General features: G+C 33.4%; 3 protein-coding genes, 1 long non-coding RNA gene and 1 pseudogene across 5 annotated transcripts in view; 3 read left to right on the top strand and 2 right to left on the bottom strand.

Annotated features, from left to right (window-relative positions):
• LOC140880149 (uncharacterized) overlaps positions 1 to 2,993 on the bottom strand; it is a 7,366-nt gene extending 4,373 nt beyond the window's left edge. The window contains exons 1-5 of one of the 2 annotated variants that reach the window (XM_073284320.1): positions 2,540 to 2,993; positions 1,461 to 1,504; positions 907 to 1,024; positions 686 to 806; positions 1 to 365 (exon numbers count right to left, since the gene is read on the bottom strand). The exon at positions 1 to 365 is cut by the window's left edge and continues 180 nt beyond it. In XM_073284320.1, coding sequence (XP_073140421.1) covers positions 1 to 365; positions 686 to 806; positions 907 to 1,024; positions 1,461 to 1,504; positions 2,540 to 2,717 — 826 coding nt within the window. In that variant the 5' untranslated portion in view covers positions 2,718 to 2,993. Of the gene's footprint in view, positions 366 to 685; positions 813 to 906; positions 1,025 to 1,460; positions 1,505 to 2,539 lie in introns of both variants that reach the window. The other variant, XM_073284319.1, reaches the window with a different exon arrangement.
• A 13,173-nt stretch (positions 2,994 to 16,166) lies between these two features.
• On the top strand, positions 16,167 to 17,544 carry LOC140884951 (membrane protein PM19L-like). Its single transcript, XM_073291860.1, has 4 exons — positions 16,167 to 16,346; positions 16,449 to 16,668; positions 17,124 to 17,169; positions 17,275 to 17,544. The coding sequence occupies exons 1-4, from the start codon at positions 16,217 to 16,219 to the stop codon at positions 17,374 to 17,376; spliced, it is 498 nt and encodes a 165-aa protein (XP_073147961.1). The 5' UTR covers positions 16,167 to 16,216; the 3' UTR covers positions 17,377 to 17,544.
• A 3,811-nt stretch (positions 17,545 to 21,355) lies between these two features.
• LOC140877997 (ABC transporter B family member 9-like) lies at positions 21,356 to 26,776 on the top strand. The gene is made up of 12 exons (XM_073281601.1): positions 21,356 to 21,601; positions 22,127 to 22,181; positions 22,435 to 22,610; positions 22,734 to 22,955; positions 23,049 to 23,287; positions 23,377 to 23,902; positions 23,979 to 24,252; positions 24,340 to 24,997; positions 25,118 to 25,346; positions 25,422 to 25,688; positions 25,782 to 26,045; positions 26,123 to 26,776. The coding sequence occupies exons 1-12, from the start codon at positions 21,356 to 21,358 to the stop codon at positions 26,774 to 26,776; spliced, it is 3,810 nt and encodes a 1,269-aa protein (XP_073137702.1).
• A 3,666-nt stretch (positions 26,777 to 30,442) lies between these two features.
• On the top strand, positions 30,443 to 41,285 carry LOC140877996 (ABC transporter B family member 9-like; annotated as a pseudogene).
• Positions 41,286 to 60,610: 19,325 nt separating this feature from the next.
• On the bottom strand, positions 60,611 to 63,989 carry LOC140885190 (uncharacterized). Its single transcript, XR_012150832.1, has 3 exons — positions 63,406 to 63,989; positions 61,629 to 61,787; positions 60,611 to 61,393 (listed from the first exon to the last, which is right to left on the bottom strand). It is a non-coding gene; the product is annotated as an uncharacterized lncRNA (long non-coding RNA).
• Positions 63,990 to 72,089: the final 8,100 nt, after the last annotated feature.

The raw sequence follows: 72,089 nt of genomic DNA, 5'->3' as shown, positions 1-72,089 counted from the left end.
CGGGCTCAAACTGCTGACTAATACTGTCGACAGAAGCATCATACGGCTCTGAATGCGGCCCAGAATCGACATGATACTCCGGTAAAGAAAGTATTTTCTTAGGGTCAGGCTTCTCAATGGATGGCCAGTCATTGTTGGTGGGAACCTGACTTAGATTCTGATGTACTGTAGCTGTCATAGGACCCTGGACATTTTGGTCATTCATATTGTAATGAGATGCATTTGGAGCACTAGGTGCTTTATTATGTGGTCTACCCATCTTCACAATGTCAGCCATGGACAACTGATTAGGAACACCGACCCATGCAGTTTGAAATCCAGAAGATAACTGGGTGTCCGATGGCTCACTATCAATGGCAACACCACTGCAACATATGACACAATAAACGAAAATGAGCAAGCAATGAATGTGAAAGACCATCAAAAACAAAGAACCAATGCTACGTGTGTAAAAGGACTGTAATTTCAGTTTTTGACACATTTTTGACAAAATGTGGATTACCAACTCTAAAAGGCAAGAAAAAAAGGGGCAATTGGCAACGTCTACAAAGAAGGCCAACCAGAAGAAAAGTTTCAGAATACCAGACAGTCATTTGCCAATTCAAAATGATAATTTTACAACCCTTACGAAAACCTCGTACAAAACTTAAGCAGATGTGCTTCAACATGTTCAAATGGGAACAACCTGAGGCCAGGAGGACCACTGATTTTATTACTTCCGGCAACAACTGGAGCTGAAGATAAATAACTCATATGCATAGTTGATCCATTTTCTTTCTTATCTGCCACCTTTCCATGAGTAGGTACTGACTCTGACAAGGAAGATGTATGATTATATAGGTTTTCACCATCCTCAATTATCCTTATGATTGATCGACTTAAAAATTGTACAGAAGTTAAAAGTACCATGAGAACCGTATGGTGTTGAACTATCACGGCCAAGGTATCGATCAACAGCACTCTTTCCACTTCGATTTGAACTGTTATTAGCACCACGAGGCCTAGATTCAGTAGTATCTTTGCCCTAAAAAAGTACAAAAGAAAAACAAGATTAAAAACATTAATATGTATATGAATTATTAATCCAAAACTTCACCATCAATACTGGCCCAAAATCAAATAAAAACTTGTCAAATAAAAAATGAAAATAAAACAAAACAAAATAAACATTGCAATGCCCATGATAAAGCCAAGTAATTATGGCTTTAAGGGCGGTGTATAAGGAGAGAAAACAAATCATTTTGTTTCGAGAATGCTTTTTGTTTCGAGAATGCTGTGCCCCAAAGTGAACTCTTATGTATCCACATTCCACACTCACTTTTAAGACATGGCTGAGAATTCTAGAAGCAAACAAACTAACCCTGTAGGGTGATGAACCTCCCTTTTTTCATTTTATATTTTAAGAAAGAGGAGAATCAACACAGAACCAGCAGTGAAAAGCATTGATGAAATTGACGCACCTCTTTCTTCTTTTCTCGTTTGCTCTTCACCTCATGAAAAGGATCTAAACAATTACAACCACCCATCAGAATTAAGGTCAAATAAATAAAAGCAACAAAATTTTAGAGCTGAATGATCCACAGGAAGTTACATTGTTTAGTTTCTTAATTTAAACAAGCCAAAAGTAAGAAATAGTGAAATACATATAAATATTTCTGTTTAAGAAAAAATCAAGTTATGCTGTAAAACCGGCCCCAAAAGCAATAAAAAAAATAGAAAGATAAAAACTTTTCCATTGTCATAGGCTCATAGCAATAGAAGGAAACTATTCATCTTAACCAGAACAAGTCATAACAGAAACAGGGGATAAGCACATCTTCCTTCACAAAATGTAACATTACTCCATATTCCATACAACCATTATCTACATATGAAGACATATAAGCATGCACCCAAAGAATGTACGAGTAAATCCAAGCCTTGCACAGAAATTAATTAGCCAAGACTACTTATTTTGCATGACATAGCAAAGTTTCAAAGTTCCCGATGTAAACAATTCAGAATAAAGTAACATGTTTTCATGTCATCTTATGTATAAAGGTTAAAGATGAGGGAATTCAACTTCCAACAGAAAGTTGGTTGAGCTAAATAAAAGCGAAGGAAAGAATCACATGCACACAAATGCTTGCACATTATCATGCCAATAAACACTGTAAGAATCAGAAAGATTATTCAATTTTATGACTGAAATAGGGTTAGTTAACAAAAACTAAAAGGGAACTAATTCGTATATCTCTTAAACTAAAACACTTTTTTCTTCAAACATCTTGAGGAAGAGGATTAACCAAATAAATTAAAGCATAGGTCTCACATAACGTCTACATATTTCAAGTCTCTAATTTCTAATTTACCTAATTTTCCTAAGCCACGATACCCCAAACAACAGAAACTCTTTCCACCAAAGGCCAGCATAAGCTTCCCAAAACCCAGCAGAAATCCCTCAAACACACACCGAAATACGAAACAACCCAAACAACCAGAATTAACGTCACGCCGAAAAACCTCAAAAGATTAGGGATTTCCCCCAAAAAAAAAAAACCTTGCGATAGTAGGCGATTGACAGCCTCGTTAGGGTCCATATTGCAGTCTTTTAGGGCAGCATAGATCTCAGTATCCGTACAGCTCACAATTTCCTTCAAGCTCTGCACCATCTTCCGAGACCCAGCAGGTATGGATTGTACCCCAGCACCGGCGCTGCTTCCCCTGCTTGTACTCATCGTTTTTTCCGAACAGATCTAACGCAACACCTATCAAGGCTCCGCCTTTCCGGTTCCTGAATCACCCTGCTTCACTTTATTTGCACAAATTGGCAAATACAATGAGGTGTTTCCCACGTAGAACACAAAGAAACACGCTTTCGGAGACTCCCGGTGAACGCAAGTAGCCAACTAGTAGAGAAATATAATTGATGCAGCGGTAAAAATCGTAAGCAAAGAAGAGATTTATCCGAAGATGTCTGCGGTTTTCAAAACCCTCCCCTCCTCTTCTTCTCATTCAGAATTTAAATATCTATATGTCGTGTCAATAATATTTTTTTATTCCAATCCGTGGTTTTTTTATTTTTTTATTTGGTGATAAACTCAAATTTTGTATTATTTTCTTTGAAGTGGGACTCTTGTGATCTTATTCGTATTTAAAAAATAATATATTTTTATAGGTGATCAAAATGAAATATTCATTTCATAAAATTGATCCGTAAAATCGTTTCAAATTAGTTTTTTGTGATTTCTTCTTCTTTTTATTGTTGTTTTTTGTTACGTCTTAAACGCATACAAATCTCGTGGTATGAGATTAATGTTTTTAATGCATTAACAAGTCTCATAATATTATGTTTTGATGATTACAAAACTCGGTTAATTGTTACTAACCATTTTGAAGCTATTTTGAAGCTATACATGTATTTATAAAGTCTTGTATTGCTCATTGAATGGATGAAACATTGTTAAGAGATATGAAGAAAAAGACAAGAAGAAGCCAAAGTATGGAGCAGCAACTTCCGAAAATTACTGGAAATTTTCTATGACACCAAATCGGATCTCCACCGGTCATAATCTAGATAAAGAAGTGTTACAAGTACTGTCCAAATTTGAGAGCAATCCAACGGCTATAATGAGAGATATGAATTTTTCCATATATGCTGCACAGTACCCACTTCTGCAAGGAACGAAACCATGAAGATTCGACTTCAGAAAATAACTGGGAATGTTTGAGAAATCCAAATCAAATATCCACTGATCAGATTCAGTATTATGATGTTATAAAGCTTCTGTCCAAATTTCAGGTCAATCCAACAGATGGATTAAGATATATGAATTTTTCAAATTTGTTGCACAGAACAGGTTCGAAAACATGATGAAGCGATTTCCGAAAATTACTGGAAATTTTTGACTGTTCAAATCAAATCTCCACCGTTCAGAATTAAGCTCTGGATGTTTTAAAGCTTCAGTTCAAATTTCAGATCAATCCAACGGTTAGATTGGAAGATATGATTTTTTCACATAATCCGCTCAGTGCTGGGAAAAAGAAGGCAGCGGCGCCGAACACTTTTTGTCTCTCCTTGACTTCTTAACACACGCTCCAAGCACTCAAATCATATTCAAATCTTTGCCAACTATAAATAGAGGCCATCCAAGTTTATTTGGAGACATCCCAACTCATCTCTTCTCTCCTTTGCAAGCAATTTCTCACTATCAAAGTGTTTGTGTGATATATTTGAGAGTGTTTGTAAAAATAGTTTGTGAGTTGGTTGTGCTATTGTTGTAAACACTTGAGTGTGAAGCCAAGTGTGTTGTGCTATTGTTGTAAGCACTTGAGTGTGAAGCCAAGTGTTGTGTTGAGGCTATCCTTGGAGCCCTTAAGGCCAAGTGTTCGAGTTGTATCGGCGCGGTGATCGTGTTGAGTTGTACGGCTATCCTTGGAGCCATCAAGGCCAAGAGTTGAAGTGCTAGTGGATCCTTGGTTAATCAATCTTAACCAAGAAGGGGAGACGTAGACGATTTATCGTCGAACTTCCATAAACATATCCTATCTCATTTATCGCTTTATTTCTTTTACGCATTTATTTACCGCATTTATTTTTGATTGCTTTAAGTTTTCCGCTTGCATACTTGCATAATCGCTTTAAATTGCTAAAGTTGCCAATAGAACCTAAATCCCCCCCCCCCCCTTAGGTTCTAACATTTTTGTTATTGCTACATAAAATAGGATGGATAAATGGATATTTATATAATAATAATAATAATAATAATAATAAAAAAAAAAAAAAAACAAAAAACAACAACAACAAATGTTCAAGCATTCAAGTTTTCACTTAGAACCGTCAATTTAGGTTAGGCCTGCCGGATCGGCTCTTCATGTCCTGTCCCGTCACACAATTTAAGTGAGTTGAAAATTTTTTCAGTCCAACTAAAGGCGGGCCAACCAGCAGTGGGCCTGGATAAATTTTTATATATATATATATATATATATATATATATATATATATATATATATATATATAAAAATTATATATATATATATATAGTTTTTTTATGGTGCCCAACACTATATTCTCACTTCATACCCACCATGTACAAGTCAACTCATCTATTATATCGGTCAACTCATCTATTGTACATGGTGGGCATGAAGTGGACATATAGTGTTGGGCACCATAAAAAAACTCTATATATATATATATATATATATATATAGAGAGAGAGAGAGAGAGAGAGTTTCTTTCAAGTGCCCACTTATCATGCACACTACCATGCCCACCAATGATGTGACACTATTCTATTGGACCACATCTTTATCACATCCAATAGAATAGTGCCACATCATTGGTGGGCATGGTAGTGGGCATGATAGGTGGACACTTGAAAGAAACTCTATATATATATATATATATTTACTTTATGGTGATATATGTATTTTTTTAATTAACGTTGTGAATTTTTTTGTATTAATTATTTTATATAAAATTTACACGTGTGAAATCAATAATTAGAAAATTTATTAATATATTTTTATTGATATTTATTTATCAAATGAAATTTATATTAATTATAATTATTTTTATTTTTATTTGTAGTGAGTCAACCCACAGTTCAGCCCACTTAACCCACAACCCGTCTTGGGGTTAAGGATTTTCAGCCCGCGGGGATTGTGAGTCGGCCCACCTTTGGCCCACCAAATGATGGGTTTTTGGTGGACCGGTCCGTCCTGCCATAGGTTGCTCGTCTGAATTCCAAGAGCTAAACTGATAAAGAACTCAAGCACACATTACATAGATTTTGTATCTAATCATTAAACTTTAAAGATCACATTGTGCTGGGAATTCACATTGTAATTCATTGTATTCAAAGCAGTCTGTATAGTGTGCTTCTCATTTAGTGGAGTGTACCAGGAGTTTCAAGAGTCTCAATTTGGCAGGACTATGCCCAAACTAAACTGAGATTTTTCAAAATGATTTCAAAGTTCAAAGCCTTTTAATAAAGATCCTTCCTACTAGGAAAAATGAGTGACATATGAGTTATTATATATTCGAATATCCAGAAAAAATATTGTATTGATTTACTTTCAGTTAATCAAATTTAGATCAGTAAGCCTCTTTGAAACAAATCTCATGGATTTATATTTATGAAACGGGTCGACTTGACTCATATACCGTCAAAAGTAATAATTTAGCATGAAAATAATAATTTTCTATTGGTCATATCGAGTAGAATATTTGTCAAACAAAATTGACTCGTGAAATTGTTTTGTAAGAGTTTTGTGGTTTATAAACATATTTTTCATGGATAAGTCTATGGTGAGACGGTGACATAGATATTTGTTTGTGAGAAACGTTGATTCGATCCATATATAGTAAAATGTAATATTTTTTACACAAATAGTAATATTTTTTCATGAGTAAGGTCAATAAGAAGATTTGTCTCACCAAACTAACCTTATAAAGACAATCTCACAAGAGTCTTTCTATATTTTGTATATCAAAATTGTAATTAAATATTTAAATTAAGTTTGGTGTATAATCAATTTAGGAGCTGTTATAAATAAATCATAATAGAAATAGAGAGATGAGTAGAGAGAATTCATGAGAGAATAGATAATTCATATGAGTCAATACTCATGTGCAAATTTCATTGAACTCAATCACCCCTATTTATAGGAAAAGATTATAAGATACAAATCTGTACAAATATTATCTTTACATATTTATCTTGATTATATATCTTTAATAAGATAATCATCTATAATAATTTTACTATATTCTTAAAGTAGAGACCCTCTAATTAACAAACTTTCAATTAATTGGTGAAGCTTGATTTGAAATTACCATTATCTCCTAACATAATTTTCAATAAAACCAAAATTATCGGGCAAAATAGTCATTTTATACGATTTTCCCTTTTGTAACTATTAAAAGCTCACTTTGTGCCATTTGATATTATTTTATTTACAAAAATGACACTCACTTTATAAGATATATATATATTTTGTGAATATTTGTTTAGAAAAACGTTATATTTTTATTATTGTTTAATTTTACAATTTATTATTTATTTTTTTCGTTAAAAAAATAAAATGTATGAGCACGCAACGCGTGCAGCGAAATACTAGTAATATATTTATAACACTCCCCTTTAGATGATTATTTTCACAAACAATCGATTCTTCAAAATCTCCATTTGGCAAGATGTATGTCTGGGAACTTCATCGGGACTCAAGTGTTGCCTCGTTAAAACCTTGACAGTAAAACCTCGTGGAAAAAATCTGAACGAAGGAAAAAGAGTACAACAACATATATTTTCTTTGGATATCTTTCCGATAATGGATGCGCCTCGTTAAAATCTTATCAGGAAAAACCCAGTGGGACAAAATCCTAATGAAGAAAAAAGAGTACGACGTCTCTTGATACTTGTTAATTGCCTCATTAAAAACCTTGTTATGAAAAACCAAATGGGAAAAATCATAGACAAGGGAAAAAGAGTACAACTTTAATTGCTCCCCCCTCTTGCAAGCATCACTTTCAATTATTAACTCTTAATATTTCAATCTTATGCACTACTTTGCCAAAAATTGATTCGGATGCTGATTTTGTCATATATATGGTACTTCAAGACCAAATATCTTTTCTTCTTCTTCAAGTTGGCAAAAACAATATTTTGAGCATCGAATCCTTCGAGGATGTTTCTATATGTATCACCGTCAAATCAAGTGTATCCATGATAAGTACAAATATTTTCTCATAATTCGCTTAAAATACTTTGAGAAACTTTGCTAATATTTACTCATATTGCCACATATCATTGTTATTGAAAGTTCAACAAATTGTAGTTCAAAATAATCATCATTTTGCGTAATAACAAAACACACGAATGATTATATCATTTCGATCCCAAATAATGTGAAATCTCATATTTTAATATACATGTTATTCTTCATGAATAACATAATTCAAATTGAATTCATTGAAATAATTGGTCGTTCACGCTTCTAGCGTCCTTTTTCATTTACTTGCAAGTAATATAAAATATGATCCTTCAGAACGTCGATTTATTTCATAACGACCAGCCTCCATTGTTCTTTTCACATTGAGATATTCACTCATTTTCTTTAAAGGGGTTTTGTCACTAAAGATGATTTATATTTATTGTTCAACTTGAACATAAATGAAGCTAAACGGTCTTATAAACAAGATCAAATAATGTATTTGAGATTTAAACTTTGAACATCATGTTCACTTTATATTTCATTGGGATCGATCTCAAATATTCTTGTAGCTTCCATTTCCTCCCCTCAATGTTGGAAACATTGTTTCACAAGAATAACGAATGAGAATTTCGCGTCATAAAATCTCATTGTTCAAAATAATTGATCATAAGATCTAATTTATTTCCAACATATTTATAATCTTTTCAAGATATTTATGTAGTGCATTTACCGCACAAACATTAACTTTTAGTACATAATCATTTGGCATAATATTTACAACATATATTTCAGATATCCCCAAATATGACGCATTCATTCTCATGGTTTAATAGTTGATTGGAGGAAAAATAAATCAACTAAACCAACATATTTATAATCATAAAATTGATATGCATATCTTTTTTTTTTGATCAAGCTTGTATGGATTATATATTCTGGAAGTTTTTCTCAATACGTATTTTTGCAAACATCGTGTTGCGCTTCGTGAGCCCACGTTATTTATTCATTCCAGATAATATGGGGATTCTCTACCAATTTGAGCTTTTATGATAGTGATATCAATTTCGATAAGCCAATAATAATTCAAAAAAATTTCTGGATCTTTGATTAAAAAAACATTCATATTTATCAATCCAGAAACTTTTGGCTTATTTATTAACATCTTTGTGCACTATCAATATTTTTTCAACTATTTATGTAATTTGAATGCTCAATTCAATCCATTATGCCAAACTCTGAAAGTATTTGTATCAATGATACTTCAGGAGCTTTCTAGCTCTTTTAGAAATATTGATTTGTAATATACTACTTAAACCAAATCAATATCTACTAGATTCAAAAATACACATACGTCAATATTGTGTATCACTATTTATAATATCAATCACATCATCTTTTTCATCGTCAATCAAACGATCTTCAAGATCTTTCATAAATTTATATCATCGTACGATGAATAATTTTGGATAGACATCAACGGTCTCCAAAAAATTTTATATCTTGTTTGATAGATATCAATAAATTCTTTTTACGTACTTCAAGTACGACATCATTTAAATAGTGATATGAGATAACAATGTACATTTAGTACAATACTTGATTATGACGTATATCTCAATATTTTGTGCCGAATTTATAATTCATATCTCGCTTTATACGAGATGATATATTCTTTCTTAAAAAATTAAACTACAGTGTATCAACTGTGTTCATTGGCACTGTCACATTCACTTAAAAGAATGGACCACATTAATCAGACAACTTTCATAATTGTCTTTTCTTGAACAAAATACTATAATTAAGATATTATAATAAAATAATTGAAATTGAAAAATCGAACGTACCTTTTCAAATTCTTGTATGCACCAAGTAGATCTTTTTACCTTTTCAAATTTTTGTATGCACCAAGTAGATCTTTTACCTTCAACAATGACATTCAATTTATCACAAATGTCATCTCACATTAAATTTATGTTCCTACTTGTAAGATAATAACATGTGATAAAAATATTTTATCATTCATTTAAAAAGTGATAGCTTAATCAAATGATTTTGAAAAAATTCAAAATTTATATACACAATCAAAATTGAAAAATATCAAAATCAATAGTCAAAATTAATGAAATATAAATCAAGCAACTCAACATGTTTTCTATACACACACATGCATACACACCACCCATAATCATAGATATACACACACACCATCAGCGGCACAAATTCTTAAGTATGCAGACATACATTTATCCAATTCAATATGTAAATATCATATATTTGTAACCACACCCACATTTGAATTGAATATGTAAGAGCATAATTTGGTCCTTGCATATGACTGAATTTTGTTTTTTCATAAAACACTTGAAGTTTTTATTGACTTCGTAATTTGCACCAATCATTAAAAATAAATGTATACAAGCCGAAGATATAATATGAATAATGACAAATAATAGATGGTGTTATAACATTAACAACAATTATATATAGTGTCAATATCTTTTTTGATATATATCTCACATATATATTTAATAATCTTTTCTTAAAGATATCGACAATTTTAGATTATAAATCGATATTCTTTGAGAAATTGTAATAAATTTATCAATTCACAAGATCCTCAACAACCAAAAGGACATTAAATTATATTATTTGAGAATATTTCCAAATATTGGATCTTATATAAATATTCTTCACGAATATTATCAAATCTTGCATCTTTTTATCAATATTTCAATATTGATATATTTTGACATGAGATCAATTTCTTCAATGATATTTGTAGATATTTGATATCATATCAGATATCATATATCAATCATGATTTCTTCACTTTCTTAATATACGAAATCATATATCACATTTTTATCATGAATCTATTGATAAGATATCATATATCAATCATGATTTCTTCACTTTCTTAATATACGAAATCATATATCACATTTTTATCATGAATCTATTTAGATTCTCAATATATTATATTATAACTAGTAATCTATTTAGATTCTCAATATATTTGATCTTATATGAGATCTTAATCTTGAATATCTCAATATTCAATATATTATATCATGAATTCATGATGAATATCTTTCGATATATCAAAATTGTAATCACGAATCTCTCAAAATTCTCAATATATTATATAATGATCATGAATTTCTTCAAATTTTGAATGTAAAGTCATGTTGTGCTATATAGCCATCAACATATTCATGATATTTCATGAGCAACAATATATCAATTATTTTCATTGTGCTACTTCTAAAGCACCAATGAATATCTCTTTGTGCTACTTTTAGAGCATCAATGAATATCTCTCATAAATTTGAGTATTGACAACACGTTGTGCTATTCCAATAACATTAATAAAACGAAAATTATTTTATTCTCAGTTGGTTATAGCATCGTGTTGATAACATGTTATAAATCATAATAGAAATAGAGTGATGAGTAGAGAGAATTCATGAGAGTAGAGAGAATTCATATGAGTCAATACTCAGGTGCAAATTTCATTGAACTCAATCACCCCTATTTATAGTAAAAGATTACAAGATACAAATCTGTACAAATATAATATTATCTTTATATATTTATCTTGATCACATATCTTTAATAAGATAATCATCTATAATAATAATATATTTATAACATGAGCATAGTTTGTTTGGTTTTACAATATTTCATATATATAGTAAACTCTTATATGGCGTTTTAAGAATTTCATAAGGTTTACTTTTGTTTAATATACAATTTTTTTCACGTAATTCACACACAAAATTAAGTTTTTGACATATATCGAGTTTAAAGTAATTTTTAATATTAATATTTGAGGTTTTATTTTATTAAAATATATTTTGTTTTATTAAAAAAAATAATACAATGACTAAAAAAAAAGTAAAAATTGAAGAGGTTAGTTTCAAATTTATGATCAAACAAAAATAATTTAGTTAAATAATTTCTTGTGCGAAAAAGTATTTCGATGGAAAAAAATTGATGTCACTAAGATGACTTAACTGTATATGATGTTTATTTTATTATTTTTTTAGTTTGATGTAATTATTGGGTTTCAGCAATATTTTTTAGTGGCCAAACGCGTTAATATTCATCACTCTTTCATATACATACATACATATATATACACACACAAAAACGTATGTAAGACGGTATCATTAGTAAATTTTGTGATACAGATTTTTTGATTACGTCACTCATGATAAAATTAAATAGTACTTTTTATGTCAAGAGTTATATTTTTTTATTGTAAATATTGACAAAGTTGACAAGTCTCACAAGAGTCCTACTCATACATACACACACATACACACACACACATATGTAATTAAAATGAAACTTGTAGTCGTTATCCTTTGATGTATACCGGGTAAACTTCGAGCTAACAGATAACCTGCAAATCACATTAACTAGGTAAATCATACTGGATAAATATTGTGTAACAGATTCATTCGAGAAAGCGGTGGTAAGATAATCAAATTATTACTCTTTTATATATATATATAGATAGTGTGAAATATTATTTCAACTATTCATAAAATATATTTTATTACGAAACTTAAAACGACAATACGAAACTATAAATTTAGTATATAATATATGTTTTATGCCTAAAATCAAATTAAACATTTTTTTCCCAAAAATATTTGTTTATTAAAAAGGAAATTTGATTTTTTTGTGTGTATATATATATATATATATATATAATATATATATATATATATATAGAGTTTTTTTCAAGTGCCCACCTACCATGCCCACCACCATGCCCACCAATGATGTGACACTATTCTATTGGATGTGATAAAGATGTGATAAATTGTAGGTTCAATAGAATAGTGCCACATCATTGGTGGACATGGTGGTGAGCATAGTAGGTGGGTACTTGAAAGAAATTCTCTCTCTCTGTATATATATAGCTTTGATATGTTGAGCACCTATCATGTGCACTTATGTGTGCACCTGCTGATGTGGCATTCATCTATTGGAGGTAGAGAATGTCACATCAGCGGTGCACATAAAAGTGCATATCATGGATGCTCATAATATAAAATCTGTATATATATATATATATATATATTTATGCTTATAGTCAGAAATAAATCATAAAATAACATTGATCTGTACTTAATTACAATAAATTATTTACATCAAAATATAATGACGATAATTTTAATAAAATATTTTGACACAGAGGGAAAAAAAGGAGCTACGAGGAATTTGTTACAAATGGTCATCTAACATAAAACCTCATCCTAAAATTGGGACAAAAAAATTATTTGATCGTGCGTAAAATTGAATATGATTATGTATTTAGATCATATATTTTGATATAACTTAATTTACAAAAACTTTTGTAATTAACATCGTTTCATGAGTTATTTGTAAAACATGGACATGTCTCTTATTCGACTTAGTCCATAAAAAAAATGGTGTTTTCTATCATGTCAAAGAAATATTAATTTTCACTATATATGATTATCTCAGAAGTTTTTTTGACGTATTGTCTCACATATTATTAATAGGAAAAATTGCTTTTTTAGTCCTGTATGTTTGTCACTTTGCGATTTTGGTCCTCTATATTTTTAGATTTCAGTTTAGTCCGCTATCTTCATTTTTTTGGCAATTTTAGTCCTTTTTTTTGATGTTGCGCTGAGGTGGCACCAATTCAGTGCTGACGTGGAGCTGACGTGTATAGTGCCACGTAAGCATTTTCGAATAAAAAGGACTGAAATTGCCAAAAATCGAAACATGCAGGACTAAAACTAAAATATGAAAACATAGAGGACCGAAATCGCAAAGTGACAAACATAAATGACCAAAATTGCAGTTTTTCCTTATTAATAATTAGTGTTAGGGTCACAAACCACATTCCCTAGCCCGCCTATCTAGCTAGGCAATGGGTGGATAAACAAACTGTTTGAAAATTTGACCCCTTAATTTAATTTAAAGCTTGAAATTCCATTCAGATAAGGGTTGTAATAAATGACTAATATATTCTGTTTGAATGTTTAAGAACGTGCATGTATAAAACAATTTTAATATATATGTTTAATTATATAAATCAGCCCAATATCAAATAAATCAATCTAACAAATTTGAAGTCAAAAATAAATTATTATTTTTCTTTAAAAATGCATAAAAACCAAAATTATTTTATTTATGCTCCAATTGGGTAATCCACAATGTACTCCAAATTATTAAAATCAGCCGCCAACCTAATTTACACAAATAATTTGTTTTGAAAGGATTCACACAAATAAGTGAAACATTTGTTGGAAGGATTTGTTAGTTAAGAGAGAATTTGATTTAGAATGAATTTGAAAAGACAAATTTGTTAGTGTTTGGGAGATCTTTTAGGAAACACTTCTGAGTTTTTCCTTCACAAAAGGAAAATTTCCGAATTAAGTGCTTCCTAGAAGGCAGGAGCTCTTCCAAACACTACCTATCTCAGTGCATCTTTAATCTATTGTAATTACATTGTATGTACATGGATTAGAAAGAGAAATACAGCCAACAAGAATCATTCAAACAAACAAATGGATTTGAAATATTTGGTTTCAAATTCGTTCATTCAAACACAATTCAGGGGTGTATTTGGATTGAAGTATTTGATGTTATGAATTTCAAATCCGTGGATTTTAATTAAATCTATTTGATTGCTTGGATAAATGTTCGAGTCAATCTTTTGGCCTATCTGTAAGTTGAATAATTCACGTGTATATATTATTCAACTTACAGATAGGCCAAAAAGATTGAATTTTTTAAGCAATTGTTAACTAGACCAGGCAACCCCTATATAACAATATTGATTGTGACAATAATTTCTGCTAAAACTAACCCTAAATATATGTTTCGTGCAAATTAGTCTAGCTAAAAATATTCCTTAACTCAATGCGCAACCAAGCAGAATGCTTTGCTACACCTTTGGAGCAATCATATTATATCATTCTCTGCATAATAAAAAAGACAAACAAAAAAGTCCTGATGAAAGTTGCCGCTTACTAAGCAAACATCCAAAATAGAGATCCCATAAGGAACTGCATGTTCGATGCTCAGGGGCGAAACCAAGATTCAAAAATACTTGGAGCCGGCTTCTTCTCGTATTAAACAATAATATGGGTGAAAATTTAGTTAAAATCGAATCAAACTTTTTAAAATTGAATTAAACGAATTTTTTTTTCGATAAAACAAATCGATCGAACTTTTCTATGAAAACTAAAAAAAATTCTATTATTTCGATCAGTAACAAATTAAGCGAACCCTTTTAGAATTTTTTTGTCAAAAAATCAAGTTTTACTTTAAAAATATGGTTAAAAATTGAATTATATAAATTTAAATTTTATTTATTAAAAAATATATTTTCAGCTAGTTCCATTGTCCAATAAAATTTTATTAGAAAATTTAATAATATTAATTTTTTTTATAAATGTTAGGTTTGTTCAGTAAACGAAAGTATTATATTAAAATCCGAAACCGAAGCGACCTAATCAATATTAATTTTTAAAATCTAAAACAAAACTTCTGAATAGACTGAACCGATATTTCAGATTAATTGAATTCGATAAGTTTCGATTGAAATTGATATTTTTTGCTCATCAGAGACTGTAATTGATGTATGTCCCTGATATATATATATATATATATATATATATATATACACACACACATATATATATATGCTTTTTTGTTTTAAAAGTAACTTGATACTTTTATTTTCTTCATTTCCCGAGTTATGTACCTAACTAGAAAATTCCAATCATCCCAAAAATTTACAAAAAATTAAATAGTCATTCTTCAAATCTCATAATTATTCAATTTTCAAATTTTCTAATTAGAAAAATCTCAATACAAGTCCAATAATAACTGCAACGTCAATAATTCTCAAACATTTAAAATTTCAACCAATTGATTATTTTTTTCCAAAACTCGCAACAATAGTTTTTAGGATAAAAATCCATAACTAAATATTCGATATAATTTAAGAGTTGTCGAATTTACCTCAAAATCACAAAATTTCAAAACTTACGACAATAAACCAACCAAAAAATGTAATGGAGTGTTCTATTTTTTAAATTTTTTTTGCATGGGACTGATTTTTTTTAAAAAAAATTAAAACTAATAATTTTTATTTTTTAAAAAAATGGATGGCTCACCCCTCATAGACGCCTATACTTGTATAATCAAAATCCAATTAAAATAAACCAACTTACACGATTATTATCATATATAGGCTAAAATCCTATCATCCTTGCAACATAGATCAACAAAAAGAGTAATATAGGATTCCATTTCCTGCCTTGAGCACAAAGCATCTACTTTACAACCCAACTAAAGCCCTTTAGAAGACGGCAGAGCTCGCAAGAAAAGAACCAAAGCCCGGCAACCTTAATTGTCACTTCTATATATATAACACCCTTTTAATTTCCTCATGATCTGCTACAACATATATACCTCATAGATCGATCTCCGAAAAGTTTTTCTACACACAGATTAATCAAGAATGGCAGGATCAGAGCAGCTCAAGCCTGTCGCGGGAGTGCTTTTGTTCCTCAACTTCTGCATGTACACTGTCGTGTTGGGCATCGGCGGATGGGCTATGAACAGAGCAATCGATCACGGTTTCATCATCGGTATGCGAATTCAACAATCTTCAACCAAAACGTACGTTAACATTTCGTTTTCTCTGCGTTACTGATCCATATAAATGCATGTTTATTTTGGTGGTGTGACAGGTCCAGGATTTGATTTACCAGCACATTTCTCGCCGATATATTTTCCGATGGGGAATGCTGCCACCGGGTTCTTTGTGGTGTTTGCTTTGATAGCAGGCGTGGTTGGTGTTGCTTCGGCTATATCAGGCTTGAACCATCTACGACACTGGGACGCCGACAGCTTTCCTGCCGCCGCGTCCGCTGCTAGCATTGCCTGGACTCTAACACTTCTAGCCATGGGGTATTAATATTTATAAAAACTCATCTCTAATTAAAACATGCATGCACACACACACACACATATATTTTAATTTACTATCTATTTTTTGTTAAGAAATAAAACTTGAACCTAACTCAACCCTCCCTCTTGAGCTAGTTTTGGGGTTGAGTTAGATCAAAGTCTCATTTTTTAACATGGTATCAGATCTCGGACTCGCCTGTTATGTGTTAGACCGTCCATAAATGGACCACTCGTCCCATAGTTAGACCACCTGTTAATGCCTTCACACGCGTGAAAGGGGTGTGTTGTTGTGTTAGTTGTGTCCCATATCGGTAGGGTAAACATCCTGGCCAGTTCAATATATGGACGAAGACAAACATCCCTCTTGAGCTAGCTTTTGGGGTTGAGTTAGGGCTAAGTCTCAATTCTTTAACATTTTTGAGTTTCATGTATTTTGTACTTTTTTTTCTTGACAGGTTTGCATGCAAGGAGATTGAATTACATAATCGAAATGCCCGTCTGGTGAGTAGTTTGATCAAAAGATACATTTGATTTTGGGACAGGTGATCACCAATTACTGTAAGAAATATATATGATGAAAATCAATGGTTTCGTTTTCGTTTACAGAGAACAATGGAGGCTTTCTTGATAATCCTGGCAGCTACGCAGCTCTTTTACATAGCTGCCATCCACGGCAGTTCTTCTTTAAGGAGATCACCGCGAGTTTAAGCATCAAATATTGGAGTACTGTAATATTGTGTGATGTGCATGTAAAGTGTGATTAATTTGTGTGTTCTGGTGATTTCTTTTTTCCTTCAATTCGTTTGTTGTGTTCACGCTATAAAAGTTTATTCAAATTATTGTAATTTTTTTTCCAACCAAAACAGAATAAATGATCGTGTGGAATATTAAATTTTTGAGTTGGCTATACAAAAATTAACAGCAAAGTGTACCGGCCTTGTTTATTTTGAGACATTTTTACCTCGACCAAGAGATCAAAATGCACGGTGAATTCACTGGGAAAACAACTTTCTAATTACTTTTCACATTTTTTGTTTAATTTAATTCACCAACTTTTCGAATTTTTGTCTTAATGCACTAAGTTATGCATTTCGGCTACATCTAAATATTTTTACGTTTTTGATATATATATTATATATATATATATATACTATTAGACACACACAAGTGACACGACTTAATTCCGCTCAAAGCTGTATTCGTTCACGCATGCATATGAACACTTTTCAAGGTAGAATTGGCGTTCGAAAATAGTAAAGTGTCAATAGTAGAAAAAAATTTAGTGACACGTATATATTAATTATCTTGTTCGTAGATGAAGAATATCTTGAACGAAGTTTATTTGTATATTACAGGAATTATATATAATTAAATTACTGTCACCAAAACTTAAATATATATGAAAGTAGTAAAATGAAGTCCCTTGGAGAAAGTTTTTACGTTATATATAGGGATTCCCTAGACCACGAGTCCAAGTAATGAAGCATATGTGGATAAATTAGTTGGATACGATATATCGTTATATATTATATATATATATGCCTTGAAATATTGGGAATTTACATTTTTAAGTTATAATAATAATTCAAAATTTACACGAAACGAAATACAGTACTTGTGGAACAAAATCTCTTTAATTAATTACCGGAGGGACAACGACTGTCTTGGAGATGAATGAATCAAACGTACTGATGACATATATCTAGATAAATAGGTTTTTTCACGATTAAAAATAGTAAACCTCTTCCAATAGGAAAACGGTGAACCGAGTTGACACTAAAAAAAACTTCCATTCCCATATAATTTTTAAAAAAAAAACTAAAAAAAAACTAAATTTTCATTAAAAAAAATATAATTCAAGATTTTGCGGACCAACCTATTTTTGAGGGAAAAATTCTTATGCAAAATGGTGTAACATTTTATGTTACACTAATCATTAATTGACATGTTTGATAGTTAATTACATATTTAAAAAACTACCACACCAATATAAACCTAACTGTCAATACCATTAACAATGTTACAGCAATGGTCACACATGTGAATTTTTTCATATTTTTAAATCCCGGTTACTTCCTATGTGTTCATATATATATTTGACATAAAAAAAGTTTTATATCACCTATTTTTAAAAACATCTGATTGTTTATCGATTGTTTATCTTGATACAGAAGCTATTTTTTTTTAAAGAAAAAATGTAACATATCTAACATAAAAAGCCATATTGTTATTAAATGACTTTTTTAAGAATCGGAAAAAAAGTTTACCATGGGTTTTTGACCAAATTTTGATGAATTAAATTAAATTATATTTTATTTTTACATAAATTTTCAAAATCTATACATCTATACTATGTATAAAGAATCTGTTTATTAGACAAAAAAGGATATCATTTTTTTCCCCAAAATTTTCTTTATATAGTATAGCTAGTTTTACACTTTTGTTTTTTTCTTCCTCTTTTGTTTTTTTTCTTTAAATTTCGACATCTCAAATTTCAGTTTAGTTATTTGGTAATTTTTACAACTATGATATCACTTATATTTGAATATAAATTAAATTAATTAAAAAAATGTTATACAAACACAGAATGCGTACAAATTTACATTAGTGTATATATATATATATATATATATCTATTTTTATCTATTTTATTTTATTAAAGTTGAGGGAATAATACGTTGGTATGACTTACTTTCTTTTATTTTGTCTTTTAGTATATATTTAATTACCAACATGCCATTTTATTTTGTCCATCGATAACTATTTATTTACGGAAATGACACTTTCACTATATATATATATATATATATATATATATATATATATATTTCATCCTTTTATAGATATTTATTTACAAAAATGTCATTTTTTTATTTCACTATTTTTTTAAATTTTTACTTAAAAAAATGGACAATAGAAGGCACACATCGCATGCGTTCGGATACTAGTATTTATTAAGTAAGAGTGCCTTTGAAAAACCACATGGTCTCTACCAATTACTTTTCATCTATTTATCTATTTTAAAATTTCAAATTATTTGGAAAAAAGAGAAATAAATAATATATTCCACTTTCTTTTAACTACTTCTTATGATTACTACACAAAAAGTCAAAAATCCTTCATTTTTGCTACCATAAATGTATTAGATTTTTTTTATTGAAATTTATTTTAATAAAACCAATTTTTCTTCACACAATGGTGTGTGCAAATACAATAATAATAAGTAATAAAGCGTGTGAATTTTTAGTACGTAATTTCAGGAACATCATATTTCATCAAATTTAATATAATAATATAAATTAATGAAATTTTCAAATGCACCGACTCCCATTTTAGACGTCAAATCGTAGAATTTATGAGTTAGATGCACAAAATTAATATAAAAATTGAATTATATATATTTTCCATATATAGTTCAAAGTTCAAACCCAATAAACTCCCTTAAATTTGACAAGGATTTCATTTAACCAATCTCATCAAATATTCCATACTGAATCCAAATCACCTTTTTTGCATGAGAAACATATGAGAATCAACAAGTACATGTTAATAGTTTCTAGAAGACATCCTTCATTTTAAGTAATCCGGCAAATCTGTTCAATATACTCCATAAAATTTTGGGTCTGATTCTTGCGCTTCAAGAAGTAGAATAGAAAGAATGTCTATTTCAAGAATTTCTACAAGGGGTTAATTCTTGAATTAATGAATATCTAGACGCAACAAATTTGGAAATTTGTTTAATATATATATATATATATATATATATATATATATATATATATATATAGTTTTGCTATGCTGCCCATCTCCATGCCCACCTATGAGGTGTCAATCATCCAATGGATGAGATGAATCATATACAAATGGTTCATCCAATGGATGAGTGCCACCTCATAGGTGGGTATGGAGGTGGGCACCGGAGGTGCAGCATAACAAAACTCTGTATATATATATATATATATGTATATGAGTTTTAATATGGTGATCACCTATCATGTGCACATAAGTGCACTTGCTGATGTGGCGTTCTCCTATTGGATGTAGAGGATGCCACGTCAGCAATGCACACAAAAGTGCACATCATGAATGCTTATAATATCAAATATATATATATATATATATGTATAATATATATGTGGATAAGTGCATATACTAATCATCTGAAATCATAATATTGCTAAAAACCTCTTTGACTATTAACTCCTTATGTTTTCAAATTTTTAGCACAAATACCCCTGAAAACACGTACGAACAAGGGGTTGTGTTCCTTATGTTTTCAAATTTTGTGCACAAATACCCCTGAAAACACGAACGAACAAGGGGTTGTGTCTTGTGTGCCCAAAATTTGAAAAAAAATAAGGAGACATTTGCTCAAGATTAAAAAACACAAAGAATTAATAGATATTTTTTCTTGTTTGTATATATGGGTCTTTTTAGCCATCTTGCTATTTCACGGGGTAACCTGTGCCATTACCCCATGTACATATATATATATATATATACATATATATATATATAGTTCAAGAATCATGAATGCAAGTTTCTAAAACCTCTTCATTTTGCTCAAACAAAAACTCTTCATTATTTTCCATCCCCACGAGAAAACTGGCGCTGTTTTCTTGAAATCAATTCTAGGACCATTCCACCGAAAACTTGAGGAGAAAACAAATTCAAAGACTGCACGAAAATGGCTGAAGAAGAAGCTGGCCAGACATTGAAGCATTCTTCGGAAAAGAAAGCTGGAGACCAGAAAGTTTCGTTCTTTAAACTTTTTTCTTTTGCAGATAGGTTCGATGTGGCCCTCATCGTTGTCGGGACAATCTCCGCCATGGCCAATGGCATGACACAGCCGCTCATGACTCTTATTTTTGGCCAGTTGATTAATTCCTTCGGCGGGGCCAGTCAATCAGATGTTGTGCATGAAGTCTCGCAGGTGATTTTGCATTTTGTTTTCGAATTTCTTGACTTGAAATTATGAAAATATGCTTTAATTCAGTTCTTTGCACGACTGGAAGATATTTTTCCTCCTATAATCAGTTTTCGCATCAACCCTCCAAAGATTTTTTCAACATTAAGTGCTGTGTTGATGGATTTGAACAAGTTTTTGAAGGCTGCTTGAACATTTAAATTATTTGAATTTGTTGTGCAAATGATTAGAAGATGCAAAGCTAATATATATATGTGTTGCGAACCAATCAAATCGTGATCACAAGTTTTCTCTGTATCATCTTAAGAGAGACTGTTTATGTCATATAATACATACAAATTAAATTCTAACGATAGAATCTTAAGAATCCTGAAATATGAAATCCGGATGTTATTATGAACAAACTCTGGATATTTTGACTGTTTAATGACAGACTCGCCTTGTATACTCTACCTTTTCTTTTTTCCCACTTTGAGTATCCGTTTTATTGTTGATTTTTGTTAAAGTAAACTCATCTGCACTCTATAACAGGTATCCCTCAAATATTTGTACTTGGGAATTGGTGCCGGATGCGCTGCACTTCTTCGTAAGTGGATACTGTTTTCTTTTCTATGGCACATATATCATATAGTTTTTTATTTATCACCGAATGCTCGAATCTTTGCGATGTGCCTTAGAGCAGAGAGTATGATCAAGAGTAATGACTATCTAATTACTCATCTTCTGGCAGTCATTTGCTTTTGTAGCATATAGTATCACTATCAAGTGAAACTTTATTATGGATTACAATCAAATTTGCACAGATGTGCTAAAGGCAGAATGACACGATATCCTCGCAGAAATGCTATGTTGGATGGTGACTGGAGAAAGACAAGCTACTCGAATACGAGGGCTGTACTTGAAAACCATTCTAAGGCAAGATATTGAGTTCTTTGATACTCAAACAACAACAGGAGAGGTCATCGAGAGAATGTCTGGGGACACTATTCTTATCCAAGAAGCTATGGGTGAAAAAGTAAGTTTCTTAAGCAACACTAGGTGAATGAAATGCACTGTCAAGTTTGGTAATTCCAACAAAAAAAAAGTTTGGTATGCCAGGGTTCTCCGCATTAACTTTATCAGTAAGTGATTTTCACAGGTTGGGAAATTTATCCAATTTATGTCGACTTTCTTCGGTGGCTTTATAATTGCTTTTTGCAAAGGATGGCGCCTAGCCGTGGTGGTAGTTTCTTGCATTCCTGCTCTTGTCATAGCTGGAGGAACCTCAGCAATGATCATGTCAAAGATGTCGAGTCGTGGGCAAATAGCATACGCGAAAGCTGGAAATGTAGTGGAACAGACAGTCGGATCAATTAGAACGGTAGAATTCACTGGCCAATTTGCAGAAGACCATATATTACATTTGAAGTACAGTACCTTTATCTAAGAGGAATCTTCTCTACTTTATCCATAGGTTGCATCATACACGGGAGAGAAACAGGCGATAGACAATTACGAGAGCAAACTGCGGATTGCTTATGCATCAACTGTCAAACAAGGGATGGTTTCAGGCTTTGGAATTGGTACCGTGATGTCGATTATTTTCGGAACTTATGGACTTGCCATATGGTATGGTGCCAAATTAATCGTAGAGAAAGGTTATATTGGAGGGAATGTCATCAACGTTATTATGTCGGTAATGACCGGGGGGATGTAAGTGTTTCATTAGTTTCATGCAAAGAAAAAAGATTTCAAGTTTTTTTTTTTTGTGTGTTCTTCAATCTTATAATGGTCTTGATCAGGTCACTTGGTCAGACTTCTCCATGCATAAATGCATTTGCAGCAGGTCGAGCTGCAGCATACAAGATGTTTGAGACTATTGAGCGAACACCAAAAATCAATGCATCTGATGCCAGTGGAACTGTACTAGAAGACATACGGGGTGAAATAGAACTGAAGGACGTGCACTTTAGATATCCAGCAAGGCCGGACGTCCAAATTTTTGCTGGTTTTTCACTTCATGTTCTTAGTGGTAAAACTGCAGCTCTGGTTGGGCAAAGTGGGAGTGGAAAGTCCACAGTGATCAGCTTACTCGAGAGATTTTATGATCCGGATGCTGGAGAAATCCTGATTGATGGGGTGAATTTAAAGAACATGAGACTCCAATGGATAAGAGGAACAATGGGACTTGTAAGTCAGGAGCCTATATTATTTGCTACGACTATAAAGGAAAACATATTATATGGCAAAGGAGACGCTACTGATGAGGAAATTAGGAAGGCTATCGAGCTTGCCAATGCTGCTAAATTCATTGACATACTACCCCAGGTAAAGTAAATTATTTACTCCTAATGATTTGTTGTGTTATATTTTAAGATTTTGTAATACAAAGTTATGGTTGCAGGGGCTTGACACAATGGTGGGTCAACATGGGATTCAGCTTTCCGGCGGTCAGAAGCAAAGAATCGCGATTGCTCGTGCCATTTTGAAAGATCCGAAAATACTGCTTCTTGACGAAGCAACTAGTGCTCTAGATGCAGAGTCGGAATTTATTGTACAAGAAGCACTAGAAAATGTTATGTTGAATCGAACAACAGTGGTTGTTGCACATCGGTTGACGACTATCAGAAATGCAGACCTTATTGCAGTGGTGCATGCTGGGAAATTAGTAGAACAAGGTACATGATTATAAACAACTTAATTCATTAGTACGATTTTATTTATCATGTGTCTAATGTGCTGTTTTTATGAAAAATTAAATCTAGGTACTCATGCTGAATTGATTAATGATCTCGAGGGAGCATATACACAACTTGTTCGCATGCAAGAAGGAGCTAAACATGCCGAATTTTCAAGGGGACACAACTTTCAGAAAGCAGACGCTGCTGCTGACATAGATCAAAGCTTGAGAAAGTCTTCGAGTCAGAGAATGTCAATGAAGAGATCTACAAGCAATGGATCTGCCAGTCATTCATTCGCTATCACCTATGGTGTGCCCGACTTTTCTGACATCCGAGAAGCTGAAATAACTGATGGCATTGATGAAAAGAATGTGGAAGCTTTGAAGAAACGTAAGAGAGTTTCCATTAGACGTCTCGCCTACCTAAATAAGCCAGAGTTGCCGTATCTGCTACTTGGATCCATTGGTGCTGTGGCACATGGTGTAATTCTCCCAATTTTTGCCCTACTGCTCTCGTCAGCCATTAAAATTTTCTTCGAACCTCCACAGCGACTGAGGAGCGACTCAAAATTTTGGGGACTCATGTTTGCTGTCTTAGGCATGTGCACATTGGTTGTGTTACCAGTTCAGAACTACTGTTTTGGAATTGCTGGTGGTAAATTGATTCAAAGAATCCGTTCTTTGTCGTTCAAAAAGATAGTTCACCAAGAAATTAGCTGGTTTGATGATCCCGCCAACTCAAGGTCAGTCGTCTTCTTTTTTCTTTATTCTTTAATGAAACACCAACATTTTTGGCGTACGAGATGCGTTGGGTTCTAAATTTTATTGAAATATTTAACATGAGTTGTTTTTTCTTAATACAGCGGTGCTGTTGGGGCAAGGCTATCTACGGATGCCTCGACTGTAAGAAAACTGGTAGGAGATGCTTTGGGTCTGATAGTCCAAAATATCGCAACTGTGATCGCCGGTCTTGTTATTGCCTTTACAGCGAACTGGCTATTGGCCATCATAATACTTCTTATGCTGCCGTTTGTTGGCTTGCAAGGATTCTTTCAGATGAAGTTTTACAAAGGCTTCAGTGCTGACGCCAAGGTTTCTTTTGAAACCGTTGTTTATTAAAACAGAATAACTATTTGCTGGAAAACATGTGATATATGTATAATGCAGGTGATGTATGAAGAAGCTAGCCAGGTAGCAAATGATGCGGTCAGTGGCATCCGAACAGTGGCATCCTTTGGTGCTGAAGACAAGGTAATGAAAATGTATGAGCAGAAATGTGAGGCTCCTTTGAAGCAAGGAGTCAGGCTCGGTATCGTTAGCGGAGCAAGTTTTGGTGTCGGCTCTTTAGCACTATACTGTGCATACGCCTTTTGTTTCTATATTGGCGCAGTTCTTGTGAAACATGATAGAGCAACATTTGGTGAAGTATTCAAGGTGATTTAAGACTCTTTTGCCCGTTTTACTTGTTTGGACCGATTCTTATCTATTTCACGCTGTTTAATTCAGTCGACATAATTGTTTTTTCAGGTTTTCTTTGCGCTTACAATGTCAGCCATGGGAATTTCTCAAGCAAGTGCAACAGCTCCAGATGTTAACAAAGTTAAAGACTCTGCTGCCTCCGTATTTCAGATACTTGACAGCCAACCTAAGATTGATTCAGGCAGCGACGAAGGCACGACGTTGCCCAGTACTCGCGGTGATATTGAGTTACAACATGTGAGTTTCAAGTATCCAACGCGACCTGACATCCAAATCTTCAAGGATTTATGCCTAACCATCACTTCTGGGCAGGTAAAGCTCTACCATTATATCTTCGTCTCCTATCACTTGAACAGTTGAAAAATAGCCTTTTCCGATCACTTTTTCAGACTGTTGCTCTTGTTGGAGAAAGTGGAAGTGGTAAATCAACAGTTATCAGTCTAATAGAAAGATTTTACGACCCTGATTCCGGGGAAATATTCCTGGACGGAGTCGAAATTCGAAGATTCAAACTCAGTTGGCTGAGGCAACAAATGGGATTGGTGAGCCAAGAACCTGTTCTTTTCAACGACACCATCCGCGCCAACATCGCCTACGGAAAACAAGGTGAAGTAACAGAAGAAGAGATCATTCAAGCAACGAAATCTGCGAATGCACACAACTTCATATCCGGATTACCTCAAGGTTACGAAACTAACGTTGGGGAACGAGGAGTCCAGTTATCAGGGGGACAAAAACAAAGAATCGCCATCGCCAGAGCCATCTTAAAGGACCCGAAAATTCTTCTACTTGATGAGGCAACAAGTGCACTAGACACAGAGTCGGAAAGAATAGTACAAGATGCACTAGACAAAGTGATGGTGAACAGAACCACCATTGTTGTCGCGCACCGTCTGTCGACCATAATCGGTGCGGACACGATTGCTGTGGTGAAGAATGGGGTGGTTGCTGAAAAGGGTAGGCATGATACGTTGTTGAAGATCCAAGATGGAATTTACGCGTCGTTGGTAGCTCTTCACTCAAGTTCACAAGACAATGTGTAATGTAGGAAATATAGGAGTCTGAGAAGGGAGAAAACATAAATTTTATGCCTTTGGATACAAAAGTTATCCGCTTAAAAAAGAATGCTTAAATGCGTACAGCTTTTTAAAGTAACTTTATTAAAAAAAAAAAAAGAAGCAGTTTTAGTGTTTGGATAAATCTTAAAAAAATGAATTTTCAAAAACATAAGCAGAAGCCAAAAAATCAAAATTTCTGCTTTTAAAAAAACACTTATTTGGGCTTAAATAAGTGCTTTTTAAAAACGTCTATTATAACCAAACACATAACTTTTTAAGAGAATCATTTTTTTAAAAAAATAAGTGTTTTTCCTAAACTATCTAATTTCCCAAACGAGCATATTATTTTGCATATAAGCTTCAGGTTAAATTCTTTTTGCTTGTCCATTTTTCTCTCGAAATCAAATCCTTTCCCTCTAGTTTGGTAATTTATATATTGGATCATGTATAAATGAGATTATATGTTGAGTTACAAAGTAAATTTGAAATTATAAAATTATCATAAATGTAATTTTGAAAAAATATTTTCAAATAAAATGTAGGGATAATTTGTAATTTCAAATGTATTTTGTAACCCAATTCGTAGCCCTTATTGTATTTATAGGCCGTGTTTACTTAGTAGGATGAGATTACATTTGGATAAATCATACTAGGACAATTAAAATGACTTTAAAGGATGTGGAATAATAATGGATAAACAGTAACATGTTTACTTTGAGTTATTAATTTTGAGATTGAAATAATGATTGAGGGACGAATTACATTTTTACCCTACACGTATGATAAATAATCTTAAGTTTACTTTTGTATTCATAAAATTTGGATTGGATTATTATTGAATATTTTAAATTATTATTGATTCACATGCGAGACATTTTCATTTAACAAAATTATTGGGTATACAAATATGTATTTTTCATAGTTACATAAAATTGATAAATTGAAGAAAAAAAAAATCTTCCTCTCATGAATGAAGAAATTAAGATGATATATGATACATCAAATACAATTCAAAATATTTACCACATGCATCATAATACGATAACCTATACTATGCAAGAAACAAAACTAACTTTCTAGCCATAAATACAGTAAGGTTGTAATTAATTTTGAAACTTAAAATTGCATAAAAAATTAATTTAACAATTAAAAACTTCTATAAGCATGAATATCCTCTAGATAAAAATAAACATAATATGTTATTGATATCCATAAACAAAATCCAAAGATAGAGTTATAAAGAAGCATGAAAATAACAAATCAAGGGAGGGTAGATTAGGTTTTACGTAGATTTTTTTCCACAAATATAGATCAGGATGAGTTATACCTTGAGAAATGAAGGATAATATATCACGTGAAATGAGGGTTGAATGACGGACTTTCAGATTTGTGGAGAATTAAATTTTTGTAAGTAAACAAGGGATAATGATGGATTAATAAACTTATCCTAAGTTTACCAAGTCAAGTAAACGCAGTCATAGCATTTTTCTTATATATTTGGGCCTACAAGTTTATGACAAGTCAGTCGATCACGAATCGAATATAAATAAAATTTAGCATTGAATTATTTTGGCTCAAATTTGGTTTGCATCAAGATTAACTTGGAGCTTATCTCAGAATATTTAAATATAATTATCTATACTATTACTATATTATATCATAAAGGGAGCACTTTTTAGTAACTACCTTGGTATGACTACCTAAAACGAGGGAGCACCTCTTAGTTGTTTGATTAAAAAAATAATCCAGAAAAAAAATTGATGTTACAAATTATTATCTTTTAAAGTTAAATATCACACGAAAAATCAAATAAATTTTTTTAAAAGCTATTATTTTTTTAAAAATAAATAAAACTGACATATTTTTCCACGTGTAATATCACACACACAACAGACGTGCTCCTTCTACTAGTATTATATTTTTAATAAAATATAAAAGCTCAAGATCTAACGATCCCAAATAATTTGGGCTCGATATTTGAAATAAGAATGAGATATTTTGCAAGTCTATTCAATTCATTTACACCTCTAATTTCTGTTTTACACTATTCTTGTAGTGACATATTCCGGATCACATATTAAGGCAGTGTTTGCGAGAGCTTTCAGGAAACATTTCTCAACTTTTCCTTCACAAAATTTTGAAATTTTGTGAAAGAAAAGCTGAAAAGTGCTTCCTAGAAGCTTTCCAAAGGTCCAAACTCTGGTCAGAAAGGTGTCAAGATGTCATTGAAACATGGGAAACATGCGAGTTCGAAAGGTCCGAACTCAAGATCGGAGCTTCCAACTGTGGTCTATAAATAGAGGCCAGAAACTCTCAATTCAGTGTGTGTTTTAGATGTTTGGATTTGTTTTAGTGTATATTCATTGGGGATTCACCTTATACTCGAGGGTTAGACGATAGCGAGGTGCTATGGGCTTGTAGCGGAGCTGTGCTTGGGTTAGCTCCTTCGACATCAGCGGATTGACGACGAACGCAGGTATAGTTCGAGATCCATAGTAGTATTAAGAAGTATCTATTAGCGTAGTTAAGTCTTTTAGATCAGTATAAGTGAGATGGTATTGTCTTGGTTTGTAGTGATGGGTTGTAGATTCTTGTTCAGCTAGACCAGTTGTTGGGGTACGAAAGTATTATCTGAGATATCCTGGTTGAATATGCATGTTCAATGTGTTGCATGTTTATCTGGCATGTTTATATGCATATATTATGTCACGATTGTTATGTTTAATGCATTATCATGTTGAGCCTATATCTTGTTATGGCCTGTAGTGGGATCGCTCAATCTCTATTTCCTTAGTGGATGGTTGGACCAACTAGTATGGGATCAGGTCACCTATATCCACAGCTTAGTTTTGGTGTGTGAGCCACCTCTTGATGTGACGGCCCAGAGTGCCACATATCACGACGCCTTCATGACTGAGCAAAGTTTGACCATGATAGATTTCCGGTACCTTGTATATTTGCATTCATTCATAGCATGTGTATACTCATCTTTTCGTACCGAGCGTTGTTATTGCTCACGTCCTCGATTGTTTTGTGGACATCCCATTCGACGGGGCAGTTGCAGGTTTTCCAGAAGTTGGACATGTGTGTACTAGATGACCAAGGCTTGGATGCATGGATTACCAGCAATGTAGTATAGGTGGGTTTTTTTTGTTGTACTTTTTCGTTTAGATTGTATAACTATTGCTTTGGGTTCAGTTGTTACCGGTTGTACACTATCGGGTTAGTAATTACTTAAGTTTTTGCAGTTATCTCTGATTGTATTTTTGTTTAAGTTTTAATTGCATGCTCAAGTCTCTCTGATTGTATTTGTGTTTATGTTTTAATTGCATGTTTAATTCTCTACTTAGGTAGTATTTTGGCAAACTTGACTTCGGACCCTCCGAACTCCTTCGTGTCAGTACACTATTGACACGTCACTAGTGTGCATGGTCTAACTGAATTCGGATCTTCCGATCTTGAGTTCGGACATACCGAACTGATCCTTTGCATCTCAACACCACACTTTCCATCCGAACTATTCGGATCTTCCGAACTCCCTATGGTTCAAGTTCGGTGGTTCCGAACTACCCAAGCCCACTTAGTCTTACGGACTATATTCTGAAATCTCGGGGTGTGCTAAAGGCAGAATGACACGATTTCCTTGCAGAAATGTTATGTTGGATGGTGACTGAAGAAAGATAAGCTACTCGAATACGAGGGTTGTACTCGAAAACCATTCTAAGGCAAGATATTGAGTTCTTTTATACTCAAACAACAACAGAAGAGGTCATCGAGAGAATGTCTGGGGACACTATTCTTATCCAAGAAGCTATGGATGAAAAAGTAAGTTTCTCAAGCAACACTAGGTGAATGAAATGCAATTTCAAGTTTGGTAATTCCAACAAAAAAAATTTTGGTATGCCAGATTTCTCCGCATTAACTTTACTAGTAAGTGATTTTCACCGGTTGGGAAATTTATTGTAACGCTCAAAAATTCGTCACGTAAATCCGCATACATAACTAGGAGATTTAATAATTTTAAAATAATGTGAAAATGTGTTAAATTGTTTTTATGAGTTATTATTTATAGGTCCGTTTTTACCTAAAATAAGTCATTTTAATGACTTTTAATAACTTTTAAAAATCCCCCTTTTTTATATTTCAGGATTTAAGTTAAATATCAGATTTAATTATTTTGTATTTAAGAGTTTTAAGTTTATTTTATTTTATTAAATAATTAGTTAATATCTTAAGCTTGTTATATTAAAGATTTAACCTAAACACTATCCCTAATCCCACGTGAAACCCCCTAGGTGTAAAATATTATTTTGTAATGCATGTGTAATGCATGAATTCAAATTTGTCTTGATACATTTAATGCACAAGACAAATCAAAAGTGATGGCCGAGAGACATAATCATTCATGGTCAAGAATGGTGTCCAGAAGCATGCATCCAATTTAATTAATATCACGCGTGTTGAATTTGAAGTAATCATCTTTGAATTGTAATTTGTAAATTGCCTATAAAAGGCAATAATCAGTGTGAAGAAAAATCATCGTGCATAATAAAAATCATTTCCTCCGTTCTTTCTCTGTTTCCTTCTTTCGCTTATTTTTTGCTCAGTGTTCATATTAAATCAAAATCTTTCAATATCATATTAATTGCTCGTTAACATCTCACATACCACCATATATATTACTGGTACCCAACAAAATTGTGGTATCAGAGCCACGTCCGATTTCTCCTTTGCAAAAATATTCTAAAGACAAAAAATGTCTAAAGATTCATTAACTACACCCATTCCCGTATTTGATGGGGAAAGTTATGAATTTTGGAGAGTCCAGATGAAAACTCTATTTATCTCTCAAGATCTTTGGGAGATTGTAGAGAATGGTATACCAGAACCAGCAGATGCCGAAACCTTGGCCACGTGGACTCAAGCAAAGCAAAAGGAGTACCGGGAAAATATCAGGAGAGATGCCAAAGCCTTATTGTTCATCCAACAAGCCGTAAATCGATCCATTTTTCCAGAATCATGGGTGCCGAAAATTGCAAAAAAGCCTGGGATATTTTAAAAATGGAGTTTCAAGGGTCCGAGAAATTTATCTCCATCAAGCTTCAATCTTTATGGCGAGATTTTGATAATTTAGCCATGAAAGATAATGAAGATATCCGCACGTTTATTTCACGCGTAGTTGAAATAATCAATCAAATAAAAAGTTACGGAGATACCATCGAAGACAAGAAAATTGTTGAAAAAGTCCTACGGAGCTTGCCACAAAAATTTGAACATGTTGTGGCTGCAATTGAAGAATCAAAAGATTTATCAAAATTCACGATGGTGGAGTTGATGGGTTCTTTAGAAGCCCATGAAAAAAGGATGAGTAAATTCGTTGGACCATCCATTGAGCAAGCCTTTGAGTCCAAGCTCAAAATTGCGGAGAAGAAAAAATATGAAGGTGGAGAATCAAGCACATCCCAACAATTTCAACAAAGAGGAGGATTAAAAAATTATCGATACCGTGGACGAGGAAGAGGAAAACCACGCTTCAACAACAATCAAAGAGGCAGTGGTAATATCAATTCTAACTCTTCTTGTTTTGTTTGCAAGGAGCCGGGTCATGAATCAAAAAATTGTTGGGATAGATGCAAAACTTGTAAAATTCCAAACCACTCTTATAAAGACTGTTGGCACAGACAAAAAAATAAAGGAAACGAAGCCAACTTCACGGAGGAGAACGATCAAAAAATCATGTTTTATTCATGTATGAACATGACCAATAATTCCTTGAATATGTGGTACTTGGATAGTGGTTGCAGTAATCACATGACAGGACACAAGGATTACTTCATCAAATTTGATGAAAATTTCTCATCGGAAGTCAAGATGGGAGACGGAAAAATGCAACCTGTTCAAGGCAAAGGAACTGTAGCCGTGAGGACAAAGGAAGGTAACACAAAATTTATTGAAAATGTCCTATATGTCCCTGATCTTACTTCAAATTTACTGAGTGTTGGACAATTAATTCAAAATGGTTACTCAGTTAATTTTGAAAAAAATGAATGCAAAATAAGGGACAATGATAAGAAACTGATTGCGGAAATTAAATGTATCCGAACAAAGTATTTTCGTTGACAATGCCACTGGATAATAATATCTCATTAAATGTTGAAAAATCTGAAGAATCACTTTTGTGGCATTTGAGATATGGGCATTTGAACTACCATGGACTGAGATTGTTGAAACAGAAAAACATGGTGATTGGACTCCCTGATATTGAACTTTTGGACCAAACATGTGAAGGATGTATATATGGTAAAATGCACCGATTACCTTTTCCTAAGACTGCTTGGAGAGCAAGACAACCACTTGAACTGATACATGCAGAAATTTGTGGACCAACAAGGACATCATCATTTCAAAACAAAAAATATTTTCTTCTTTTTGTTGATGATTTTAGCAGGATGATGTGGGTGTGCTTCTTGGAGCAAAAATCAGAATCTTTTGCAGTATTTGTCCGATTCAAGAAGATGGTTGAAAGAGAGAGCAATCTTCAGCTCAAGACACTCAGAACTGATCGTGGTGGGGAATTCTTGTCTAAAGAATTCTCAAATTATTGCAGTCAAGAAGGAATCCGGAGGCAGTTGACAGCTCGCTACACACCTCAACAAAATGGTGTAGCTAAAAGAAAAAATCGAACCATTGTCGAAATGGCCAGAAGCATGTTGAAAGCAAAAGGTCTTCCCAACACCTTTTGGGCTGAAGCTGTCAATACTGCTGTGTACATCCTCAACAAATCACCTACCAAGGCCAATCCAAGTAAAACTCCTTACGAAGCTTGGCACAAGCGCAAACCAGAAATCAAACACCTTCGAGTTTTTGGATGTCTGGCTTATTCTCTCATTCTTTCAAAACGACGAGAGAAATTCGACGAAAAAGGTGAAAAGTATATTTTTATTGGCTACAGTGATGAATCAAAAGCCTATCGTTTGTTTAATCCAAAAACAAACAATTTGACAATTTCAAGAGATGTACACTTTGATGAAATGAAAGCATGGGACTGGGAAATAAAAATTCCACTTAATCAAAACAAACAGAAGATTCTGGAGCAAGTTCTACAGTGTATCCAGTACGTGGCCAAAATATATTTGACTCAGATTCTGATTCAGAATCCCTGTGAGAAAGGTACGTTCACTAAGAGAAATTTATGATTTATCAAATGTTGCATTTTTCTCTTGTGAACCACATAATTTTGAAGAGGCCGTGAAAAAAGAAATCTGGCAAAAAGCCATGGATGATGAAATGACCACTATTATGAAAAATCAAACCTGGAGCTTGGTTGATCTCCCAAAAAATAAAGATGTGATCGGATTAAAGTGGATCTACAAAAATAAATTCAATGAAGATGGATCAATCCAAAAACACAAAACACGACTTGTTGCAAAAGGCTACTCACAACAGCCTGGGATTGACTATAATGAAACATTTGCACCTGTGGTGAGAATGGAAACTATTCGCATTGTACTTGCTATTGCTGCACAGAAGGAACTACCAGTCTATCAACTTGATGTCAAATCAGCTTTTCTAAATGAAGAATTGCAAGAAGAAGTCTACGTAGAACAACCAGATGGATACGTAGTAAAAGGCAAAGAAAACATGGTTTATCGCCTCCACAAAGCACTTTATGGCTTGAAACAAGCACCTCGGGCATGGAATAGTAAAATCGACAATTACTTCATCAACAATGGATTCCATCGAAGCCCAAGTGAGCCATCTATTTATGTCAAAAAAGGAGGTACAAATGAATTTATGATCGTGTGCCTTTATGTTGATGATTTGATATATACTGGCACTAACCATGTGATGCTAGAGGAATTCAAAAAGGCCATGATGAAAGAATACGAGATGACAGATCTGGGCCTTATGAAATATTTTTTTGGCATTCAAGTGAACAAAATAAAGGAGAAATATTTATTTCTCAAGAAAAATACACAGAAGATTTGCTGAAAAAATTCAATATGTCTATGTGTAATCCTGTCACAACTCCAATGGCCTTAAATAAAAAATTGCAGCAAAATGATGGAGCAAAAAAGGCCAACGCAACAATTTATCGAAGTTTAGTGGATTCATTAATGTACCTCACTAACACCAGACCAGATATTGTTCATTCTGTGAACATGATATCCAGATTCATGAGTGACCCAAGTCAAATTCATTTTTCCGCTACCAAAAGAATACTGCGATATTTGCAAGGAACAAAAAATCAAGGTATAAAATATACTAGAGAAGATGACAATAGCCTAATTGGCTACACTGACAGTGACTGGGCTGGATCAGTTGATGATAGGAAAATCACATCTGGATATGTATTCTGTATTGGTACAAAACCAATTTCTTGGTCTTCTAAAAAACAGAAGACAGTTGCACTTTCATCTGCCGAAGCAGAATATATTGCTGCTACTGATGCTGCCTGTGAAGCAATCTGGCTACGAAGGATTCTTAAAAATTTACAAGAAGAATAAAAAAGTCCTACAAAAATATTCTGTGACAACATGTCTGCTATTGCTATGACGAAAAACCCTGTTTTTTATGCCAGATCAAAGCATATAGAACTTCGTCATCATTTCATCAGGAATCTCGTCAATGACGGAGAAATTCAGCTGTCTTTTGTTAGTACTGGAGAGAAAATAGCAGATCCATTCACAAAGCCAGTATCCTCAGAAAAATTGGATCATCTCAAGCATCGTATATGCATTACAAATTAAGGAGGAGTGTAAAATATTATTTTGTAATGCATGTGTAATGCATGAATTCAAATTTGTCTTGATACATTTAATGCACAAGACAAATCAAAAGTGATGGCCGAGAGATATAATCATTCATGGTCAAGAATGGTGTCCAGAAGCATGCATCCAATTTAATTAATATCACGCGTGTTGAATTTGAAGTAATCATCTTTGAATTGTAATCTGTAAATTGCCTATAAAAGGCAATAATCAGTGTGAAGAAAAATCATCGTGCAGAATAAAAATTATTTCCTCCGTTCTTTCTCTGTTTCCTTCTTTCGCTTATTTTTTGCTCTGTTCATATTAAAATCTAAAGCTTCCAACAACAGTTCATAATTATTTCATTGAAATCCTTGCATACTACCAAATATATTACTGGTACCCAACACTAGGTGCCTCCCTCACCTCTTCAACGTTCACAGCATAATCACAGCCTCCATAGATGATTTTCTAAAGTTTTTGTATTATTTTGGAGATCCGTTCGTCCCGACGAGCCCGATACACGTCGTTTTCATTGTTTTGTCCAAATATTCAACAAGGCACGTCTCGAATCCATTCTTGAACACCGTTTAAATCATATACACGATTTTTAAGCATGTGTGATCTGTTAATATATGTGTTATTCAGATGTGAATGAAATTTTTTTTATAGTCATGCATGATTCACGTTTCTTGAACCTAGATGGCACGGTTTTGGCTTGTTTTCTTGCATGGCTTTTTGAGAATGCTACCCAATGATTTGTGGTCCTAACTAGAGTCCTTAGGGTCGGTTTGATGAGGGGGTTCGACCTTGTAGGGGGCTGGAATCATGGCTGGGCGTGGCTCCTCGGATGTGCAGACCACGCAGCAGCAGGTTGGGAGAACTTGGAATCGGGTTCTGTATGCTGGTCCTTGATCGGACCAGGGATGGACCGAGGGCTAAGGGTTCGAGTTAGGGTCCTTAGGGGCTGGTCTAGAGGGTGGCTCGGTCTTGGAGAAGGCAGGAGAAGGGGTTGGGTGTGATTCAAGCAGCAGGTGGTTAAGGGTTGATAGTAGCAAATCGCGGCAGTTTCGGGATTTCCGAATCATGTGTCGCTAGGGCGGTGTAGGGATCGGTTCAAGGTGAAGCTTGGTTCGTTGGAACCGCCCAGACGTGGGCTACATCTGGGCGGTGGAGCTCTGGCCATTCGGCGGTCGGAGCTGGCCGGCTAAAGCCTTCTGCTACATGGCTTAGAGTAAAGAACATGGGGGGAAGTCTACGTACGTTATATGGGTTGGGAAATTGGTTTCTTTTTTTTAATTAATTATTTCGGGTTATGGGTTTTTAGGCGGGCCGAGCTTGGGTCTTGGGTTCGGGTCCGGGTCGGGTCACGTCTTGATTGGTCAAATTAATTTTAGTCCGGGTCTAGATTTTTAATAATTAGGCTTGTATATTTTATTTTAATTAATTAAGTGTTTAAGTTAGTAATTTATGGGTTGGGCTTGATTAAATTAATTAATCGGATTAATTTAATGGGCTTAAAGTATGTTTTAAGTGAGCCCATTAGTTTCCATGGGCCTGGGGGCCCATGAAACTTAATAGGCCAGGTCAGGTTGGGCTTTTGGGATTTTGAGTCAGTTTAGGAATTTTTGGGTTTAAGTCAAGGGGTCAGCAACTCGAACAAGTCCTTGGAAAAATAAACGTCATATATTTAATTCATGCATGCATTTTTATTAGATATATAAGTATGATTTTTAAGAAAATAAATTAAATATATATTTACGGGCAAATTTTAATGAGATAAAGAAATAAGTGAAAATTTTCAAGTTCATGCATCATATAAGAATTTTTATGATAAGTTTAAATGCATGTTAAGAAAAATAATTTTTTCATGGAAGTTGAAGTGAAGGTGGAAAGTGATGTGGTTGGAGGCCGGGATACCTGGGCCCGGTGACCTTCCTAATAATGTTTATGTATGATGAGCTTATGGATCCAGCTGAGAGGGCTGGTGAAGTGGCATCATAGAGGTGGAAACCCCACCGCCGCGTACGTTGGTTTTTAGATTGATCAATCACTTATTATGATGCCACCGACATGGATACGACCTGTTAAAGAAACTAAGAAATCTTGTTAAGTTATTTTATGAGATTTATTAGTATGATGATATATGTTTAGCATGATGATAAATCAGTATAATTATTTATTTATGTTTATATGCATATTTTTTTAAGATCATGCACGTATATTTATATTCACGTATTTTATATGATGTGTGCTTGTGTGTGGTTTCATTTTGTTATGTAAGGATAGAACGTGCTGAGCCTCTAGGCTCACTAGATTTAAATGGTGCAGGTGAGCAAAATGTCAATAAGGATAATGTGTTCCCGATTGGCGACGAGGGCGTATGAGTATCCAGGCAGCTAGAACCCGTGACCATTGCTCTAAGATGAATTTTATGTTGAGACTAGAACGTTTATTTCCGCATATATTTTATTATTATAGATTTTCAGTATATGCATGGAATTTAGATTTGAGTATTTATTTTCTAAGTTTTCATGAATTTTTGTGAAAGAAATATTATTTAGGAATTTTATTATGGCATTCTTATAAATTATTATTTACTAATTAATTTTAAGTATTTAATTGCATGCGTGTTCTATTATTGTACTTATTGTGTTTATGTATATTAACTTAAGGAAAGTTATTTTTTAACTATGATATATATATATATATATGTATGGGCACATATATATATTTATATTCATAATTTTATTATTAGAGAATTAAAAAAAAAAATTCCAGTAGAAGTTTTAGGACGTTTCATTTATCCAATTTATGTCGACTTTATTTGGTGGCTTTATAATTTATTTTTGCAAAGGATGGCGCCTAGCCGTGGTGTTAGTTTCTTGCATTCCTGCTCTTGTCATAGCTGGAGAAACCACAGAAATGATCATGTCAAAGATATCAAGTCGTGGGCAAATAGCATACGCGAAAGCTGGAAATGTAGTGGAACAGACAGTCGGATCAATTAGAATGGTAGAATTCACTGACCAATTTGCAGGAAACCATATATTTCATTGAAGTACAGTGCCTTTATCTAAGAGCAATCTGCTGTACTTTATCCATAGGTTGCACCATACATGGGAGAGAAACAGGCGATAGACAATTACGACAGCAAACTGCTGATTGCTTATGCATCAATTGTCAAACAAGGGATGACTTCAGGCTTCGGAATTGGTATTGTGATGTTGATTATTTTCGGAACTTATGGACTTGCCATATGGTATGGTGACAAATTAATGGTAGAGAAAGGTTATAATGGAGGGAATGTCATCAACGTTGTTATGTCGATAATGATCGGGGGGATGTAAGTGTTTCGGTAGTTTTATGCAAAGAAATGATTTCAAGTTTTTTTGTGTTCTTAAATATTATAATGGTCTTGATCAGGTCACTTGGCCAGACTTCTCCATGCATAAATGCGTTCACAGCAGGTCGAGCTGTAGCATAAAAGATGTTTGAGACTATTGAACGAACACCAAAAATCAATGCATCTGATGCCAGTGGAACTGTACTAAAAGACATACGAGGTGAAATAGAACTGAAGGATGTGTGCACTTTAGATATCCAGCAAGGCCGGACGTCCAAATTTTCGCGTGTTTTTCACCTCATGTTCTTAGTGGTAAAACTGCAGCTCTGGTTGGGCAAAGTGGGAGTGGAAAGTCCACAGTGATCAGCTTACTCGGGAGATTTGATCCGGATGCTGGAGAAATCCTGATTGATGGGGTGAATTTGAAGAACATGAGACTCCAATGGATAAGAGAAAAAATGGGACTTGTAAGTCAAGAGCCTATATTATTTGCTACGACTATAAAGAAAAACATATTATACGGCAAAGGAGACGCTGCTGCTGACATAGATCAAATCTTGAGAAAGTCTTCGAGTTAGAGAATTTCAACGAGGAGATCTACAAGCAATGGTGTTCCTGACTTTTCTGACATCCGAGAAGCTGAAATAAATGATGACATTGATGAAAATAATGTTAAAAATTTGAAGAAACATAAGAGAGTTTCAATTAGACGTCTCCCCTACCTAAATAAGCCAGAGTTGCCGTATTTGCTACTTGGATCCATCGGTGCAGGGGCACATGGTGTAGTTCTCCCAATTTTTGGCCTACTGCTTTCGTCAACCATTAAAATTTTCTTTGACCCTCCACAGAGACTGAGGAACGACTCAAAATTTTGGGGACTCATGTTTGCTGTCTTAGGCATGTGCACACTGGTTGCGTTACTTGTTCAGAACTACTTTTTTGGAATTGCTGGTGGTAAATTGATTCAAAGAATCCGTTCTTTGTCGTTCAAAAAGATAGTGCACCAAGAAATTAGCTGGTTTGATGATCCCGCCAACTCAAGATCAATCCTCGTCTTTGTTCTTTAAGGCAAGACCAACATTTTTGTGGCATGACTAGAAGCATGTTGGTTGTGTTGTTCTGAACTTTTAAATATTTAAGTTCACAGCAACCATCAGCTATAAATTTTGGTGCACGAGATGCGCCGGGTTCTAAATTTTATTGAAATACAGCGGTGCTGTTGGGGCAAGGCTATCTACTGATTCCTCTACTGTAAGAATCCTGGTGGGAGATGCTTCAGGTCTGATAGTCCAAAATATCGCAACTGTGATCGCGGGTCTTGTTATTGCCTTTACAGCGAACTGGCTATTGGCCATCATAATTCTTCTCGTGTTGTCGTTTGTTGGTTTGCAAGGATTCTTTCAGATGAAGTTCTAAAAAGGCTTCAGTGCTGATGCCAAGGTTTCTTTTGAAACCATTATTTATTATTATAAATAGGGGTGCAAACGAACCGAATCGAGCTGAATAATGGTAAAATTTTAAGGCTCGAATTTGGCTCGATAAGAGTATATTCGAGTTCGAGCTCGATTCGAAGTTCGATAATTTCAAATATTTTGGCTCGAGCTCGGCTCAAAATGAAGTTCGAGTTCAAGTTCGGCTCAAAATATTCGAACCTATTCGTGAACTATTCGGATATTATGGTTCGAAAAGCTCGAAATGTTCGAAAAAAGTTCGAAATGTATATAAATTTATTATATGATTATATTATATTAATTAAATATTAAAGTTCGCGAACTATTCGCGAACTATCGAACAGTATAATTTCGGCTCGAGCTCGGCTCGAAAAAAAGTTCAAACATGTTCGAATTCGGCTCGAGTTCGATAAGCTCGAATACAAATCAAATATTTATCGAGCGAGCTCGTAAAGCTAACGAACATGTTCAGTTCGTTTGCACCCCTAATTATAACAGAATTACCATTTTCTGGAAAACATGTGATATATGTATAATGCAGGTGATGTATGAAGAAGCTATCCAAGTAGCAAATGATGCAGTCAGTGGCATCCGAACCGTGGCATCTTTTGGTGCTGAAGACAAAGTAATGAAAATGTATGAGCAAAAATGCGAGGCTCCTTTGAAGCAAGGAGTCAGGCTTGGTATCGTTAGCGGAGCAAGTTTTGGTGTCAGCTCTTTGGCAATATACTGCGCAAATGCCTTTTGTTTCTATATTGGCTCAGTTCTTGTTAAACATGATAGAGCAACATTTGGTGAAGTATTCAAGGTGATTTAAGACTCTTTTGCTCGTGGTTTACTTGCTTGGACGAATTCTTAGCTATTTCATGCAGTTTAATTCTGAAGCAAGTGCAACAGCTCCAGATGTTAACAAAATTAAAGACTCTGCTGCCTCCGTATTCTTGTAGTGACCTTGTAGTGACCTGTTACAGATCATCTACTAAGCAGAGACTTAAGCATAAAATTAAAACTTAAACAAAAATACAATTAGAGATAACTGCAAATACTTAAGTAATTACTAACCCGGTAGAATACAACCAGTAACATATGAACCCAAAACAATAAGTATACAATCCAAAAGAAAACAATACAATAATAAAGTACCCCTATAATCCCCCTGCATCCAAACCTTGGTCTCCTACAAGTCTACAACGCACAAATCCAAATTCTGGGAAACCTGCAACTGCCCCGTCGAATGGGGTGTCCACAAAACAACCGAGGACGTGAGCGATAAGAACGCTCTATATGAAAATACGAGTATACACATGCTATGAGTACGTGAATGCAAATGTACAGGGTACCGAAAACTTATCACCGTCAAACTTTACTGACATATATTATATATAGCATGCTGGGACCTCGCATCAGGAGTTGACACACATACCAGAATCTTGTGGATGTAGGTGACATGATCCCGTACTAGTGGGTCCAACCATCCTCTAAGAAATAAGGGGTTGAGCGACCCCACTACACTCTATAACAAGGTAATGCTTGCAACATAATAATCATGACATAATATATGCACATAAACATGTCAGATAAACATGCAACACATAGAATATGCATACTCAACCAGAATATCTCGGATAGTACTTTTGTACCTCAACAACTAGCCTAGCTGAACAATCATCTGCAACTCATCACTAGAAACCAAGACAATACCATATCACTTATACTGATCTAAAAGCCTTAACTATGCTAATATATACTCCTCAATACTACTAGGGATCTGGGGCTATACCTACGTCCGTCTTCAGCCCACTGATGTCGAAGGTCCTAACCTAAGCACAGCTCCGCTAGAAGCCCCATAGCACCTCGCTATCGCCCGAACCTCAAATATGAGGCTGAAACCCTGAGAATATACATTGAACCAAAACCAAACACCTAAAACACACACTGAATTGTGAGTTTTTGGCCTCTATTTATAGACCACGATCGGAAGCTCTGATCTTGAGTTCAAACCTTTCGAACTCACATGTTTCCATGTCAATGGCATCTTGACACCTTGCCGACCATAGTTTGGACCTTCCGAACTGGACTTTGGATCCTCTGAACTCTTACATGTCAATACACGGTTGACACGTCATTAGTATGCATGGACTAACTGAGTTCGGATGTTCTGATCTTGAGTTTGGACGTTCCAAACTCATCCTCTGCATCGGAACACCACACTTGCAATTCGAACTGTTCGGATCTTTTGAACTCCTTATGGTCCAAGTTTGGTGGTTTCGAACTACCCAAGCCCACTTAGTCTTACAAACTATTTTCTGACGTCTTGGGGTTGTTTCTCCACTTCGTTTTATCATATTAAAATCTTTTAATCATGTTTTATCCTTCTAAAATGTTTAGCTAATTTAATCACATTAAATGAAATTTCAGTTACTACATTCTCCCCAACTTTAAAGGATTTCGCCCTCGAAATCAGGTCTAGGTATACCTGAGAATGTAATCATACTACGTATTACTAATTGCTTACAACTTAAATTCTATACACTTCACAAAATCATGCTAAAGTGCAAACATGTTTAAGTTGTTAAGCGTCGCTCCGCCCGCCAGGGAACTACATCGAGTGAACCATCTTATTTCGTAATACCCGAACTTTCCATTTAAGATACCAACAAACCTTTCTACGTAGGTAGAATCTGTATTACCCATGTCTCGAATAGATATATGAGACTTTATCTGTCACATGCCTATTGTCACGACACATTATGTAAAACATACTGTTGCATCTAGTAAAACCGGCCCCGTGCTAAACCCGTCCCGGATGGGGCGATTTCGAACTCGGTCAAACGGGTTTCCGGACAGAGTGGGTCCAGGTCAACGGGTCCGGAGAAGGGTCCCGGGTTTAGGTGACTCCGCCCAGTACATATATTTATATAAAATATATTATATTATATATATAATATATACACAGTAATAATATACTATATATACAATATAGCATTATATATACAATATCTATAGTATATATATTTAAAAAATATATACACATTAATATACTATATATATTTCATATAAATAAATAAATAAATAATATATATTACAAATGATAATTTATTTAATTTTTTTTAAAAATTAAATATTAATGGGTTCACAGGTCCAAACCCGAGTTGGACCCACCAGGTTTTGAGGCGAGGCGGGGTGGGGCTGGTTTGGGTCCGGGTTCTATTTTTATTGGCGAGACGGGTCTCGGATTTGGCAAAACCCGCCCCGAACCTGCCCCGTTGCCATTCCTAGTTGCATCACAGATACAAAGGCTATCAACTCTTAACAATCTTCAGAGTTCAATACAAGGCATCACCGCCCAAACAATCAACACTCATGCACCAACTTGCTTGTCACTTGAATAAATCAGACGGACAATCTTATCCCATAATACTTTAACTGTCTGACTCATTTCTACTTATAAGCCTTTAACGTAGTCAACATCTGTACCAAATCAGGCTTTAATCAGGTATAAAGCTTATCTGTCACTTAATCTCAATACTGTTACGCGAAATTTTCTGCTGCACAAACCAATCGGAAAACTAAAACTCCAACAGATCTCAATATACCGGAATTTGAGCACGACTGCCTGTACAAGGCTTCAAAATACTTTATCCCGAGACCACGTCGATATCTAAATTATACACTGGTACAATCAACGACAGTTGATCTTGTCATACTAAGTCAAAATCTACCATATCAAGTTTTAACAAAATTCCCAATGTACTAGATATTCTTTTCCGACTGCCCATCGTCTTCTAACAACTAGTATTATTCATTCTGAGTCCAACACATGTTGACAACCTGTTCCAACCCTGCGAAGGAAAATATCTTCCACTAGCAGTTTTGGCTAACATTCCAAACAATTAAATCCAATCTCGAAGACACAAACAAACCTCTCAACCAAACTCGAAACCTTATCACACTGCAACTCTCATGACACTAAAACATTCTTGGATACAAGACAAATGAGTCTCGCCCTATAACAACTGATTACTATTCCAACCAAGAATCTGAAAATTTCGAAACAACCCTCTAGGTCATCGGCATTCAACTAACATATGTTAATATCGGCAAAAGACCGTGATGCAACCTCCAATGTATCATCTTTTGGAACTGTCACTTATCCCAATACTTAAATATCAACACTGATGTCAAGAACTAACTTTCATCATTATCATTGACTAACTGTGTCAATTGTTGGATTTTTGGAATCAAACATATGGGCATTTCAAATCTGAATAACAAAACTAAATCAGCAACAACGGGAACCACATTCTTGTTTCTGCAATTGCATTACATCGACTTCAACACTCACTAGATCGTACTAGACACAATCACTGATAGGATTGATCGTGAATCTCAATTTGGAATTGCAACCACTGACTACAAATGATGTCTTATCTTGCTGTTTGGTTCGTGTGATAGAATAAATAATACATGGATAAGTAATATAATGTAATATAAAATAAATAAAAAATGATATTTAATAAAATATTTGATTTGATTGATAGATTATAGTTTATTTGTTTTGAATGATTAAATTTTATATAAAAATGATAAATTACCATTTTGTCTTTTTAAGAATAAATAAACTATGAATAATATTATTTATAAGAGTAATATAGTAATTTAAATTCAATGATTTAATTGATATAAGATAAATGATTAATGATTTGCTTGATGTAAATTAAATAAATAATTAATAGATGGATAAATAGTATGATGAGAAGAACACATGATTGTATATGATAAGTTATACATGGACCAACAGTACTCGTACCAAACGGTACCAAGCATTTGGAACTAATTAGTATCAAACTAACCTTTTCCCAATGACAACAGTAAATCTGCTAAATTCCATGATTACGCAAGTCTGCCAACACAAGTGCGAAAATCAAGTATTTGCAGCCCAAACGACATGGTTCGATCGCTATACTAGCATAGACAATTATTACACTCCAACATCTTATGACCGTTGCAAATGACCTTCAAACTTTACTATGAAAGTAGTAAATGAAGAATCCCTTGGAGAAAGTTTTAATATTATAAAGGGATTCCCTAAACCACAAGTCCAAGTAAATGAATCATATGTGGAGAAATTAGTTGGATACGATATATCATTATTCATTATGCCGTTATAATTTAATTATATATACTCTCTTTAGGTCGAACGATCATGCATTCATGCTACATTGCTCTTGGACTCGAAAAATGGTTATTTTGAGCCAATAAAAGTTGAGCCATATAAGGTTGATATGATTATTAAGTTTGTATAATTATTATTTAACCTTAAGGAATCGGACCTTGAATAAATTTACGTTTTAAGGAAGTACATTGAAGAGAGAATGCTTGCAAATAATTTTTTTAATCTAATATGATGGAAATTTTGGATCCTTAATTCTCAATAATTATTCCAAGATTAATTTTCTTCTCCATTTTCATCTCAGCTTCACAAAAACAATCTCCTCATCAAATCAAAGCAAAACTCAGCATGGGCCAAACAACAACAATTTTCTCAACCAAAAGGTAGATACAACATTTTGCCAATCCACATCCAAGTGTTTGGATTATTTTAGATTCATATAATCATTTCTCATTGTAGCATTTTGCATTTTTACCCTCAATCGTGTAACGAAGTTCCTAATGGGTTCAAAGATATCACTTTCTCTTATTTATGATACTTGCTATTGTGATACGAATATACGACATAATATTATGATTTATTTTTTTTTTACCGCAGGTTGTTATTCGAAAGTAGTAGATCTAAGGCTATCAATATTATGCCATCAGATGCTACCTCCCAAGGTATATTAGTTGCCCCACAATTCATACTTCATGTCGTCGTCAACTGGATTAATATTAGAGCCATTTGTCGAGAGATTGCCTCACAAGTCAAAAACCGATCTGAGGACTTATCTAAGCCAAGTAAGGAAAGAGAAGAAAGAGGTTCCTACTCAAACAGGTTTTCCAAATTTCGTTTTATCATTGTGCTGCCCATTGTCATAAATTGTTATATTGTAAAGAAATATGATAATCACATATCTTTATTTTCTTATTATCAATTTGTACTATAGCTTCTCGAAATCATTGTGGTTACACTCGTTTTAACATTTCTACACCTTTTCCATTTTGCCTGTGCATGTATGTAATGGGTCAGAAAAAATCCATTACTTCTTCAATTTTTTTTACTGTTATTGTTATATGCTATAATATATGTTTAAAATCTAACATGCAGCTCATTTTCCTTTATTTCTTTTATCAAAAAGTTACTATCCAGTGATGGTAGCTCTGCTCCTATTGATCACTTGCAAACAAAACAACTTTCACTAGGTAAATTCTTATGATAAATCTCATATATCGTAAAATTACCAATTACATCGTGTTAAATTGCATTTTGCTAACTATAATAATTATAACCATTTACACCATGTTTTAAATTACATGTTGCTAACTATAATAATTACAGACACATTTGCAAAAAATACTTCAAAAAAGGACAAGTCAATGCCTAAACATTCAAATTTGCTAATTCAAACGCGCCATGAACAACTAAAAAAAGGCATTACGACTAAGAAATAAAGGAAAACAGAAAGATAATGTCACATTACTGATAGCTGTTTAACATCATGGTATTTTTTAATGATTTTTTTAATCTCTCTTTAGAACAATACATTTTTCATAATTATCATGTCATTTTATGAATCATTTGGGTTGCTCAATTAACTTTTTGATATTAAAAGTCTTATTTAAAATTTTGAAAGAATAATATTTTATATAAAGTAATAACAGAATTAATTTTATGAGACAATTGAGCTAAAACAACAATCAGGAAGGACAAGATAACTATGTATTAAAAATATGATTTTGGAAAACAGATGTAAATGAAATGGCTTTGTTTGATAATTTGTATTCCTTTGAAATGACTCCGGAGAGCACTAGATCAAAAACCCATGAATTCCAAGCTTGATGTTCGTTTGTGCTTTTTGTTTGATTTCTTTGAGATTCATGATTTTCTTTGAGGATTTGACTATGTATCTTTTTAGTCCAAATGTTGCTGCGTAGGAGCAACAATAATGGAAAGTTGTGAATGATATAGTGGTTGAGAGGTAAAGAATGAATCTTTTTATTTATTTGTTATGGAAGAGATAAATATTTATTTATTTATTTATTTATAATTTACTGGATAATTCAGTATGGTTTTTTAGTAGGCTTCAAGTTGTATTTTATTGAGATTTACCAATTGTCTTGCTGTTGGAATTATTCCCAGGTGAGTAGACTGCTAGATTTTATTCTTCATGATATGTACAGCCACAAGAAAGTGTCTCCTCGATCGAGAGCTTGTAAGGTGAGAATATGCTGATGCCGATGTCGGTTTGCTCGTGTTTTTTTACACACCAGTCTTGTTGTGATCTTACATTGAGAAGGCTTTTAATTCGCATAAGAAAGTTTTTTTTTTTTATCAGCGCTACTTTTGCCCAAATTCAATTGTGTCCACACTACTTCAAGAGATGCACTTGATAAGTTGAGGTTTTAAGCGTACCAGAGCCTTCTTTACTTGGTGATGCTAGGGAGCTCGAGATTCACATCAAAACAGATCTACATGATGGAAATATTACCATAACATATGGCTATTTGTTGCTACGCACGTGGTTAGTCATTTGAATGGAATAAGTTTCTTAATGGAGTTGTCTCCTCCTTGAAAGGATACCTGTGCTAGAATGACCAAAGAGGAGTTCATAGAGAGCCTTGAGACTATTGCTCAGAGTGGACAATCAAATAGAGGATGAATTCTGGTGTTTTCAATGACTAAGCTATGCACATTATCATTCGTAATCTGATTTTTCGTATACTTTTTTCTACTCAATAATTCGAGGATAGCAAGTCTCCAAACCTTTAGAACTGCAGCAGTTTATGTTTCGAAATATCGTGTAATAAATTGTGAAGTGAACTTTAGGATAATAATACTTCTTGAAACCAACCAAAAGGGTCATTTCGTGATGCAACTTAATCAAGCATAAAAAAGGATAAAGGTATGACCATATTATTGTGGCTCCCAAGTGTCAGTTATTAATTTTTTGTTTTTTTCCATCCATTGGTTTAGGCTTATAGTTGATTGTATATTATGATATTGGAGGCATTTTATGTTCATAATACCACAACATCCTTCAATTTGTGTGCGATGGATTAATGCAGTTCTTCAAACTTTACGGCTCTTGAAATTTAGAAGTTGGCTGCTTTGTCAACTCTCGATATAAATTGGAATTTTGAATTAAAATTTCAATCTATGATTAGACATTTAGTTTTACTAAGATTGTTGCTAATTTTGTGTGGAGTGCGATTAATTAAGTCTCTGGATTTTGGATGAGTCGATGCTGGCAGATGGGTACTGTCCATCTGCCAACATCAATGGTGGCAGATCAATTTGCAGATCAAATCAATTGATCTGCAAATTGATTTGCACCGTCCAATTGCCCTTCGGGTAGCCCATGAACTTATCCTTGGATTTTGATAAAACATGCATAACTTTATATTAGAATTCAAACCATACATATAAATTCCCCTGCAAAATCTGAAAACTTAGGAAATAAAATAAACTAAGATTATCATTTTTAATATCAAATATTGAAATATCTGATTCAATAAGCTAAAATTAATTCAATTTTGCATACAAAAAATCCTACCACTATCTTTATTGGTTTAATATCTCTATATATATATATATACTAGAAGAAGTGCACGTGCGTTGCACGTGAGAAAAATATTGATTAAAACATGTTTATCTATTCAAAGAGTGAACATTAAAATCTAAAGAGGAGTCTATTATTTTTATACTAAATCATTTTGCTTCCCTAAACCACCCAACTAAGCATTATAACACGATTTTGTTTTCAAATTTGTTTTCCAACAAAAAACTTTTAGAAGCCACGGCTAAAATGAAGTTTCTTTAGTAGATCCACAAAATTTTAGAATGACAATGACTAACAAACTTTCAACAATTAATTGCCATTACTATTACAAAACATCATCCAAATGTTTGTAGACAGGACCGATTCGTGTCCTCATTTAATAAGAGAACCCGTGTGAATGCATTATATTGAATTTATATAGCACATACATTTTTAAAATTATGTTGGAATTTTTCTTCAGTAAAATATAAAAATGTATATTAGTAATTCAATGACATAAACCAAAAATATACAAAATGACGTCATAACACTGTCTTCTCGAAATCAAAACATTAAAATTTACAACCTTGATTAAAAATAAAGCCAATACTTTGCAAATTGAACTTTTAAATGAAAAAAAATCGACAAACCTCTGATGCAACAGAGTGTCTATAACTTCTAATATAATTCCCTAATTATCGAAGGAACATGATGTTTGAAACACAACTATGTTCGCCAATTAGTCTTTGCATAAAGCCTTATCAAGTTGTTACCCTCATCGTTCATTATAGTTAATCTAGAACTGCGTAGAAAAACCAGTGCACATGCTGCCAAGCCAAGCTAAAATCAAAAATAAATTATTCAAAAAATAGTGGAAATCAAATCTCAGAGTTAAACAAATGGAAGAAAATCACTCAAAAAATAGCATTAATTAAAATTTCCATAAGAAAAGTTGCTCTCTGTAATCATGTGATTCTCAATCTAAGTAATTAAAACATCTATTTATTCAAAAACTTTGTTAATTCTTTTCATCTTGAAATTTACCAAAAAAATGTCTCAGTTTGATTGTATATAGTATACTTTAAAAGAGTTATTTTTCAGCTATTATGTGCTACTGCATACTCACATATAATAATAATAAAAATAATAATAATATAAGAAGATGTGATGTAGCTCATTCGGAAACAAAAAAAAACCAAATGCCTTCTAATCATAATTAGTGTTAGGATAAATATTTACTATTAAACTAAAAACTAAAACTATTAGTAAATACACTTTATTTCATATATTTGTGATACGTAACAGGAGAACATGGGGACTTATGGGTAGGGTTGTTAGTCTAATGTGTCCACAAAGATGTTTGTCTTACGGTAGGTTGTATCTCCACGAGATATTAGTACTCTTACTTATTAAGATTCGGCGTTCTTTTTTTATGGCTCGCCAAGCTAACCAAATCATAGAGCACCATGAACAACTTGATGTATAAGAACTTCAAAGCACTTTATTCGTCTCGATGCTTCTTTACTCAAGCACACTTAACCAGCAATAATTATTTAGAATGGAAAAAATTATTTAAGTTTGAAGTTGTAATTGAACTCATATATCATTTAAATTTAATTATTATTTTTTAAAGGGGAAATTTGTGATAAATCCCCAACAGCAAACACATATACCTCCTCAGTCCCTGTTTCAGAAAATCTTTGTTCTCAATTCCTGACAAAAGCCTGCTCTTTGTTTCAACTCTCTATTTTGTCCAATTTATCAAAATGCCCCTAAAATCATTTAATCTACCCCTTACTTTTAATTTTCAAATAAAGAAAAAACCAGAAAATAGGGACGATCGGTAGTTTCCTTCCCTCACCCAACCGATTCTTCTCGCAGGAAAGCAGTGATTTTTGGCAACAAGGTTTTCATTTCAGAAAATAGCACCGATGACGAGACGAAGCAGACATTCAAAAGATAAGTCAGTTGAAGGAGCTCGTGGAGTGAGGAAAGAAAAGAAATCGGGCAATGTAAAAAGTCAAAGAAATCGAAAATAAGTGAACCCTGTTTTCCATTTTTGAAATCGACCACTATATATGATTTATCTAGAGTAACTGAGAAAATTTATTGTTTAGAGGAATAATTTTGGTCCTCATTGTATGAATATTTAATATTTATATGTGTTTTCATTATTTTTAGGGTTTTGTAGGTCAAATGTGTTGCTACCGTTCTTGTTTGCATATATTTGTCAAAATATTCGCATCATTATTCCTAAGTTTCATATTTATTTTTGACAGTTTCTCAGTTTAAATAATTTATCCCCAATTTGTAGGGTTTTGTTCTTGAATTTGTTTTTGAAGTATATCTTGGTGAAGAAGGATCAATTTTGGTAAATGAATGTATATTGTTATGAAATATGATGGTTTTGATTTTTTGAATATATATTCGATAGTGTTATATTGTTGAAGACAATTAGTAAATTTTTGTGCATAAGTAACCAATTGCTCCCAAATTTGAAGTTTTTGTTCTTTTCCATGCAATATTCCATTATGTTATTTTTATAATGAAAATATTTTGTAATGATTATGAAATATTAGAGATGGCTAATGAGGAGGAAATATGTGATGATGTTGAGTCGATGAAAAGTGGCAAGGTAATATTTACACAATGTTCCCCTGCTTATTGTAAAAAAATTATGGAGAATTTGAAGCTGGTTATAGGGAATGAACAATTGAGTAGAATAAAAGATACTCCAGTTGGTAAATGGATAGACATGCCAGTTCTACCTGTGAGTAGTAGAAGAGTAGACTATCTTTTTAGAAGATTCGATAGCCCTTTATGCTCGTTCATTGTTGGTGGTGATATTTCCATACCTTTCACTTCAAGAGACTTCTCCATCGTGCTTGGTTTGCATCATAGATGGCAACAAGTTGATTTGGACCTGAAGTTGGAATCAAGCTTCCTGTCTCGACACTTTGGAGGGAAAATAAGCAATACTCACAGGATTGTTATCAAAGAGAAGCTTGTTTCACTTGCGAGGAGTAATGTCCAAGCTGAAATTGATGATTTTGTTCGAATGATTATTTTGTTCATATTTAATTCTGTAATATTCTCGACTGGTAATTACATTACTCTTGGTTTTATCTTTCCTTATATTGATGAACTAAACACATTTTTTGAGTTTGGTTGGGGGAGATGCTGTGTTTCGATTTTTCTACCGAGAATTTGATAATCAAGCAAGTAAACTTTATCTAGACGGTTGCACGGTTGGATTGATGGTGAGTATATAGTTATATGAGTTATTGTGCTATTAATTTGTTGAATTTGTTTAATTATATGATTTTTGGCTTAGGCTTTGTTGTATGAGAGAGTGCCGTCATTAGCTGTACCACATGGTGTCCATATCTTCCCTCGCTTGTTTCGTTTCAGAAAAAGCAAGATCCATTTGGATGTTGTGAAAGCTGAAGTTTTTCATGTCATATCTTCAACCAATGTATCTTCTATATTACTTATCCTATTTCAAATGCTGGAGCATTATATATATTTATTTTCGGATCAGGTTTTGTCGATATATCCCTTTTCGGAGGAGGAAATCTTGTTGGACAACAAGGTAATTTGAGTAGCATCCTTTATTTCATGTTTTAGAAAAAAAAATTCTTCATTAATTTCTTTATTGTTGTAGTTGTTGCTGCCGATTTCGAAGGAACAAGGAGGCATGAGATGTAACACCCAGAAAATTTATACGTAAATTCGCATGCATAATTAAGAAATATAATTATTTAAAATTTATATTTGGGTTAAATGACATTTATGTGTTATTATGTGAATTATATGCATGATTTAAATTTATTTTAGCATTTAACCCGCAATTATGGTATTTTTAGATTTTTAAGGAATTATTGGTTTTGATCGCGTAGACGGGACCGTGGACGGACGAGATACCAAAATATTTAGCCAAAAATATTTTATGAGCTTTACGAGCCTTAAAATATTATTTTAGGATATTTGTCAAGAAAATTTTAGTATTTAATTATATATTTATTTAAGGGTTTATTTTTTAGCCAAAATTAGTCTCCTTATTGACTTTTATTAATTTTTTAAAATTAGCCTATTTAATAACTTCGAGATTTGGAGATATCTTATCAGATTATTATTATTATTAGAGAGTTTTAATTATATTTTTAGGTATATTATCTAGATGCTTATTATTTTAATTATTAACCTAGTATTAAACTTAAAGAAATAATAAAAAAATAAACTCCTACCCTACGTGAGTCTCCTTCAGCCGACACCATCAATCATCTTCCTCTATTCCTTCTTTTCTCACGCTCCCACAGTATCAGGAAGCCTCCATAGCCGATTTATTCAAGAAAAAAATTCGAGCTCTTCGTAGGTCCGTCGTCCCGGAGTCGTTCACGCGGTCTAGCTTCGTTTAAAAAAAATCAAAGACATGTCTATTCTTTCGTTTGAACACCATATAAGCTACTACTCACCATGATGGTTTATTTCAGATTGTTAGCATGAACTTTTCGAATTTATGCATTGTATGAATATTTTGATGCATGTGGTTGTGTTTCTTGCCATGACTCACGTTGTTTTTCTGATATGGGTCGGTCCAGTGGCTGGGGGTTCAAGGCAGAGGCGAGTTAGGGTCCTAGGGATTGAACCTTGGTCGAGCTACAGGCTGGAGTCAACTTGGTTCAGGGCTGGGATCGGGTTGTTCAAGAATAGCGCAGGCTAGGGTTCTGTGAAAGAAGCCTTCGGCTTCAGGGCTTGGTCCATGGCTCAGGTTGAGCCATGGTGGGTTAGCACCGCCTAGACGTGGTCCACGTCTGGGCGGCGGCGCTCCGGCCAGGGGCGGCAGGAGCTGGCCGGCAGCAGGCCAAGAAGGCCTGCTGCTCGCGGCCGAGAGAGGCTGAGGGAGGGGCTACGGGTGGGGTTTGGGTTTTGGGTTCTGGGTGGTTCCGGGTCGGGTCAGTAGTGTAGTGGGTCTGGTTAAGTTGGTCCGGGTCTGGGTTAGGTGGGCCGGGCTCGAGTCTTTTTAATTTTAAAGTATTTTATGTTTTAATTGGTTTTTGGGCCAATTAATTAGAAATAAAATTGGTTGGGCTTCCAAATAATTTTATTTGGGCTTTTTAAATTATTTTTAAGTTATCCCAATAATTTTTATGGGCTCGTGGGCCCATGAGAATTTTTGGGCCAGTCAGTGATTTTATTGGGCCAGTCAATGAATTTTTATGAATTAATTAGATAATGGGCCTAAATATTTTTATTTAAGCCCAATAATATTTAAGTATTTTATTTTAGTAAAAATTATAATTTTTTTAAAATTAATTATTTAATTTTGGGCTTTAAGTTAGTTATCAGGCAAGTCAGTTAAGGGGTTTAGTAGAGAGACCAGCAGTCTGGACCAACCCATGAAAAAATAAATAAGTCCGGAATATATATTTAATTATTTTATTGCATGAAGTCTATTTTAAGTATATTATGAAAAATTAATTAAATATATATTACGGACAAATTTTCAGTGCATGCATTCATGAAATTTTATATGATATGGTTATAATTATGTAAATGACGAGCAATAAAATATTTTGGTGGAAATTGAAGTATGTGTGACATAAGGGTGGTTTTCCACCATATGATTCGGTAGTTTTACTACCATAGGGGTGGTTATCCACCATATGATTCGGTAGTTTACTACCATAGGAGGTGATTTATCACCGCCATCGTACGTTGGTTTATGAGACTGATCAGTCGACACATGAGCGTCACACTTATGGATAGGACCATCTACAGGTTTTTAAATGTATTGCTCAATTATGTTATATATGATGAAGGAAGTTATGATATATGTAAGATTTATGATTCAGCATTTATGTTATGAAAATATTTCCATGCATGCTCATGTACAGGTATATGTATTAGTATTTATGTGATGCATTATTTTTAACCTTGTTATAAAAGATTAGACGTGTTGAGCCCCTAGGCTCACTACGCTTATATGGTGCAGGTGAGCATGATGAATTTGATGTAGCTCCTACCGGTGGTGAGGACGTATGAGATCACGGAGCAGTGGACCCCGTGACCGTCGCAGTTTTAGTTTATGATGATTGAATATTGAAAACATGTTTTATTTTAGTATTATTCCGCATATTATATTTTTCAGTACCATTATTTATGATTTTAAATGATGCATGAAATATTTTTAAGAATTTATTTATTTAATATTTTCTTTAGATTATTTAATATTTAGCATTTTATTTTATATACATATATGTATGGGCATGTATGTATAATAGTATTATTTAAAAAAAAAAAAAGTTTTTCCGCATTTATTAGTAGTAGGCGTTTCATGAGAGATAATTGTAAACTCGAAAAAACTGTGAATAAACAAATGGCTGAGTATAAAATGTTGAAACGAATTTGTGCACAGTTTAAACGTGAGAGAGTTAGTGCAAAGAGAAAGCTGGTTGATGCGAAAGAAAATGTGGTGTTGGAGAAGGAAGTTGGTAGAAAACGGAAATAAAAGGATGGTGTAGTTGACAATGATCTGAGTTCTGATGATGTTGCTGATGGAATCAATGAGACCGATGAGGAAGAGGAGTTGAGTGTGAGACATGACCAAGATGGTAATTTATTTGATTTTGTTGTTGTGTCTGTCAAGAATTGTGTTGATTACTCGTTAAAGGAAAAAAATACAGATGGTGAACAAATTGTTATGAGTGAAAGTGTTGGTTTATCTGATAATTTGAATGCAGAAGGTGTGGATGATCAAGAATTGGATAAGACCAATATTCCAGATAATGTTGAATTGAATAAGGGTGAAGATGCATGTGGTGATGGATTGGATAAGGGAAAGGGTGTGGCTGGTGCCGAGTTTGAGATTAAAAAAGTATAGGTGTTGATGACTTGGGAGATGGAATAGGTGTTTTTGGTGTTGAGCCTGAGGGGGAAAAATGCAGAAAGTGGTCACATGGGAACGAAAAGTACCGAAGCTGATGGACATAATTCTTGTACTGAGGATCTGGATGAGATTGATCAATTGTTGGATAATATTATAACGAAAGTGGTTAAGGAAAATAATGTTTCTGAGGTTGACATTTCAATGACTACATTAACCAATGTGTTTGAAAGAGATACTGATGACTATACTTCTGAAAAAAGTGGTGGGGTGAACAAGAGTGATGATAATTCTGAGAAGGTGTCGAAAAACACTAATTTCCAATCTTCTATCGTCGATAATGTTCGAACGAGGGGTGATCGGGTAAAGAAAAGAAAGCCATCAATGTTTGTGACTCCACCCAGTACCACACCAAAGAGGAAGGACAGGAAAAAGGTTTGACTTTGATCGGAACCAACTTTCACCTTGGTTATTTGATTTTGAAGTCCTATATTTTACTTCGTGTTACTGATGTTGAGCATGTTTGTATATTCTGACGTAGGGAGGAAAAGTAATTGATGTTGAGAAGGTTGAACCAAATAATGATTTGAGTAAGGAGTGGACTGGTCAATATCAAGGTAGAACAGATTTCTGTGGACATGAAGAAGCCACTGCCGAAGAGAAAAAGTTGTTGACGGATTATATTTCGAGGGATGACATAGCGTATGAATTTCTCACTGAAATCTCGCTCTATTTTCTTATCACTTTTTTAGGATCATTTTTAATACAATAAAATTCATCTATTTTTGTAGTGCCGAGGTTTGGCAAGATGAAATTATCCATTTGTCAGGGTTGGTGTTCTGTGGTTTCCTGTTTGGTAAGCTTGTTAGCCATGAAATTATCAATGTTCAAATGTGCATGATGGAAAAATACAGTGTGGATAATGGAAATGAAATATTTTGCATAGACACTCTGGTGCAGGTTAGTAGAAATGTAAAAGTGTGATCGGTGATTTAGTATACATTTGAGTTAGGTTTTTGGTTTTTCATGTTATTTTGTGTTGTTTAACGTAGAGATAAGTGTTTAATCGCCTTGAAAGAGTCGGCAAAAAATGAAGGTCCATAACAATGACTACAACTCCTTCTTTGCGGGACTCTTTGCTGCCTCTAAGCATTGTTTGCAGAAAATTAATGGAGATTTGTTCAAGAGATGCAAATACCTCATTTTTCCAATTAATAGCAGAGTGCATTGGTTTCTGCTAGTATTTCATGCAAAAGAAGGGATATTCAAAATGTGAAATTCACTTCCTGATTCTTTCAACTTAGGGGCATGTAGAATTTTGGTGAGCCTTTGTTAGATCATGTTATGTCGTTTGTCTGAATGATTCTTTTAATAATGTTTTTCTATGAAGGCACGCTTTTCAATTGGTTGGGTTAGACATCGTTCAAAGTTCGTCATCCACGAAACTACTGTGTTGATAGAACGTACGCGTCATCAAGGTGAATCACTTGATTGTGGTGTTTTTGCATGCATGTGGGTAGAGTGTCTAACCCGTGACTCGGCTGAGATGTGGGAATATAAAAATACAATGAAGATGGACACATACCGTGCTTGACTGGCTGCAAGTATTTTATCTCATGAAAGGGGATTTCTAAAAAACAACTTTGATTAGTTGTCTTTGTAAGCTTTTGTGATTGATGGAAATACAATAGTACGTAAATCTGTTTATATTATTTTGTAAAACTCCATTTGGGATGAAACAAGTTCGAGTAGGCTCACCAAAATTCTACATGCCCCTAAGCTGAAAGAATCAGGAACTGAATTCCACATTTTGAATATCCTTTTTTTTTTTTGCGTGAAATACTAGCAGAAACCAATGCACTCTGCTATTAATTGGGAAAATGAGGTATTTGCATCTCTTGAACAAATCTCCATTAATTTTCTGCAAACAATGCTTAGAGGCAGCAGAGAGTCCCGCAAAGAAGGAGTCGTAGTCATTGTTCTGGACCTTCATTTTTTTGCCGACTCTTTCAAGGCGATTAAACACTTATCTCTACGTTAAACAACACAAAATAAAATGAAAAACCAAAAACCTAACTCAAATGTATACTAAATCACCGATCACGCTTTTACATTTCTACTAACCTGCACCAAAGTGTCTATGCAAAATATTTCATTTTCATTATCCACACTGTATTTTTTCATCATGCACATTTGAACATTGATAATTTCATGGCTAACAAGCTTACCAAACAGGAAACCACAGAACACCAACCCTGACAAATGGATAATTTCATCTTGTCAAACCTCGACACTACAAAAATAGATGAATTTTATTGTATTAAAAATGATCCTAAAAAAGTGATAAGAAAATAGAGCGAGATTTCAGTGAGAAATTCATATGCTATGTCATCCCTCGAAAGATAATCCGTCAACAACTTTTTCTCTTCGGCAGTGGATTCTTCATGTCCACAGAAATCTGTTCTACCTTGATATTGACCAGTCCACTCCTTACTCAAATCATTATTTGGTTCAACCTTCTCAACATCAATTACTTTTCCTCCCCACATCAGAATATACAAACATGCTCAACATTAGTAAGACGAAGTAAAATTAGGACTTCAAAATCAAATAACCAAGGTGAAAGTTGGTTCCGATCAAAGTCAGACATTTTTCCTGCCTTTCCTCTTTGGTGTGGTACTGGGTGGAGTCAAAAACATTGATGGCTTTCTTTTCTTTACCCGATCACCCCTCGTTCGAACATTATCGATGATAGAAGATTGGAAATTAGTGTTTTTCGCAACCTTCTAAGAATTATCATCACTCTCGTCCACCCTACCATTTTTTTTTCAGAATTATAGTCACCAGTATCCCTTTCAAACACATTGGTTAATGCAGTCGTTGAAATATCAACCTCAGAAATATTATTTTTCTTAACCGCTTTCGTTACAAGATTATCCAACAATTGATCAATCTCATCCAGATCCTCAGTACAAGAATTCTGTCCATCGGCTTCGGTCCTTTTCGTTCCCATGTGACCACTTTCTGCATTTTTTCCCCCTCAGGCTCAGCACCAACAACACCTATTACATCTCCCAAGTCATAAACACCTATACTTTTTTAATCTCAAACTCGGCATCAGCCACACCCTTTACCTTATCCAATCCGTCACACATGCATCTTCACCCTTATTCAATTCACCATTATCTGAATATTGGTCTTATCCAATTCTTGAACATTCACACCTTCTGCATTCAAATTATCAGATAAACCAACACTTTCACTGATAACAATTTGGTCATCTGTATTTTTTTTTTCCTTCAACGAGTAATCAACACAATTCTTGACAGACACATCAACAAAATCAAATAAATTACCATCTTGGTCATGTCTCACACTCAACTCCTCTTCCTCGTCGGTCTCATTGATTCCATCAACAACATCATCAGAACTCAGATTATTGTCAAATACAACATCCTTTTATTTCCTCTTTCTACCAACTTCCTTCTCCAACACCACATTTTATTTCGCATCAACCAACTTTCTCTTTGCACTAACTCTCTCACGTTTAAACTGTGCACAAATTTGTTTCAACATTTTAATCTCAGCCATTTGTTTATTCACAGTTTTTTCGAGTTTACAATTACCTCTCCTGCCTCCTTGTTCCTTCGAAACTGGCAGCAACAACAACAATAAGGAAATTAATGAAGAATGTTTTTTTTCTCTAAAACATGAAATAAAGGATTCTACTCAAATGACCTTGTTCTCCAAAAAGATTTCCTCCTCCGGAAAGGGATATATCGACAAAACCTGATCCAAAATAAATATATATAATGCTCCAGCATTTGAAATATGATAAGTAATATAGAAGATACCTTGGTTGAAGATATGACATCAAAAACCGCTTCAGCTTTCACAGCATCCAAATGGATCTTGTTTTTTCTGAAACGAAACAGGCGAGGGAAGATATGGACACCACTTGGTAGAGCTAATGATGGCACTCTCTCATACAACAAAGCCTAAGCCAAAAATCATATAATTAAACAAATTCAACAAATTAATAGCACAATAACTCATATAAATATATACTCACCATCAATCCAACCGTGCAACCATCTAGATAAAGTTTACTTGCTTGATTATCTAATTCTCGGTATAAAAACCGAAACGCAGCATCTCCCCAACCAAACTCAAAAAATGTGCTCAGTTCATCAATATAAGGAATGATAAAACTTGGAGTAATGTAATTACGAGTCGAGAATATTACATAATTAAATATGAACAAAATAAACATTCGAACAAAATCATCAATGTCAACTTGGACATTACTCCTCGCAAGTGAAACAAGCTTCTCTTTGATAACAATCATGTGAGTATTGCTTATTTTCCCTCCAAAGTGTCAAGACAGGAAGCTTGATTCCAACTCCAGGTCCAAATCAACTTTTTGCCCTCTATGATGCAAACCAAGCACGATGGTGAAGTCTCTTGAAGTGAAAGGTATGGAAATATCACCACCAACAATGAACGAGCATGAAGGGCTATCGAATCTTTTAAAAAGATAGTCTACTCTGCCACTACTCACAGGTAAAACTGACATGTCTATCCATTTACCAACTGAAGTATCTTTTATTCTACTCAGTTGTTCATTTTCTATAAGCAGCTTCAACTCCTCCATAATATTTTTACAATAAGCAGGAGAACATCGTGTAAATATTACCTTGCCACTTTTCATCGACTCAACATCATCACATATTTCCTCCTCGTCAGTCATTTCTAATATTTCAAAATCATTACAAAATATTTTCATTATAAAAATAAAATAATAGAATATTGCAATGAAAAGAACAAAACTTCAAATTTGGGAACAATTGGGTACTTATGTACAAAAATTTGTCAATTGCCTTCAACAATATAACACTATCGAATATATATTTTAAAAATCAAAACCATCAAATTTCATAACAATATAACATTCATTTACCAAAATTGACCCTTCTTCACGAAGATATACTTCAAAAACAAATTCAAGAACAAAACCCTACAAATTGGGAATAAAATATTTAAACTGATGAACTGTAAAAAATAAATATGAAACTTAGGAATAATGATGCGAATATTTTGACAAATATATGCAAACAAGAACGGTAACAACGCATTTGACCTACAAAACCCTAAAAATAATGGAAACAAATAATACATATTAAAGATTCATACAATGAGGACCAAAATTATTCCTCTAAACAATAAATTTTCTCAGTTACTCCAGAAAAATCATATATAATGTTCGATTTCAAAAATGGAAAACAGGGTTCACCTATTTTTTATTTCTTCGACTTCTTCACAGTGCCCGATTTTTTTTCCTTCCTCACTCCACGAGCTCCTTCAACTGACTTATCTTTTTAATGTCTACTTCGCTCGTTATCGGTGCCATTTTTTGAGATGAAAACCTTGTCGCCAAAGATCAAATTGGGGATAAAATATTTAAACTGAGGAACTGTAAAAAATAAATACAAAAATTAGGAATAATGATGCGAAGATTTCGACAATATATGCAAACAAGAATGGTAGAAACACATTTGACCAACAAAACCCTGAAAATAATTGAAACACATGAATATTAAAGATTCATACGAAGAGGACCAAAATTATTCCTCTAAACAATAATTTTTCTCAGTTACTCTAGACAAATCATATATAGTGGTCAATTTCAAAATGGAAAACAAGGTCACCTATTTTCAATTTCTTCGACTTCTTCAAAGTGCCCGATTTATTTTCGGTCCTCACTCCATGAGCTCCTTCAAATGACTTATCTTTTGAATGTCTGCTTCTTCTCATCATCGGTGCCATTTTTTGAGATGAAAACCTTGTCGTCAAAGATCACTGCTTTTCTGCGAGAAGAATCAGTTGGGTGAAGGACTTAGTTTTAATAAATCAATCTATTAAAATAATCTCATATATTTGACAATAAATAAATATTCCAATTCTTATTATTCAACCAAAATATAAATACTGGATATTATAAAATATAATCAATTTATCCAGATCTAGATCAACGTCATCTAATTTTTTTTGTTTAATCGACTGTCTTTTACATAAATTAATACATAAATCCTAATGATCATAAAAGCATTATAATTTAATTAGGAAAATTTAACAAACTTAAATCCTTGGTAATTATTTTTTCTTAGAAAGAATTTTTTAAAGAAATTTACGAATCATGAAATCAAAATGAATTTCATCATTGTTTTGATATTCTCAATGATTTTGTGAGTTTTGAATGATATTTTATACAAACATTTAATCATTTTGCCTTCAAATTATAATAATTTGGATCATGTAGTCACTGAAAACTTTATCTAACAAAAATTTACTTATAAACATTATATGAAATAAATCATATTCATGCATCGAATATATGCTAACTCTTGGTATTTTATGTTCGCGCGACCAACTCACTGTAAAATAAAAAAGTACGAGTGAATCTCATATTTTTTATTTTGTAGTGAGATGTTTGTGCGAACATGTGAACATGTGATGCAAAACAAAATAAGGAGTACTGCTTCTAGTGTAACATTCATATATAGACTCAAATGTTTCCATGTCAAAGGAATAATTAATTCATATGAATCACTTTAAATGCAACTTAATCAGTAAGGTAAGGGGATAGAGCATAATAGATCATGAACTGAGATTTGCTAATTATTTACCTTCTAAGTTGTTTAAGAGAGCTTATAAACTATGTCAAACTCTTTCTAATTTTCATGTGTTAATGAAATTCATACAAAAATAATAAATACAAGTTGATCATGCATGTAATTTATTGAAAGCATAGTTCATTTTTAAATTAAATTTAATTTTAATGACACAAATAAATATGTATGAATACGTACAGATTAAATTTAAATTGCAACAGTATGAGTTAAAATATCTGGGAATATGAAAATAAAGTGGAAAGTATAAAATAAAAAAATTGATGAATGGTACAACATGCTAAATATGATATCAAAGTAGTTAAATTTCAATAAATAAACATTTTGAAATTCTGATATTAGTCTTTATGTTGAGGTACCGATAATTTAAATTTCAATATCTATTCTATCTCATTAAAAATTAAACATGGGGCTGATTGATATGGTATGACACTTAAAGCAAATTGTAGAATTAACATATATACTGCATTTAAATGGAATTAACTCCTAAAATCATTATTTTAAAAGTAATTATCCCCTCTTATATTCCCAAAACTGCTCATCTCAATTCTATCTCATATGTATATCTCATATTTTACACACTTATTTGCGTGTGCAACTGTTGCTAATTATTATAATAAAATTTAATTAATTTTAATAAAAAAAATATAAGACAAATCTCTTTCAATTAACAATTGAGCCGGTCTTCAGGCCAACAACACTAAAAATCAACAGTTGGGAAGCACAAAAGAAAATGGAATAGGACACGTTTACCACCATAGACAAGCAAGCCAATTGGTGAAGAGAAACAACTTACAAAAGCAAGGAGCACAAAACATAGACTAATCATATGAAGCACACGGTGTATCTCTAGAAGCGGATGCATCGCCTAACAAATTGCTGCAAAAACTGAATAAAAGAGGAAACAAACGAAAAACAATATAGTACGTACTAACAAAATGCTAGAAAAGAACAAACAAATTAAATAATTAGCTAAAAACCCCCATAACAAACTCTAAGATAAGAAAATTATTACCAATGAAACAATTAAACAACAGAAGACCAACTGGAGAAGAACCCAGACAGGCCTTCGGTGGCCAAGTGGCGAAGGAGAGAAAACCAAAATGAGAAAAACAAAGCATTATGGCAAAACCGATAAGAAGTAAAAAATGAAGGAAAATAGTTAAGGCAGTTCAACCGACAAGCAATTCAACCGACACAAAGAAAGAGTGGAAAACAATGCAAGCATTTCAACTGACGAAGGAATTGATTTGAGGGAAAACAATGCACCGGTCAATTAATATCATGTCTAATATTAGGAGATAATGATAATAAAGAATATTATTATTATTATGAACCAAATGGAGGGCATAGTAAAAACCAAGTACGAGGCATTAAAATCAAGATGAGAAATGTAAATACACAAATAAAACCCCTAGATTTATAGGGAGTATAGATATAGATTTATAGGGAGTATAGATATATATATATATATATATATATATTCATTCTTTTTTTTTTATTATTGAAGCAAATATGGATCCTAAATTGTCTAAATCTTTAACCGACCTGAAAAGAAGAAAAAGACAAGCAGCGAATTGAAGAGAGATGCACGTTCGGTGTTTTTTTGTCTTGCTCCATTGAACCTAACTGGTGGCTTCTTTTCTTACTTTTTTACATTTATTTTTGCTTTTTAATTTAATAATTTAATTTAATTTAAAATAAATATCAGGTAAAACTAAAAGAAAGGAATTATAAATGGTGCGAAACCAAAATAAAACAAATCAATCATGAAAAGGTGAGAACGAATCCAAAGGACAACTAATTCATATTCAATACCCTATTATTAATAACTAGTATATGAGACATGCACAGACACGTTGAGTGTGTAATATAATAAACAAATATTATATTATAAATATAATGTATTTATATTTTTAAAGCATTTTCATATAAATAATGTTTAAGATTGAAGTCTAAAAATCCGAAAATATTATATTTTTGTAAAACTCATAGATTTGATATCAAAATAAAAACGTTAAAAATTATTTTTTGTAAATCCCCCCTATTTCTCATAATCCCTTGATCACGTTTACAAATTCTCACCGTCATCCGTTATTTAAATTTAAAATTTAAAATTAATCCGCTAATCACTACACAGTTGGGCGGTTTTGCAGTGTTAAATAAGTCACCAAACTTCCGAATTTATCCCCAATGATAGTTGATTAAATTTAATAATGGCAACACTATTTTTGGAATTTCTCCTTGCTACACATGAAACCAAAAAGTGGTTTTTCTAATAGGCTCATGTTTTATGAAATAGTAAAGATGACAATAAAGTAATCGAAACACAATCATTATATATTATAATAATATCACAAATTAGCGAAAGTTATTCCCGAATTTGACTCTGGGAAAAAACCCAGAATCTGGACGTTTTCTTGTCACCATGAAAATGAATAATTATGTTTTTGTGTCTATCAATTCACTTCAACCAGAGCAGAAAAAATGTCAGGATTAAAGTAGTGGTTCTTCGACAAGAAAATCAAACCTCCATAATACAAGGTCCAACAACAATCCGAAAGATGATTTTCATGGATGAAGAAGTAAGTTTTCAAATGAATAATAGAAAAAAAAAATTCATGCAAAAAATTTCCTGACATTCTCTTAAAAAATTGTTCTGCATATTCTTCACGTGCAAAAATGCATGTATAGAAAAATATCATATTCTACTTATTAGCTGTATTAACTTAATGGACTAAATTTGCTTGTTTGCTTGTGATTCCTATTCAAAGGGTACAATGATTCATATATAATGTTTTCAAACATTATTGAACTATTTCAAGATCAAATGAAGGTGAACGAGACTCTTATATATCATCGAAAACCCGATTGTCCAACCGATAAATAATAAGTACCCAAATGTGAATAAAAACATTGAATTGTTGCTGCACAAAGGGACAACCATCAACGAGACACAACCACAAATAACATTTCAAAGGTTGAACTTCGACTTTAAAGAGTTTGCATATGTGAAAGCAAATTAAGCCACTGATAACGAACATGGTAATGTTGCTGCAATTCATTTTAATATATGAGAAACATGATGAATTTGTTTAAAGTCAATCTCGTTTTGTACAGATGTTATTGACATTTTGAGAAAAGTCCGAAAAATTATCCGTTTTGAAAGAAAAGACAAGATCAATTTTGGTTACAGAAGAGAAGTAAATCTGATGAACACAATGTATGTAAAATTTAAGTAATTCTGATGAACACAATGTAAGTTCGTAAAATTTAATCACCTAATTGGACAATTATTTCAAAAAATTATTTATTGCAGGTTACAAATGATCTCAATAAACTTATGAGATGATCTCTCACTGAATGAAGGACAACTTCTAGAAGAAAATTGTATTCAAAACTTAATCGTGGCCTTCTGCAATATATCTTAAAATGAGTATCTATCATGGTATTGTCGTAAATTTTATTTTTTCATTTAATCTGTAATGTTCAAGAATAATTTGGGTCACTCTCTTCTTAATAATCAAGGAATTCCTCAATTGCAGTCAACATTTACAACCGGAATGATACAAAACCCAAACTGCGGCGAAACAGAAAAATAAACTTATGGTACGTACAAAATCATTGTTCCTTTTTGCACTAAAATTTATTTTCTGCTACACTAAACAAAATTTTTCTGGTATAGGTTGGAAAATATTGTGGGGAAACAGAGTTTGAATACACTGTGGGCGGAAAAAACAATCAAAGAATGCGAGAAAATCAAATTAGAGCAATTGGTGGATAAAAATAATTATTTGAAACAGGTACAAACAATATTAAACTTTTTTATGGTTTCACAAATATATTTACGTAAGGTAATGCTATGAAATATAATATAAATATAAATAAATTAACTATTTTCATAAATGAATTCATGTCATCCACATAATATATTCAAAGTTTTATTCTTTTTCACAGGACATGTTTTACTGTTTTAAGGAAATTATATGTGAGATTAAAAACAAAACAAACCCATGGTATGATGCATGCACCCAATGGCGGAGCCAGAAATATCAATCTATCCGGGCTAGAATTTTAAACCATCCAATACTTTAATTTTTTGAATCGAGCTACCCGGACTAATATCAAATTAATCCAAAATTATTGAAAATTAATATATTAAAAATTCCAAAAAAAAAATTGTGCAACCTATATGTGGCTCCGCCACTGCATGCACCAATTGTCACAAAGCAATCAACAAAACAACTAATGGAATCAGTTGTGAAAATTGCACAAAGCAACCTGTTCAAGTTTTGCAAAGGTAAAAGAATATTCTCATATGTTGTATGATGTTGAGAAATATCTAATTACAGTTTAATGCCAAGTGATTCTCTGTAGGTATCGTTAAAAAATGATCATGCAAGATAATGACATATCAACAAGGCTTACATTATTTGAAGATGTTGCTACGGATTTTATTGGTTGCTCAGTGAAGGAATACATAATTGTAGCTGCAAATTCAAATGCCAAGATACCAACTTCGTTGTTTGTTAAACTGTCCATTTAAATTTCATAATATAATAACAAGAGCCGGATGAAACAAAATTTTCCATTATTGTTGACAACACAATCAAGGAACAACATGTGTTTCTTTTCAAGATGGATCAAGACATTCATGAACTAGAAAAAGACCATGTCTATAGTAGTGGAAGGCTTCCAACTACCATTGTCAAAAATAGACACAAAAATGGCTAGGAAGCAAAAGATGCCAATTACCAGTTGCCAGAATCGCAAAAGGAAAAAAAAGGGGGAAAAAAAGAGATTCACTGAAAAATACAAATAAGGAAGATGATGCGTTGTATCAAAACAACCTACAGATGAAATACTTGAAATCGAAGATGACGAGAAAATAGCTGCATTTACTCAAAGAACAAGACGAATACCGAATCAAAGGAAGAGAGTACAAGTTAAAGTGCTTAATGTGAAAAAGGAAAAAATATTTATTAGTTTTTTTTGGCATTAGTAGTATTATATAAATATCTTTTTTCCAGAGATACTGGTTTATTTTGACATTAGTAGTATTATATAAATGATCCTTTTCATATAATTTGCTTATTTTCGTCGGTTTTCCTTCGTATATTATTCACGTGCAGCGCACGTACTTATTACTAGTTTATGTAAATATCCGTATATTTTTTTTATAATGATATAGGAGTTTTTTTTAATAAAATAAAAAACCATATTGTTATTAAATGATTTTTAAGAATCGATAAAAAATAAAGTTTACCATGGGGTTTTGCCCAAATTTTGATGATTTAAATTTTATTTTTAATAAGTTTCAAATGATCTAATATCTAATCTATCTAATATCTATATACCTATTATAAAAGTGTGAATCTAGGTCAAAATTTTACATTGTGTATTGTCAACTTTATTCTTTGTTTATAGATGCTTGAGATATTTGGTGAAGATATTTTTTTATAGGATTGTTTATTTACTAAACTGCTCTTAATACAAGTTGTTGGGATCGAGTCATCAATTGTTGAGGATCAGTTTTGGGTCCATGCATGAACTACCCAAACTGAATGCACTGTAGCAGTTGATTCCTCAAAGTGCTAAACTGAGTTCAGTTGAAGTTGGTCAACTGAACTGCTTCTTTCTCGTATGTATATATTAATTGGCAAATAAATATTATGTGCGGAATGATGCCAACTAACATATTAAAACTATAATCAAATGACTAGACGGCTGTGAGTGAGTGAGTATGCTTTACTAAAATGTGAATGAAACTGTAAAGTAAGATACGTGAGTGTTTATTTATGGATGTTCAATGCTACATCTCCTACGTCGTCACCCCTTCTTCTACCTCGGAATGACTCACTCTAGAAGACTTTGACTATTACAATACTTTGCAATAGCCCGATCCAAGACTAGGGCTTACCCAACTGTCTATATCAGAACTCCTAGACTTAATCTCAAGAACTCAGCCCTCAACCGATTCTTGTTACAACATTAGTGTTTTATAGTTCACTAAACTGATCTATTACAATGTTTACAACTCAATTACATATGCACAAAGTGATCCTTCACTTAATTGAATGTAACGATATACGTGTGCTTTATCAGTTTACTCCAGTTGAGACTTTTTGAATGCGGATGTAAGTTTGCTGTGTAATTTTATCTTCTATAAGTCTCACGCGTATATCACCACCCTCTATATCTATGTTATTCTATATTGTGTCACTGATCTTCATCTCCTTTATATAGGGATGGATTAAAACGACTCTTTAATTCAAATTGCATACGTATTGCGATAGTACAATACCATTATGAAGGTAATTTGTCCTTCTGTAGCTTTGAGGCGTCAGCTTGTGTACGGGAAACTTTATCCACAAGAGATTGGCTGTTATCTGGAATTCAGTCTCGTTTATGCAGTCTCGGATGGTTCAGTCTTGCAACTGTCCAGTCTTGATAATTTAGTTTGGCTCGCTGGAACAATTTGGCTGACTTGAACAGTGATTCAGTTTAGTTCCCTAAACTGAATGCAATTTACTTAGATATACTTAATTGAGTTGTCTTGACAGATTTATGACTTCAGTTTGACTTTGGTCAAAGTCAACTCAGTTTAGGTAGCTTCTTCAGTTCGGCTCTTGGACAGAAACAGTTTACCTCGATAATTCGTATATATAGTTTTTTCAACACCGAAACTAAGCATATTCCAATAATTTTTCCCTTTTTGGTGTTGATAAAACTTAGCATGTAACTTCATCTTCGGGCAATCTCTGATCTTGAAGTCTTTACGAACTTGAATCATTTGATGTTAAACTGCTTTACAGTTGATGTTTGGTTTTTGCTTTTCCAGCTGCTAGCAATTTCCTTTCTTTGATAATTTCCCTTTTTGATAGTATAATGTTCTCCCCAAAAGATTGACATCTTATTGATCTTCTGTAGATTGATTTTCTAGTCGTCGACTGATTCTTCTTGTCGAAGTTGTGTCTGTTTAGTCTTTATGCTTCACTCGGGTTTCAGAACTGATGAATCATAATAATCTATTCTTCAGTTCAGGGTGGGGTATCAGTTTGTCTCCATAGTTGATCAGTTTTACATATGCCAAACTGATTTCTTGAATTCATCAGTTCTTGTCACCTACAAGCACAAAATCAAACTAGACTATGGTACCCAGGTCTTCTTGGGTCCTCGATGAATTAGTCCTTTAGGAATCCGTACTTGGATCAACATAACTGGTCGATCACTAGCAGTTTTCCAATTCGGTTGTGCATAAACAGCTGTGTGTGACTGATGCCTCTGTTTGTGTGGATGATAGTATGCATTAGATTGTGGGTGTTGTGTCTTATATATCTAACATGTTGTTTCAACCTTCCCGCATCATAAGTTTGCCTATATCTTCTTTGAACAAGCTTTTCATAGGGTCTGCGGTTGTGTTTTCTAGTCATTAAGATGTGTGTGGCTTGATTGAAATTCCAGTTTTTCTTTGTACAAGAGCTCTGTGGCACATATACAATTCCAAACTTCCAACAATTTTTAAAAGTTTCAACAGATTTATCATTTTGTGGGGCAAGATTAATCTGTTCATGTACCAAAATGGATTTAACAAAGTGAATATACTTGCCTTTGCACATATCCAGTTTTGGTTTAGTACCAACTCAACAATGTAGTCATTGTTAACAAAGTCGAGACCATTCTTTTCTCCAACAGGCTTTTGTTACTCGTGCAACTCAGTTAGAAAAACTGAGGACTTATTCCAAGTTTGGATCAGTTCACTTAGCTTCAGATTTTCTGATTTTAACTACTGACCTTCAACTTGTAGCTTGTCATTTTCAGTCTTGAGCTTAGAAATCTCTGCCTCTAAACTGATTTTCTCAATTGACTATTCCCAGCTGGGCTCAGTTGAGGTGTCTGGCAAATCATTTTGCTTTTTCTTTGACTTCCTCAAATGCTAAGCACAGTCTCTGGTACTCATCACTCATTTCGTGCAGTGCATTGACTAACTCTTCTTGTGTAAATTCATTTGAGTTAAATTCAAATACATGTCTACTAGTAGAAGGCTGTTTGGATGTCTGTTCATTGATAGAAGATTGATCATCATGGTCCATGAGTCAACTAACTTTATCTTCATCAATGAAGCTTGGAAATCTATCTGAGCAACAGGGTTCTTCAATGGGTTCTTCAATAAGTTCAATCAAGGAACTCATGTTCTCTTCGGTCTTTGTCACTTCATCGCTTAGCTTGATAAACTGATGCCAGAGATTCTTAGTCGTAGAACATGATTCAACACTCTTGGAAGTGCAGTTTTTCACAGTGGTTTACTAGAAGCCCTTGGCGATCTCACTCAAAGTAGCCATTTAGAAATAAGTTCAGAGAAGAGAAGAAACCTTGCTCTGATACCACCTGATAAGATTGTTTATTTACTAAACTGCTCTTAATACCACTTGTTGGGATCGAGTGATTATTTGTTGAGGATCAGTTTTGGTTTAATGCATGAACTACCCAAACTAAATGCACTGTAGCAGTTGATTCTGCAAAGTACTAAACTGAGTTCAGTTGAGGTTGGTCAATTGAACTGCTTCCTTCTCGTATGTCGATATTAATTGGCAAACAAATATTATGTGCGAAATGATACCAACTAACATATTAGAACTATAATCAAATGACTAGACTGATTGTGAGTGAGTGAGTGAGTATGCTTGACTGAAATGTGAATGAAACTGGAAAGTAAGATACGCGAGTGTTTGTTTATGAATGTTCAGAGCTAAATCTCCTATGTCACCCTTTTCCACCTCGGAATGATTCAATTTAGAAAACTTTGACTATTACAACACTTTTCAATAGCCCGATCCAAGACTAGGGCTAACCCAACTCCCTATCTCAGAACTCCTATAATTAATCTTAAGAACTCAGCCCTCGACTGATTCATGTTACAATAGTAGTGTTTTACAGTTTAATAAACTGATCTATTACAGTGTTTTCAACTCGATTATAGATGCACAAAGTGATCCTTCACTTGATCAAATATAATGATATGCGTGTGCTTGATCAGCTTACTCTAGTTGAGACTTTTTGAATGTGGATGTAAGTTTGCTGTGTGATTTTCCATTCTGTAAGTCTCACACGCATATAACCACCCTCTATATATTTGTTATTCTCTATTGTGTCACTGATCTTCATCTCCTTTATATATGGATGGATTGCAACGACTCTTTAATTCAAATTGAATCCGTACTGCGATAGTACAATACCATTATGAAGGTACTCTGTCCTTCTGCATTTTTGGTGGCGTCAGCTTGTGTATGGGAAAATCTATCCACAAGAGATAGACTGATATCTAGAAGTCAGTCTCGTTTATGCAGTCTCGGATGGTTCAGTCTTGCAACTGCCCAGTATTGATAATTCAGTTTGGCTCGGTGGTACAGTGTGGCTTACTAGAACAGTGATTCAGTTTAGTTCCCTAAACTGAATGCAGTTTACTTAGATATACTTAAT

This window comes from Henckelia pumila, chromosome 2 (genome assembly GCF_033568475.1).
Source record: "Henckelia pumila isolate YLH828 chromosome 2, ASM3356847v2, whole genome shotgun sequence".
Classification (NCBI taxonomy): Eukaryota; Viridiplantae; Streptophyta; class Magnoliopsida; order Lamiales; family Gesneriaceae; genus Henckelia; species Henckelia pumila.
This window is presented reverse-complemented; position numbering and strand designations above follow the sequence as displayed.

Coding starts and splice junctions, on each gene's coding strand:
- LOC140884951 (XM_073291860.1), top strand. CDS start 16,217: ATGGCAGGATCAGAGCAGCTCAAGCCTGTCGCGGGAGTGCTTTTGTTC. Junction 16,347..16,448: donor CGATCACGGTTTCATCATCG/GTATGCGAATTC, acceptor GTGGTGTGACAG/GTCCAGGATTTGATTTACCA. Junction 17,170..17,274: donor ATAATCGAAATGCCCGTCTG/GTGAGTAGTTTG, acceptor TTTCGTTTACAG/AGAACAATGGAGGCTTTCTT.
- LOC140877997 (XM_073281601.1), top strand. CDS start 21,356: ATGGCTGAAGAAGAAGCTGGCCAGACATTGAAGCATTCTTCGGAAAAG. Junction 22,611..22,733: donor AAGAAGCTATGGGTGAAAAA/GTAAGTTTCTTA, acceptor TGATTTTCACAG/GTTGGGAAATTTATCCAATT. Junction 23,903..23,978: donor TCATTGACATACTACCCCAG/GTAAAGTAAATT, acceptor TTATGGTTGCAG/GGGCTTGACACAATGGTGGG.